Source organism: Nicotiana tabacum, chromosome 5 (genome assembly GCF_000715075.1).
Source record: "Nicotiana tabacum cultivar K326 chromosome 5, ASM71507v2, whole genome shotgun sequence".
In the NCBI taxonomy this organism is placed as follows: domain Eukaryota; kingdom Viridiplantae; phylum Streptophyta; class Magnoliopsida; order Solanales; family Solanaceae; genus Nicotiana; species Nicotiana tabacum.
Genome location: NC_134084.1, coordinates 165,471,458 through 165,543,546, shown reverse-complemented (window position 1 = coordinate 165,543,546; position 72,089 = coordinate 165,471,458). Strand labels below are relative to the sequence as shown.

Below are 72,089 nucleotides of genomic sequence, written 5' to 3'. Positions count from 1 at the left end.
ACTATGCCACACGGACAGATCCAAGCACAACAGCTATGCAGGTTGTCAAGGGGATCAAGAAGGGGGAGCCGACGTTCGTGGCAACCATTGCAAGTCTAGAGGAAGACAAAAATTTTCAAGAGACAGTGCCGCCTTTCATAAAGAAGTTGCTTAAGGAAAACAAAGATGTCATGCCCGAGGAGTTGCCTAAGCACTTGCCGCCCAGGCAAGAGGAGGATCACAAGATTGAGTTGGAGCCAGGGGCTAAGCCACCCGCATTTGCCCCATATCGTATGGCACCTCCCGAGCTAGAGGAGCTCAGGAAACAATTGAAGGAGCTGCTAGATGCTGGTCACATTCGCCCATCAAAGGCACCTTTTGGCGCATCAGTTTTATTCCAGAAGAAGAAGGATGGATCGTTGCGTTTGTGCATAGACTACCGAGCACTTAATAAGGTCACCGTGAAGAATAAGTACCCAATCCCGCTCATTGCTGACTTGTTTGATAGACTTGGGCAAGCCAAGTACTTTACCAAGGTGGATCTTCGAAAGGGCTACTACCAGGTTCGCATTGCGGAAGGGGATGAGCCAAAGACAGCATGTGTGATGAGATATGGAGCCTTTGAGTGGTTGGTGATGCCCTTCGGCTTAACCAATGCACCGGCCACATTTTGCACCCTTATGAACAAGATTTTTCATCCCTACCTTGATCAGTTCGTGGTTGTCTACCTAGAATGACATAGTCATCTACAGCAACACCTTGGAGGAACACATGGAGCACTTAAGGAAGGTTTTCCAAGTCATGCAGGAGAACGAGCTATACATCAAGAGAGAGAAGTGCGAGCTTGCACAATCAAAGGAGCACTTCTTGGGCCATGTCATTAGCAATGGCGAGCTACGCATGGACGAGGCTAAGGTACGTGCTATCCAGGAGTGGGAGGCACCCATAAAGGTAATTGAGTTGAGATCCTTCCTTGGCCTTGTTAACTACTATCGTCGGTTCATCAGTGGATACTCAGCAAAGGCCGCACAATTGACTGAGTTGTGGAGCCAAGACTTTTGAGGTGCACACAGATGCCTCAGACTTTGCCATTGGGGGTGTCCTGATGCAGGATAAGCATCCCATAGCATTTGAGACCCGCAAGTTAAATGAGACGGAGCGGCGTTACACGGTACAAGAGAAGGAAATGACTGCCATTGTGCATTGCCTTCGTACATGGAGACATTATCTGTTCGGGTCGAGGTTCGTGGTCAAGACTGATAATGTGGCTACTAGCTACTTTCAGACATAGAAGAAGCTCACACCAAAGCAGGCTAAGTGGCAGGATTTCTTGGCCGAGTTTGATTATGCGCTGGTGTATAAGCCGGGAAAAGGTAACGTTGTAGCCGATGCCTTGAGCCGGAAAGCCGAGCTTGCTGCAATCACTTCAGCGAGATGGGATATTCGAGAGGCTATAAAAGAAGGCATGCAACATGATCCAGCAGCCAAACAACTTATCGAGTTAGCCAACCAGGGCAAGACGAGACATTTTTGGGTAGAAGACGTCATATTGCTTACCACGGGTCGGCGGGTCTACGTGCCTAAGTTTGGAGACATTAGACAGCGGATCATAAGGGAGAGTCATGATACAATGTGGGCTGGTCATCCAGACCAACGTCGCACCAGGGCCTTGGTTGAGTCAGTCTACTATTGGCAACGAATGCGAGATGATATAGAATGTTATGTGCAGACTTGTCTTGTATGTCAACAGGATAAGGTTGAGCAACAACAACCCAGAGGATTTTTGGAGCCACTACTAGTTGCAGAGCGTCCATGGGAGAGCGTGACTATGGACTTTATCACTTGCCTACCAAGGTCCGACGGTTATGGTACTATTATGGTGGTCGTGGATAGATTTTCCAAATATGTCACCTTCATGCCCGCCTCACCAGGTTGCACAGCCAAGGAAGCCGCCAAGCTATTCTTTAAGAACGTGGTGAAGTATTGGGGCTTACCAAGGCATATAATCAGTGATCGAGACCCCCGCTTTACTGGAAACTTTTGGAGAGAGTTGTTTGACATACTTGGTACGAAGCTGCACTTTTCTACTAGTTTCCACCCATAGACGGATGGACAAACGGAACGAGTCAATGCCTTACTAGAATGCTACTTGAGGCATTATGTAAGCGCGCATGAGAAAGATTGGGCAAGGCTCATAGACATCGCCCAATTCTCTTATAACTTGCAACGGAGTGAGTCCACGAGACGAACACCATTTGAGCTAGCCACAGGCCAACAACCACAAACTCCACATTCCTTACCAGCCGCGTTCGAGGGAAAGAGTTTGGGGGCTTATCATATGGCCAAAGGATGGGAGGAACAGCTCGACACTGCTAAGTCCTACTTGGATAAGGCAGCTAAGAAGATGAAGAAGTTTGCGGACCGTAAGTGGCGTCCCACATACTATAGAGTTGGGGACATAGTCATGGTGAAGTTTAACCCAAGACAATTCAAGGCACTACGGGGCATGCATTAGAATCTGATTCGCAAGTATGAGGGGCCATTAAAGATCGTCGCCAAGGTAGGCAAGATCTCATACAAGCTTGACATGCCATCGTATCTTAAGATCTACCCTGTCTTCCATGCCAGCATGCTTAAGCCATATCATGAAGATAAGGATGATCCGAGTAGGGGCCAATCGAGTCGGGCGCCAATGACTATCACCGCCTCGCATGATCGGGAGATTGAGGCTATCATAGATTACCAGGCTAGGCGAAAACAAGGGCAAAAAGCCACCGCTATGTTCCTCGTCAATTGGAAAGGGCAATCACCGGAGGAGGCCACGTGGGAACGATATGAAAACTTGTGGCAATTCAAAGATAAGATTCGAGAGTTTATGCAGCAGCATTGCGCCGCGGTCGTCGTAATATTGGGTGGGGGAGAGTGTGATGACCCACCATGTCATCATGCCACATAGGCGCCATTTGGCATATATTAATGCCATGTGGAAGCTTACATGAGAAGAAGGCTAGCATTTGTGAGAAGATTCTAGAGAGGTATGGACATTTCCTTAGGAAGAACCTAGATCCTTATGGATTTGCTAGGAAAGTCCTTGGAATCTTCTAAGCTTGTAGAGAATTCTAGAAAAAGCCCTTATCTTGTAAATATCAAGGACTTGTGTAATAATTAATATTTACACACTAGCCCCTAGGAGACTAGTATATAAAGGGGGTCATTCATTTGTAATTCATCAAGCAAACAATTCAAGTTCTCTCTAATACAAAGCTTCCTTTAACAATTCTCTTGTGTTCTTTCTTCCATTCTCTTAGCGATCTTGAGTGTAGTAAGGCTGACTTGACATAGCAAGAACGTGAGCAAGTTGTGCAAGATCGTGAGCGAGTTGTCAAGTGTCGCACGTGTACTTAGTTAACAACTAAGGACGTGACAGAAAGTTAGAAAAAATATTTGGATTACCTGTCATGTGATTTGTGGCACCTGAATCGATCACCCATTTATTGGAAGAGGTGATAAGACATGTTTTATCTGACCCAACAAAGACAGTAATTGAAGAAGATTCCTTAACTGATTTATGATTTTGAAGGAACTTTAGAAACTCATCCGAAACCAAGATTGTTGGACTAGGAGTTGTTGCATTGTTATTCTTTACCATCATGTTTTCCTTTGAATAACAAGCCGATTAAATTAACTGAGGTCCCCAAAGCTAAAAGATACCAAAACAGATCTTTGGTAAACACGAAGTCAACAATCTATTTAACAGAACTCCACTCCAATAATTCACTCAACCAAATCAGAGAACCAAACAAATATGTCCCCAAATCAAATAAAATCAGAGACCAACAAAGTTTCTGATAAGGGAAGACCCAACAGATAATATCAAGTCTCAAATTGTAACAAAGCATCTTACAAGGAAGACCCAACAAATGCCAATTCACAAAACAAGCAATCAGATGCAAGAATATTGTTTCACGACTACTTCAGTATCCCAAAAACAAACCAAACAGTAGAAGAACTCAAACCTGACCAAAATTGATGTAATACAACCTTGTCCGAGTCTCTTCTTCACGAAAATAAGGTTCTGTTATCAGAGGATAACCAACAATCGATCGAAAATATCAAGCTGATCTCGGAGAACAAAGCTGGACAGAGAATGGACCACACACGCACCTTACGTGTCAACCGGAAAGTTTTGGTCAACTCCGGCGAGACAAACTCAATTCCGGCGAAGCCACAAATGTGGCTCTGATACCATGTAATTAACAAGGTATGGAAGAATCAAATTGGTATATTATTCCATGTAGTGATAAATATATATACATGTACATCAGGTGCTAACTAAGGAAAGAAATAAAAGAGATTCCTACAAATCTGCTATCTATATATGGGTTATGGACACTGCTAAGAAACAGTCTATGTTCCTTGTGTAAAGTGTCTAGGTTCATTCTGTAACAAGAATAATGAAAAATTATCAGTTAGTCTCAAGCTTAACTTCATTTTCTCTCTGTCACCTCATAATCAAATTATGAGCGCGAGGTGAAATGTATCTCCATATTTGCATGTTCAAAATGGTTTATGTAGAAGAAATTACATTTGAAGTTATGTATTGGATTTGTAGGGTAAATACATAAACCGATCAAAGAAGATATCATAGAATACTCTATTGTTGGACTCTTCCATTTGTTTCCATTTCTTGGCCTTGGACATGAAGTTTTCTCCTCTGTTAGTCTATGAAAAGTTTTCATGTTACTTCAATAGTTAACATCTTGGAAATAGGTAGTGTCCTGCTTATCCAAATGGTAAATGGCTTAAAGTTTGATCATTTACTTGGAAAGATATTATTCTTGCAATCTTTTCAGTTTTTTCTTTTTGAATGGAAAATTTTGGTTCAAAACTATCAAAATGAGGTCAATTATAGAACTTTCAGTTCATCGCTATGAGTATTAGGACAAAGAATGAACTCTACTGGAGGCGAAAGACATGTCTTAGTGACGTTTTCCTAAAACGAGATGTGCATTTCTTAGTCTTGCAAGAAGTTTTGGATCTTATATTAAGTGAAGAAGTTAAGATATGCTGTTCTCATTCGAGCAATCTTTAGGTGTGTCAAACATGCTGAAAGGACATGCTTCAGTATGTAGATGTTGTGCTAAACTTGGTTCCAATGACCAATATATTTGTACTGCGAAGGCATGTGTATTTATTGGCATATATTTGTACTTATAAAATGTCTTCACGTTGATTTGGATCATATGATTTGTAATAGTGAAATTTTAGCTGGATCTTAAACACGAAAGCTGGACTACTACTTTGGGTATCCTGCTATTAACTTTAGAATTTGATAAATAAAATTTTGGATGTGACAGAAATTAATTATGATAAAACATATTTCTGCACAAAGCCCTAACCTCTAGATATAAACTACTAAACTTAAGAATCTGGAAAACAAAATGAGGAATTTGCAGAAGGTAGATAAGGAGCACTAGTTAATTGTTAAAAAGTAAACTTATTATTAGAGGAAACTATCAAGAGAATTATCGTTATCACAGGAGATCAAAACCTTCCACGCCCCACGCTGGATTTACAGGTTGTACTTTTCCCGTTAGTCCATAAGGGTCGGACACCCATATTCCGGGACCATACAAGCCTGTTACATGAAATGCACCAAAACCAAAACAAGCCACCCCTGAGAGAAATAAATGAATTCCAAAGATTTTTGGCAAATCCAAAGAGGGTTTTCCTGTACGTTCATCACAAAATATTTCTAGATCCCAATACACCCAATGCCAGATAGCTGCCAAAAAGCATAAGCCAGAAAACACAATATGTGCTCCAGCTACACCTTCGTAACTCCAAATACCCGGATTCGTTACAGTCCCCCTGTGATACTCCAACCGCCCCATGAATTGGTTATTCCTAAACGAGTCATGAAGGGTATAACGAACATACCCTGTCTCCACATTGGATCAAGAACAGGATCAGAAGGATCAAAAACCGCTAATTCATACAGAGCCATCGAACCGGCCCAACCAGCAACCAGAGCTGTATGCATTATATGAACAGAAAGCAACCGACCGGGATCATTCAATACAACGGTATGAACACGATACCAAGGCAAACCCATGGAAATACCCCTTATATCAAAGATAAATAGACACTACGTAACTTTATTGCATTGGAAAAGACTATAATATGACTATCCTATGGACCACTCTTGTTCAGTCGATTATTTCCGAACAAGGGTGTTCTATTCTATTGGTACTTATCGAGTATAGAATAAATCTGCTTGAACGTCGGGTATTTGAGATTGTTGTACCAAAGGAGGACCAAGAGCACACAAGTATTTTCTCTGCCTAGTGATTTGACAAAAAAGATCTGCCTATCATTCACCATAAGTCCATAAAGAGCTGAAGTACTGATGGCTACCTTTGTCTTTGCCATATGATATGCACTGTTGATGTCATGCATCTTACCAAAATAACTGGTCTTTTTTTATTTTTTTTATTCTTTCACCATTGGGGAATGGAGAAAAAACATTGCAAACTACTGTCCACTTAATGTGATTATGGAATTAATGCATGTTACTGCCATTCTTCTTCCTCTTGTTCTTGTTTGAATGCTCCTAGTTTCCACATGTAGTCAAGTGAATTTATTTTTGATATACAGGAGACACCTGTTTCCCCAGTTGAGTCAATTGAGAAAGCAGGCACCACGGAAAGCTTGAATGTGTCAAAAATCCAAGAAGTTCCTCATATTATCAGCTCTCCCAGGGATCCCGAGTCTGTTCTTAAGCCACCTAATACGAAGGTGGCAAATGAAGAATCAGAGAGTTCAAAAAATGGACCAGTGCCTAAAGTGTCAAGTTTGAAAGACGACCATGAGATGGGATTACCAACTGTTGAACCAAGACCAACTGAAGATGTTGATTTGATTCATAAGCATCTCCCTGAAGAGGATGCTAAAAGACCCCTTGCAAGAGACTCCAAAGGCAAGGGAGCTTCTTCACATTCACAAAGTGTGGGGACAGACTCAGCTACGAAACAAGTCGTGAAAAACCATACAGATAAACCAAACACGAGCCTTCAACGAGAATCAGAAACTGAACCAAGTGAAGCCAGCTCATCCAAGAATTCTGAATCAAGTCCTAAAGAATTTGTTGTATCTGAAATAAGTGAAGCTGATGTTGGAAAAGTAGATCATAAAGTTTCAAAACAAGACGATAAGGCAACAACCACTGGAAAGTCAGATCATGTAGTTAAGTTGCCTCAAGAGACAGGTCTGGTTAAAGGTGATGTTAAAGGCAAGAAAGAGAACCCCACAAGTGAGGCTCAAGTTCAAGTTCAAGCGACTCTGAAAGAGAATGAGGATAGCTAGTATATTAGGAGAGAGAGACAGAGGAATCCTTTGGGTATTTTCTTTGAAACTTCTTTTTATTTGTTAGTAAATGAATGATTAGATGTTCAAGTTGGTGTTTAGGTTAGGACTATTCTTTTTTGGTTGTGCATTGGTGATGAACTGCTTCTCCTTCAAGAATAAGTTTCCAATTGATTTCTTGAAGTATTTTTCTTAGCAGTTCTGGAGATTATATATAATTAGTGGGAGAAAAAGGGGTTATTCCTTGTTATAGATAAACAATGTCTTTTTTGGCATGTAAAAGTTATTTTTAAGTGTTTCTGTGGAAAATAATAGTGAGACCAAGTTCCATTCTTTCCTCTTTTGTTCCACCCTCCCCCCTTCCCCTCTTCTTTTCCTCTCTTTTAAGCCTTGTTTTAGGTATGAATGCATGTTAAATTTACAGTCAAGCCATTGGCATTGCCTCCACAAGAAGCACCTATAGTGCCAATGACTGTGACCGTCACCAAATAGTTTTTGGCACCAAAATCGCCATCACCATTGCTTCCACTTACTATAACTATTGCCGCCCCCACCAAAACCAACGGCTGCATAATTGCCCCCACCATAGTTAAAAAAAAATAGAAATTTTCATAAAGCACTATCTTTTAATAGTAATTAACCATCTATAGATACCATTTGCTATATTACGGATTATAGATATCTTTTCTGTGGTTATAAGATGTATTTAAGTTATTGTATTCATGAATACAGTAGCAAAAATAGGCGTGAATCAGGGAAGTCCAGCTAATCAGTTGTCGTATTCGAGTGTATTCGACTGTATTCATGGAGTGAAACGTGGGATTACAGCTGGACAAATTATTGTATTCGACTGTATTCACGGTGTAAAATAGGGGATTACACTGTTTTTAAAACGGAAAGTGAATCAATTAACATAATAAACTCCTAATATAACTCAACAAACTCAATTATAACACACAAATTTTTTATTTTCAATTATAAAAAAGATTCTCAATTGAAAAATACACAAAAAACATAACAATCTTCAGAGAAATTATATAATACATTTGAATACATAAATTATATTAATTAAAAAAAACATATGAATACATTCATGGCATATAGCGAGACAGTGAATACATTGAAATACATAGAATACAACGGGATATATTGAAATACAATAAAAAAAGACAGTGAATACAATGAAATACATGGAATACAACGAAATACGTTGAATTACAATGAAAAAAAGACAATGAATACAATGAAATACATGAAAATACAGTGTGATACGTTGAAAATACTTTGAAATATATTAACAGAAAAACAAGTTGCTCAGCCCCAAAATCCGTCGTCTTTGTTCAAGAACAAACCCTAATTTTCGACGAATCCGCCGTCGAGCAAAAACCCTGAATCTCACTATTCCCACGCATCTTGTACATTGTTTTTGACACATCAGTACCATAGCTTTTTTACCACTCCTCGCAACTCCCAAGTACGAAGCCATGATCAAACTCACCACCCAAAACACCCAACTGGACTTCATCAACATCGCCGCCGTCAATAGCCAATTGAGAGGTGGACCAAGAGGCCGTGGTGAACTGATAAAACGACTCGGCCCAAGAATTGGCTTTTTCAGCCACGTCGAGTCGAACCAGAAAAGAAATCTCTGCTATAACCACTAGGGCAACGAACAGAGGCAACAATCGTGATTTTGTGGGAGAAGAGAGTAAAGTGTATGCAAAAAGAGAGAGAGAGAATGTGGTTTAAAATTTACGATGATTATATGAGAGAAAATCTGAAAAGGGAGAGAGAAAAATATTAATTAGCGTATATGGTGCCTTAAGTGTAAGATATAACTATAATTAGATATTTTGCTATAAAGGGTAAAAGGTAACTATGTAATATAATTTTTAAAATGGTATTTATTTAAAATAAATAGAGTACTAAGCTTTTCTATAGGGTGTAAAATTTCCTTAAAAAAGGGCGGTCCAGTGCCGAAGCATCCTGCATTCGCACAGGGTTCGAGGAAGGGTCGCACCCCAAAAAGTGTGATATAAGTAGCCTACCCTGATGCAAGTATCAGTAGCTGATTCCACGATACAAATCCGTGATCTATACAACAACAACAACAACAACGACGACCCAGTATAATCCCACTAGTGGGGTCTGGGGAGAGTAATATGTACGCAGATCTTACCCCTACCCCGAAGGGTAGAGAGGCTGTTTCCAGGAGACCCTCGGCTAAAAAAAAAGCAACAAGAGCCGATATATTAGTACCATAAGAAATGCATAATAAAATAACAGCAATATAAGCAATATCAACAATACAACAATATAAGAGATATGAAATACAGAATACGAAATACGAAATAGATGGCTGGTATAGTAAACTAGCAGGTAAAACCCTGCATCAATAGATGACCAATGACATTCTTAGTCTAACTCCTAACTGGCTAGTCTCACTCTATTGTGCTGTAGAAATATTCACACTTTTCCCTAACCTACAACCTTAATGCTCGACCTCCATAATTCCCTGTCAAAGGCCATGTCCTCAATAATCCTAAGTCGCGCCATGTCCTGTCTGATCACCTCTCCCCAATACTTCTTAGGTCGCCCTCTACCTCTCCGCGTGCCGACTGCGGCCACTACAACCCTTTACTTTGCTCCATGCCCCCCTTCGCCCCCACCATAGTTACTTGGCCAAAAATATAGCCTCTTGCACTGTCACTTAATAATTTGCAGCCAGGCTAGCTCTAGTCTCTAGATAGAAATAGCTGTCATATGCTGAACCAGCAAACACACACACATGCATCCAGGTCGCACGCATGCACACAACTATCTATACCATATTTAAATGCATTTATCTCTAAATCTGTGTTCTCTGAATTTATATATAGCATTACTGTTTGTACAATAATAGATCATTATACTCATCATGTGAACCCGAACACAGCGCAAACACGCACATGCATGCCCCTGCCCCTGATTTATACAAAGCTAAGGCTGTGGACAACATACATACACTAAGTTATAAGTTGGGATTAATCATAAAGAATACCACTATCTCAGTTGTTCCAGTTTACTACTATATGATATTCTTCTTAGTTTGCAATATCTCGATTATTTGGTAATATTTTATTTTTACACAATTCTTACAAATTTCAAGAATTCAAATTCATTTACCTAAATCTTAATGATGTTTTTGTTGTCGGACTGATTTTCTATATATAACGTTAATCCTGTCAGTTAAGTAGTAATTATATAAGTTAGTAAAAATATATATTAAATTAAGTATCACAAAATAAAATTGACGAAATGGACAAAAATAATATTCACTACTAGAATTCCCGAAAAAAGCGGCCAAACTTTAGCGACCAAAGTTGGTCTGTCAAGAAAAGCGATCAAAGTTGGTCGCTAAATTGGCGAAAATAATAAAATAATTATTTGATATACATTAGCGACCAAGGTTGGTCGCTAAATTCGTCAAAATATTGACCGGACTGGTCAGACTTGCTTGGTCAAAGGTATTCTGAGATTAGCGACCAACGTTGGTCGCTACAGTGGGACCCACTTATAAAATTATAATAATTATAATATTATTTAAAAAAATTTATAAAAGATAAATAAATAAAATTTAAAATTAGCGACCAACTTTGGTCTCTAAAATGGGACCCACTTATAAAATTTTAATAATTATATTTTTATTTAAATTTTTTTATAAAATATAAAAAAATATAATTCAAATTTAGCGATGGTGGCTTACGAAAGGGGAAGCAGATAGAGACCAACTTTGGCCGCTAATCTGGGACCCAGTTCTAACGTTTAACAATTATATTATTATTTTAAATATTATATAAAATATAAATAAATCTGATTTAAATTTAGCGACCAAAAATTTATGTATATATAGCGACCAAAGTTGGTCTCTATTCAGGTCAACAATAGTCAAAATTAAAAATCACTTTTGTATTTACTATCTAAATAATATAAAGTAACACGTTAACACTTTTGTAATACAAAGGATGAATAGACTAAAATATACTCTAACATGCTATATATGCAGTTAAGCAGTACAACGAAGCGTGCGTGTGTGTCTATATATATATATATATATATAAGAACATGAAGCGCTCGGAACACAGGGACGGGTTCTTTTAGGTATTGATACACTTGTAAATTGATTCATCGACTTATAACCTACTCATATGCATGTATATATATTAACAATAAATTAAAACGTCTCGACTTATATCAATTAATATATGTATATATATATATAAGCTATATTCGATATAATATTAGCTAATGCACTAATACTTAGTGCATAGTATAGTATAGTATATATATACTAAGTGTATTATATATACTAAGTGTATAGTATAGTGTATTATATAATACACTATACTATATATATATCACATGTTTCAAATTGAAATCTATGTCTCTGAGGCCTTGAAAACCTCATTTAGAGTCGCCTTGATTTGTGTGCGCAGTCCGGGCGCGTAGCCGGAAAGCTTAAATGTGAAATCTTGTGAAAATTGCTGAGTTTTGACCTCGAAATGAATAAATTTGACTTCGGTCAACATTTTAGGTAAACAGACCCGGACCCGTGATTTGACAATCCCGGAGGGTCCGTAGGAAAATATGGGACTTGGGCATATGCCCGGAATCGAATTCCGAGGTCCCCAGGCCGAGTTATGAATTTTTAAGTGAAATTGTTCTCTGAAAACGTTTAAAGAAAATGGAAATGAAATCTGATTAGAAAGCAATGGTATCGGGCCCGTATTTTGGTTCCGGCGCTCGGTACGAGTCTTATATATATTTTGAATCACTCCTGTAAAGTTTTGTCAAAACCGGACGTCGTTTGACGTGATCCGGACCCAAATTGGGAAAATTGATGTTTAAAAGGAAATCTGAGAAATTTCATTGATCTTGAGGCTCAATTCAATGTTCATGATGTTATATTGGTGATGTGATCATACGAATATGTTCGTAGGGTGTTTTTGAGGTAGTGTGCATGCTTGGTTTAGAGTTTCGAGGGCTCGGGTGAGTTTCTAGTAGGTTCCGGGATGCCTTAGGCTTTAGAAGATCAGATGTTGCAGGTTGAGGAATTTTGACAGGCCTCTGAACCCTCTTGCGCGGTCCGAGAGAAATCACGTGCTACCGCGGAGGGGCCAGCGCGGCCGCGGTCGCCTTGAGCAGTCCGCGGTGGGTGCTATGCGGCCGCGGTCGGCTTGGTGCGGTCCGCAGGGGCAATGATCCGCAGGTCTTCAGGGAGCCTGCGCGGCCGCGGTCCTTCTTGCGCGGTCCGCGGTGGGAACTTCAGAGGGGTATAAATACACGTGAATTTCAGTTATTTTACACTTTTCAAAACCCCAAAACATAAGAGGCGATTTTCCAAACAACTTTTCTTCTCCAAAACGATTGGTAAGTGATTTCTAGCTTATTTTCTTCACTTCTTAACATCTTTTAACATGATTTCAACTTCAAATGAAAAGTTTTTTATGGGGAAATTGGGTGATGTGGGTAGAACCTAGGTTTTTCTAAAATTAGGGATTTGGACCTCAATTTGAGGTCCGATTTCAAAACAAACCATATATTTGAATTTGTGGGGGAATGGGTAATCGGGTTTTGGTTCGAACCTCGAGTTGCGGCCACGTGGACCCGGGGGTGAATTTTGACTTTTGGATAAAACTTTGGAAAACTCATTTTCATGTATTGGGGTTGATTCATTTAGTATTTATTAATGTGATTAAGTAACTTATGACTAGATTCGAGCGGATTGGTGGTGGAATCAAGAGGTAAAGCTATAATTGAGACTTGAGTGGTGTTCAAGGTATCGAGGTAAGTGTTTGGTTTAATCCTAGCTTGATGGATTAGGAGTTGAGTCATATTTGCTACTTGCTTCTTGTTGAGTACAACGTATAGGCATGGTGACGAGTATCTATACGTTGGTGTCAAGCATGACCGTGGGTCTTAACTTGAAAGTTGTTGTGTTTTTGAATGACACCTTGTATACTTTAATTAATGATCCTCTATAATTGATCATTGTATACCTTGTATACCTTGTATACCTTGTATCTATAAGTATTTCCATTAATTGAACTGAGTACTAGCAAAGTGAGATTGGTTATAGCTGATTCCCCCTTGCCGGGATGACTATTTCGATATCCTTGTTCCCTTGCCGGGAAGTTATTATATTACTTATGTTTCCTTGTCGGGATTTCTTGTGATTGTGTGATGAACTGAAATGGGAGCGGGTGGTACGCCTACCACAAGACATTATGAAATGGGAGTGGGTGGTACGCCTACCACAAGATTGATGAAATGGGAGCGGGTGGTACGCCTACCACAAGATATTATGAAATGGGAGCGGGTGGTACGCCTACCACAAGATTGATGAAATGGGAGCGGGTGGTACGCCTACCACAAGATTGATGAAATGGGAGCGGGTGGTATGCCTACCACAAGATTGATGAAATATGAGCGGGTGGTACGCCTAGCACAAGATTGATGAAATGGGAGCGGGTGATACGCCTACCACAAGATATTATGAAATGGGAGCGAGCGGTACGCCTACCACAAGATATTATGAAATGGGAGCGGGTGGTACGCCTACCACAAGATATAATGAATTGGGAGCTGGTGGTACGCCTACCACGAGATAGAATGAAATGGGAGCGGGTGGTACGCCTACCACGAGATATGAGAAATGGGATCGGGTTGCACACCTGCAACAAGAGGAAACTGAAAGTGAAAGTTGCCTTTATTTTCTTCATTTGTGATAGAAGTTATAGTGCTAGCTTCCTTATTATTCCTTGTTATTTCTTTTAACTGCTATCCCCGAAGCATGTTTCCCCTTCCCCAGCTTTAACTATTTATTACTTGTTTACTTTTCCGCCATAAATTATATAACTATACAGGTTTATCTGGAGTCTGGTCCTAGCCTCGTCACTACCTCGTCGGGGTTAGGCCAGACACTTACCAGCACATGGGGCCGGTTGTGCTGATACTACGCTCTGTGCTCTTTTGCACAGATCCAGGTTTTGGACAGCAACAGTAGCGCGGGAGCCAGCCTTCAGTCCAGTGAGACACTGAGGTAGCCTTGCAGGCGTTCGCAGGCCCGGCGTCTCCTCTATCTTTTATTTCCGTCTGTTATCTCATATATTCGAGACAAACAGTTTATATTTTCTTTCAAACGATTGTATTTAGCACTCTTAGAAGTTCGTGAGTAATGTGACACCAGTTCTTGGGTAAAGGCATATGTTGATTCTTGCATTATTGTTCAGTTTTCTTTAAATTTAAATCTTCCACATATTTATTTAATTCCGTTGCTTTCATGCTATCACTGATCATTGTTAAAAGAAGTAATTATTAACGAAGTAAGCAAATAAGAGTTGACTTGCCTAGCTCTCATTAGTAGGCGCCATCACGACTCCCGAGGGTGGGAAATCCGGGTCGTGACATTTTATTCCGGGGAATGCCCTGTAGTATTCTGTAATTGGAGTCTAAGAGTAATACAGTATATAAGCTATATATATATATAAGAACATGAAGCGCTCGGAACACAGGGACGGGTTCTTTTAGGTATTGATACACTTGTAAATTGATTCATCGACTTATAACCTACTCATATGCATGTATATATATTAACAATAAATTAAAACGTCTCGACTTATATCAATTAATATATGTATATATATAAACTATATTCGATATAATATTAGCTAATGCACTAATACTTAGTGCATAGTATAGTATAGTATATATATATATATAGCTTAAATTGAATTAAAATCCTAAATTTATACTACATATGTATATAATTTTAAATTGAATTAAAAAAAATTTAATTTTTTTTAGAAATAGAGACCAACTTTGGTCTCTATTTTGGTCAAACGATCAAAAAATAGCGATCAACTTTGGTCGCTATTTTGGTCTAAAAGTCAAAACTTATTTAGCTACCAAAATAGCGGCCAAAGTTGGTCGCTATTTTTAATTCCAGTGTCAAAACCGGGTTTCCCCTCTCATTCTTTCAAAAAATTTCTCCAAAATCTCTCTTTTCTCTCTCACACTCAAAACCCCCCGACTCCCAGCAACAGTGGCGCCACCCACGCCACCGACGACCACCGACGGCAACAGCTCCACCACCGGCGACCTCCATTCCTAAGGTAGGTTTCTCTCTCCTTTCTTATTTTTTTTCAAAATACACTGATTTTATTTAATTTCTCCATGTTAGGGTTCAAAGTTATATATTATTTGTTCAACTATGTCAGGGTTCAAAGTTAATTTCTCCATGTTAGGTTTAATTTCTCCATGTTAGGGTTCAAAGTTAGCTCAACCTTGTTAGGGTTCAAAGTTAGCTCAACCTTGTTAGGGTTCAAAGTTATATATTATTTGCAATTTTTAGGGTTCTAATTAGTACATTTAGTCCAAAACATTTAGTTTTACCTACTAATTTGGGGAAAAAATTGTTTGAAGAGAAGAAACCCTAATAGTTGCACCTTTAGGATTATGTATTGGAATTTTAGTTTATAAATTGAAATTTTAGGATATGGCTTGAACCTTTATGGATATGAGTTGAACCTTTAGGATATGAATTGATCCTTTAGGATATTAGTTTATCTATTGGAATTTTAGTTTATAAATTAAAATTTTAGTATGACTTAACTTTTGTGGATATGAGTTGAACTTTTACGATATTAGTTGATGTATTGGAATTTTTGTTTATAAATTAAAATTTTAGGATACGACTTGAACTTTTGTGGATATGAGTTGAACCTTTAGGATATGAATTGAACCTTTAGGATATTAGTTTATGTATTGGAATTTTAGTTTATAAATTGAAATTTTAGGATATGACTTGAACTTTTGTGGATATGAGTTGAACCTTTAGGATATGAATTGAACCTTTAAGATATGAATTGGACTTTTAGTTTATGTATTGGAATTTTAGTTTATAAATTGAACCTTTAGGATATGAATTGGACTTTTAGTTTATGTATTGGAATTTTAGTTAATAAATTGAAATTTTAGGATATGACTTGAACTTTTATGGATATGAGTTGAACCTTTAGGATATGAATTGGACTTTTAGTTTATGTATTGGAATTTTAGTTTATAAATTGAAATTTTAGGATATGACTTGAACTTTTGTGGATATGAGTTGAACCTTTAGGATATTAGTTTATGTATTGGAATTTTAGTTTATAAATTAAAATTTTAGGATATGACTTGAACTTTTGTGGATATGAGTTGAACCTTTAGGATATGAATTGAACCTTTAGGATATGAATTGGACTTTTAGTTTATGCATTGGAATTTTAGTTTATAAATTGAAATTTTAGGATATGACTTGAACTTTTGTCTTTTGTGGATATGAGTTGAACATTTAGGATATGAATTGAACCTTTAGGATATGAGTTGGACTTTTAGTTTATGTATTGGAATTTTAGTTTATAAATTGAAATTTTAGGATATGACTTGAACTTTTGTGGATATGAGTTGAACCTTTAGGATATGAATTGAACCTTTAGGATATGAATGAGACTTTTAGTTTATGTATTGGAATTTTAGTTTATAAATTGAAATTTTAGGATATGACTTGAACCTTTAGGATATTAGTTTATGTATTGGAATTTTAGTTTATAAATTAAAATTTTAGGATATGACTTAACTTTTGTGGATATGAGTTGAACCTTTAGGATATGAATTGAACCTTTAGGATATTAGTTTATGTATTGGATTTTTGTTTATAAATTGAAATTTTAGGATACGACTTGAACTTTTGTGGATATGAGTTGAACCTTTAGAATATGAATTGAACCTTTAGGATATTAGTTTATGTATTGAAATTTTAGTTTATAAATTGAAATTTTAGGATATGACTTGAATTTTTGTGGATATGAGTTGAACCTTTAGGATATGAATTGGACTTTTAGTTTATGTATTGGAATTTTAGTTTATAAATTGAAATTTTAGGATATGACTTGAACTTTTATGGATATGAGTTGAACCTTTAGGATATGAATTGAACCTTTAGGATATGAATTGAAATTTTTGGTTTATGTATTGGAATTTTAGTTTATAAATTGAAATTTTAGTATATGACTTGAACTTTTGTGGATATGAATTGAACCTTTAGGATATAAATTGAAATTTTTGTGTATGAATTGAACTTTTAGGATATGAATTGATCCTTTAGTATATGAATTGAAATTTTTGTATATGAATTGAACTTTTAGGATATGAATTGAGCCTTTAGGATAAGAATTGAACTTTTGTGGATATAAAATGAAATTTAGGATTGAGGGAGGATTTTGTAAAAGGGGTTGATGACTTTATTAGACATGCAATGGAACTTCCACCAAGAATAACTTAGACACAGTACCTGGCAGAGTGTGCCTTTAATTGTTGTTCTCATTAGCGACAATGATGATGAGAAGGCAATGGCATGTGTTTCAAATAGTGATGGTGTAGGTAGGAATTTAACATTTCCTAAGTAGATAAAAGAAGAGGTTATAGAGGAATTCTCTACTTCATTTTCCAAGAGGAAAAGAAGTTTAATTGAGAGTGACAAGGTTAATGGTAATGGAAAGAATTGGACTATGAACCTTGTCACTCTCAATTAAACTTCTTTTCCTCTTGAAAAATGAAGTAGATAATTCCTCTATAACCTCTTCTTTTATCTGCTTAGGAAATGTTAAATTCCTACCTACACCGTCACTATTTGAAACACATGTCATTGCCTTCTCATCATCATTGTCGCTAATGAGAACAACAATTGATCAAAGACACACCCTGTCGAGTATTGTATCCAAGTTATTCTTTGTATCCAAGTTCATCCCGAGTAATAGTACCACGAGGATAATCACCAAAGCCACCAGACAGCTTTATGATGCCAATGAAGCAAGATGAGCTATTCAATGAGACTCGTATTGTAAAGAAGAAGAAAGAGACTGATCTAGAAAGGTGGATCGAGGGTCGAGCCTCGACTATACATGTAAGTTTTTTACTTTTCATTAAGTATTTTGATTTACTTTTATATAAATTTTGAAATACTAATTCAATATAATTTTTCTTATAGGTTCGCTTCACAGCTGATGTGGGGGAATTCATACGCAGTCAGCCACCTAATGAGTCGGGCGAGGCAATCCAACTTTCGGACGATGTATTGAAAGAACACTCCTTGAGTACTTTATATACTTTGAACTAGACAATAGAACTAATTTTTGAATGGGCTTGTAATAAGCGTTAACTTAGTTTTGTTAGCTTAATGTGTTAGTTCTATTGAACTTTATACTTTGTTGCTTTTTATTGTTGTTTTTGTTGTTGTTGTTTATTGTTGTTGTTGTTGTTGTTGGCATAAAATGCCTGTTTAGGATTTTTGGTAAGCTGGCAGGTGGTGTAGCTGCCAAAACAGGCAGTTTCTACCAAAAATATACCAAGAAAAGCGACCAACTTTGGTCGCTAATTGGTCGCTAATTGGTCGCTTTTCCCTTAAAAAAAATAATTTTCTGGGCAATAGCGACCAACCTTGGTCGCTATTAACCCAGATTTTTCAAAAGCGACCAACTTTGGTCGCTATTCCATTTAAAAAATAATAATTTCTGGAAATATAGCGACCAAAGTTGGTCGCTTATAATTAAAAAAAATTATTTCTTGAAGTTAGCGACCAACTATGGTCGCTTATTTTTTAAAAAAAATTAATAAAAAAGCGACCAATCGACCAATCTTGGTCTCTATTTTCCATATTTTAAAATATAATATTTGGATTAGAGACCAAAGTTGGTCGCTTTTTTATGATTAATAATAAATAAAAAAACATCTTTTACATTTAGAGACCAACTTTGGTCGCCAAAATTATATTATTAAAATAATTAAGCGACCAAAGTTGGTTGCTATAGTCTTTACCCGGAATATTTTGTCCGTTTACCTTAGCGACCAACTTTGGTCCCTAAAATAAAGGGACCTGCAATATTGCGATCATACATGTTTGGTCGCTTTTAGGCCTATAAGCGACCAACTTTGGTCGCTTTTTGTGGTCGCTTTTTACCGGATTTCTAGTAGTGATTGTACTAAAGGTTGTCCTGAGATAGAAGCGAAAGCGACAATCCGTGTGGAAACCGCGTTTTGACAATTAGAATAGGGAGAAAAATGAATAGAACCCCACCATTTTCTTTTACCACTCCCTACTTTGCTTTTATAAAATAAAAAAATATTGGAAGTACAAAAATAAGTATATATTGGAAACTAAGCGTCCACTAGAGTGTACGGGTCTCTATGAGTTTCCATTGAAGATACTAATGACCCGAACTATATAGCGATCTGGTCCTATATCAGTTCCCCCAGTGTTAACTACTGAACCAGTATGTAAATGAGACACATGATAAGTTCCTACTGTATAGAGAACCATATTCTTTATCAGCTCCCACTGTAAGCAACAAACTATAAAACCAACCAGTATAGGGAATCAGGTTCTCTAATTGTTCCACAGTAGCATGGCAGTAAGTAAAGAACACAGAGGATTTTTACGTGGAGAAATCTCAACTAAGGGGACAAAAACCATGACCTACACTTGTAGACTTTCAACTTCACTAACTTGTAACCACCTATTACAAGCCACTTTGTAATGACTCTATTACAAAGAATTCAACTAACTTGTGGTACTCTTACTACAAGCCACTTTGTGACTCCCTAGTTACAAAGAATTTAACTAGCTTGTGATGCTCTCACCACAAGCCACTTTGTCACTCTACAGTTACAAAGGCTTTGACTCACTCTAACTTGTAATAACACTTATTACAAGCCACTTTGCAACTCTCTAGTTACAAAGACTTTAACTTATGACTAAACCTAGTCATAACATAAACTGACGAGTTTACGGATTTTGGGTTTCCTAAAAATAGCTTCTAAGAAAGCAAGATAGGAGTTACAATGAAGAACAAATAAAAAAGACTCAACAAACCTAAGGACTTAAGATATCTTCAATCTTGGATTAGGTCCTTGAGGTTGCAGCAGCTTTGTTCTTGAGAGAGGTTGTTGCAAGACTTGAGAGAGGATTTTCATTTCTGATTTTGCAAGTCTTGGACTTGAATCTTGTGCCTTGCATAAGGTTTATACTATAAAAGACATTACCTTAGTGATGTCCAATCTCAATGGGAAATGACTGTTGCACTGTCTGTTGCACTGTTGCAGGCAGTCACATTCTACAGTTGCTTTCCAACTATACAGTTGACTTATACTTCTGTCAGAGGAACACCAAGGTATCAGGTCCCTAATTTGGTTCCTGTGAATCTAAAACACACTGCCCAGATTATCTTGAGTCGATTAACTTGAATGATTGTACCAAAAATGCTTCAGGTCCTTTATCTGGTTCTTTCATGAAGTAAGTCATTTTACCTTTCTTGATTGTATTTATACGTGTGTGACATCACTTTCAATGATATAAGCAAGGTACGTAAAAAGCCTTTCATCGAAAGTTGACTGTTGCATTGTTCCTGTGCAGTAGCGTGTGCAGGCAACAACTTTCCTGCTGGAGAGTTAACTTCATACAGTCTCCTCGGGAACTGGTAGGGACCTGTTCCCTAAATTGTTCCTTCTACTCTTCCTCATTTGAGTCATTGCTATCAGTTTTGAGTACCAAGTTCTTTTCTTCCTTTGGTTCTATTCTTTCACTGTCTATCTTCCTCTTCATCTTGTAGGTCTTTAGATTTCCAACCATCCCTTCTATGGTCAGCTCCTGCAGGTCCTTGATTCAGTAATAACATTCACCTTGCTTTCACAAGGGCTGGATCCCAACCTGGAACTTTGTGATCTCAAGGTTTTGTAGATGTGTAACAAGTTCCTTATCTGGTTCTGAATGGTAAGTTTGTTAGATCATCAAAAAATAAAGTAAAGTACTTGTGCCCAAGGTACTTGTAACCTACCAGTATATTAACAACTACAAATATTGGTTGGCAAAAGAGAAAGTATATGTCTCTTTTGTTTTTCACTATTACCCCTTGGATATTTTTGAAACTTTTCAAAATGTAGCACCTTTAGAATCAAATTCAAAATATGTAAACGCATTTGTAGAATGAGACTGTAAGCAAATCATAAGGCAAGAATAGGTTGAAGCCGTTAATATAATAGGACATAAATCATATATGATGAATCCCACTGAAAAGTTCCATACTTGCATCTGTTTGAATGTAATTTAATAAGTTCAATACTTGGAGTGTAAGTTTTATGACATTACTCATGAAGCTGATACATATGTGAAACTTGATTCACAAGTCATCCCCAAGCGAAAGAGTTTCAAGTACTTTGGGTCAGTAATTCAAGGAAATGGTAAAATTGACGAGGATGTAGCACATCGTATTGGAGGGGGTGCGTAAATGGAGACTCACATCCGGTGTTCTGTGTTATAAAAACTTTTCACCAAAACTTAAACATAAGTTCTATAGAGCGGTAGTTAGAGACTATATTGTATGGAGAGGGGGGATGGGATGTTGGCTAGTCAAGAATTCACGTGTCCAGAAGATGAAGGTAGCATAAATGAAAATATTGAGATAGATGTGCGGGCATACCAGGTTAAATAAAACTAGGAATGAAGATATTCGGAACAAGGTAGGTTTGGCTCCCCGTGAAGGATAAGTTGTGGGAAGCGGGACTTAGATGGTTCGGACATGTGACGAGGAGAGGCAAGATGCCCCAATAAGGAAGTGTGAGAAGTTGGCCTTGGTGGGTCTGATGAGAGGTAGATGTAGGCCAAAAAAATACTAGGGAGAGGTAATTAGGCTGGACAAGGTGCAGCTTCAACTTGCCTAGAATATGGCCTTTGATAGGAGGGTGTGGAAGTCGAGTACTACGATAGAGGGTTAATAGGTAGTTCTTCTTCTTATTATTATTATTATTATTATTATTATTATTGGTAAATAAGCTTTCTATTTATCTGAATAAACTGTACAGGTATGTCATCATCCTAAAGTTAGACATGCAGCCCCAACTTTAGCGTGCATCTATAGCCTCTTCTACTAAATCTAAACATTTAGAAAGCTTAACTACTTAGTATCCTGTAGCTAATTGCACCTAGTTAGACCTTCTCCTTGTTGCTTCATGGATAGAAGTTTAGGCTGGCCATCTGCTTTGCTAGTCTTGGTACCAGTGTATATCTTGTATAATCATTTTTACAGTCACATCCTCTGATCTACGTTTGTTTTGGAACAATTTTCGATTCCTTTCCTACCAGATACAGTAAATGCTCCCGGCTAAAGTCATTCTATATATTTAGCTTTTTCACATATCCCTCGTGCCTTATTGATTGCTAACGATCTTGAAATACATACTTAAATATTCTCGCTAGTCGAATATAGTAAAGTATAATATCGCATCCACATGGATTGGAGTTGAATAGTATTATCGTAGTTTATAGCTTAATTGCTATCTAAGATGATCAACAATGGAGATTTAAACTAAAATTAACTAAGAGTATAATCTGTTTACTCATGACAAACAAGCGAATATTAAACAAAGAAAGTTCTCAATTGGGAGAAGATAGGGTTTATATAATAGGTGCAACAAAAATGTTTAGGATTTAACTCTAGATAATTCACTTCTAATGTTCGATTGAGTGTCTCGAATTCAGTTGGTTATTAATTAAATTGTTTAGTAGAAACTTCTCTCTCAATTAAGTCTCAACTTTACAAGATGAATCAACTTAAGAATGGTAAAAATATACAAGAATTCGTAGTGGATTGGTCTTTAGGAGAACCTTTCTCGATTATCCTCCTCACTAGGGTTAATCATCAATTCAACTAGCCTCTTCTGGTTACTAAGAAGAATTAATGAATTCAACCAACTAAATAGAATGCAAAAATATCACAAGTTATGTCTTTCTCAATTACATGAATAAGTGAATATAGATGCAACGGTTAAAACATTCAAAACGATTTCAATGCATAAAACTAGAATTAATATCCACAAACAAGTATCAATACAACAAATCCATCAAACCCTAAAGAGAACTACTCCATGGATATGAAGTAATTCATCATTACAATGTTTAATTCAAAGAAAAACATAAAACAATCCAAAATCTTGTCTTGGTTGAAGATTGATTGATGAAATCCTTGTGCTTTTGCTTCTCCACCTCATCCTTAGTTCCTTAGGTCTAAAATGTGTCAAAAGTCCATAAAATAATATTTTTACATGTATTTACACTACGTAAGGTCGGGCCCAGACGAAAACACCTTATCTCATGCGAAATAGTACATTAGCTCTGTAAAACTTGCACAGGTGCACGGGCGATGCGCCATGCGGGGCATTAGTGGGGAAGTTCAGAGAGTTGATTCTGACAGGCTATAGGAAATTTCCACAGGAGCGGCGCGCCCGGTGCCGCTCCATGCGCCGCGGTAGTTGGGAAATGTAAAAGATGAAAGTTGTAACCCTTTTAAATAGCTTTCCAACGATATATTGTGGAGCCCAAACAAATTTCTAAGTAAAAAGTTATGTGCATTTTACTGGATAATGCACAATATGCCTACTCGATTCTTCGTTTCGTTCTTAAAGTGCACTATCATTCGTTGATCCCTGAACACAATCCTAACTTAATCCTTGGGCTTTTACTCAAACTTCAAAGCTCCAGAATAGCTTGAATTCATTCCATAACATCTACATAGATCGGAATCACTCCTACAGGGCATACAACATACAATTAGTGCAAAACACTAGCGATTAAAGCTCAAACTCAATTAAAGTGCAGTAAATTGGAATGTAATAAGAGACTAAAACATGATATTATAGCCTACCATTAACACCCCAAACTTAAACTATTTCTCATCCTCGAGCAATCAACTACACTTTATAAAGACACGACCTTATTAAACAATACTCAAGATTCATCATACCAAGAATATTTAAAATAGACTAAGCACGATAGTGTAACATCCTCGCCTCAAGATTTGACTCACAGGTACCACGCATAATTCACAACTTACTCACTTACCCTAACATATAGGTCAATGACATTACCTTTCCTTCATGAATCAAGTGCTCTCACACAACAAAAGGGAGTAGTTTCACACACATAAAATTCAAGAACAATTAGGAACTCAAGATAGAAAGAATTCACTCGCTCTCATAAACGACATTCATGTGCCACAAAAGATGAACCATAGGCTTGCCCGTAGTGTACTACTCTACTAATTGAGTTCATTCAGTCAAGGATCAAATAGGACTTTAAACTGGTTGTAATGTAGGCTGCGGGATGGGTATGATACATGTAGATATAACAGTAACTACACCTCCCTAAGTACTTTAATACACACATTTAACATTTAAAACCCCACACTTATGTTAAACCATACTCCACCTTCACATCAATATGCATTAACTTTCTACTTCTTTAAGCACAATTGCATCAAGAGTTACTATTTATCAAAGAATATTTTGCACAACAATACAACTGCTATGATAAATATCATATTATGTTGGATGTCTACTCTTCTTCCATGATCTTCATCTCAAATGTTTAATGACATATCTCAAATGCTTAATAACATATTCAATGACATATTTTCTTCACTTTTTATGCCTATATAAAGGCCTTGTAATAGATAGGAAAATACACACAATTGAAGAAGAAATAAGAATCTCTCTTCCTCTCTTTCTCTCTACATCTCTTAGTTTGTTTTTGTTTGTTCTATATTGTTATTTTGGGTTATATTTTATAACACGTTATCAGCACGAGGCTTTACCATCTCAAGAAGATCTTTGAGAAAATTAAGGTATAATTTTTCTCAAATTTGTATTTTTTAATTATGTCTGATATTATGAAAAGAAAGTTCGTTGCCCTTGAAATTTCGGGCAAGAACTATATGACATGGGTATTGGATGCTGAAATCCATTTTGATGCAATGAGTATTGGAGACGCCATTAAAGATAAAGATAAAGAATCTACCCAAGACTGTGCTAAGGCCTTGATTTTCTTGCGCCATCACCTTGATGAAGGGTTGAAAATTGAATATCTCACAGTGAAAGATCCACTTGTTTTGTGGAATAGTTTAAAGGAAAGATATGACAACCTAAAGTTGGTCACTCTTCCACAAACACGATATGATTGAGCTCATCTTAGGCTCCAAGACTTTAAGTCTGTTTCTGAATATAATTCTGCTATGTTTAGGATTACTTCTAAATTGAAACTCTATGGAGATAATATCAGTAACTATGATATGCTTGAAAAAATGTTTACAACGTTTCATGCCTCCAATATGGTCTTGCAACAGCAGTACCGAGAGAAAGGCTTCACAAAGTACTCTTAGTTAATTTCTCTTCTACTTGTGGCTGAACTAAACAATGAATTGCTTATGAGAAATCACGAAAATCGACCCATTGGGTCTACACCATTGTCTAAAGAGGATGAGGTGTATTCCCATTATGCTAATCATGGAAAAGGCCGTGGCCATATTCGTGGTCGTGGCCATATCCAAGAAAAAAAAATCCTGGTGTTAATCATCCTCCAACGAAAAATAACTTCCAAAAATGGAAAGGGAAAGATGAGAAGCGAAACACAAAGGGTTCAGAAGCTAAATGCTATCGTTGCGGTGGAAAAGGGCATTGGGCAAAAATTTATCGCATACCAAAATATTTGGTTGAGCTTTATCAAGCATCTCTGAAGAATAAAGGCCCTGAAGCCAATCTTGTCTATGACAATGAATTTGACATCACCCACTTAGATGTGGCAGATTTTTTTGAGCACCCTGATAAAAAAATAAACTACTTGATCGGTGATGGATCTGTGGTTAGAGATGATTGAGCAATTTAATTTTTATGCTTTCCTATTTGTAGTATGTAATGAATAAACATCTCGTAATTTTTATTGCACTTTATAATTCTTCTTATATAGTTCTTAAGAATATTTTTATTTCCGAAATTTTATAAATTTCACAAACAAGGAGTAATATCCTATTAATTAGTATTCTAGTCTCACTGATCTTTTAACGATTTTAACTTTCCTTTACGTTGCTTTAATTCTCTTTAAGAAAAGGTTTACAAGCACCCTGGAAGAACTTTTGTTACTTCACCCTCAATTGTTTTTTATGAGTTTGTTCTTTTCTTACACGGATCAATTATTTTTTATACAATGTGTAGGAAAATGCAAATAATTTATGCATGTAAATAAATTTGTTGTAGTTGTATTAGTCATATGTGTACTTGTATTATTTTTGTTGCGTAATTATTTGTATAATAATTAGAATTTGCCAGAAAATGCATTAAAGGCTGCTATTGAATTATTGGTTTAACTTTATTTCTTTTCCATTTTTCTCTAAAAATACTAATATTTATTCATATACTTCTTTTGTATGTCAAACTATGGGAAGCAAATATGGATATCTTTCAAAGCAAACTTGGATCAAAGTTCAATTGTAAAATATTTACTTAATTGATTCATGTACGACACATACAATATTCAAAGAGAAAAAATATTTCTCTCATTTAAGTATGTGTAAGGCAGATATTACTACAATTTCTGGTAGTAGTAATCTAATTGAAAGCTCTGGGAGAGCTACTATAACTCTGCCTAAGGGAACAATAATTATCATAGAGAATGCAATGTTCTCCTCCAAGTCCAAGAGGAATTTGTTGAGTTTTAAAGATATCCGCAGAAATGGATTTCATATTGAGACAATAGATGAGAATAATATGGAATATCTCATCGTTACCAAGAATGTCTCTGGCCAGAAAAGAGTTATTGAGAAGTTCTCATCTTTATCTTGTGGCCTGTGTTGGACAAAAATTAGTGCAATTGAGGCACAATCTACCTTAAACCAAAAGGTTACTGCTTCCAATACTTTTGTACTTTGGCATGATCGATTGGGCCATCCTGGATCAATTATGATGAGAGGAATCATAGAAAACTCAAATAGGCATCCATTAAAGAATTTGAAAATTCTTTTAAATAATGAATTTTCTTGCACTTCTTGTTATCAAGACAAGTTAATTATAAGACCATCACCAACAAAGGTTGGGATTGAGTCCCCTGCGTTTTTAGAACGTATACAAGGGGGCATTTGCGAACCTATTCACCCACCTAGTGGGCCGTTTAGATATTTTATGGTCTTAATAAATGCATCTTCTAGATGGTCTCATATATGCCTATTGTCATCTCGCAACCTCGCGTTTGCAAAATTAATGGCATAAATAATCCGATTACGGGCACAATTTCCCGATAATCTAATTAAGTCTATTAGAATTAATAATGCTGTTGAGTTTTCATCCCAAGCATTTAATGATTATTGCTTATCAATTGGGATAAAAGTGGAACATCATGTAGCTCATGTTCACACTCAAAATGGCCTTGCAGAGTCTTTAATTAAACGCCTGCAATTGATAGCAAGACCATTACTCATAAAAACGAAGTTGCCTACTTCTGTTTGGGGTCATGCCATTTTGCATGCAGCAATGCTAGTTCGTCTCAGACTGATAAATTATCACCCCGTTGCAATTAGTTTTGTGTCATGAACCTAATATATCTCATCTAAGAATTTTTGGATGCGCTTTATATGTGCCTATAGCACCCCCATATCGCACCAAGATGGGTCCTCAAAGAAGGTTACGAATATATGTTGGGTTTGAATCGCCCTCCATTATTCGCTACCTTGAAACATTAACAGGAGATTTGTTCACTGCTTGTTTTGCAGATTGTCGATTCGATGAGGCATTTTTCCCAAAATTAGGGGGAGAAATTAGTGAAACCAAACGTGAAATTTTGTGAAAAAATACATCATTGTCTCATCTTCATCCTTGTGCCTCTATTTGTGACACAGAGGTGCAAAAGATTATCCATTTGCAGAAAATAGAAAATCAAATACCAGATGCATTTACAGATTTGAAAAGGATAACAAAATCATATATCCCTGCAGAGAATGTTCCAATCCGTATTGATGTCCCTATTGGACAATCTTCTAGTGTCATAGCTAATGAGTCAAAAGCACGCCTAAAATGTGGCAGACCATTAGGTTCTAAGGATCGAAATCCTAGAAAAAGGAAAACAAATGATCAAGATGACACTACGAAAGAGTCTCATAAAGAAATTCACGATTTAACCAATCCTGAGATTCATGAGGAAATCAATGAGCCTGAGACTCAAGAAAATAAAGAACTATCAATAAATCCAATCGATATTGAGAAAAATTTTAATCGAGCGAATATAGTGGTGGATTACATCTTTGCATATAATGTTGCATCTAGCATTATGAAAGAAAGTGAGGATCTTGAACATCAATCTGTTGGAGAATGTCGACAAAGACTTGATTGGCCAAAAATGGCAAGAAGCAATCCAATTAGAGTTAAGTTCACTTGCAAAACATGAAGTTTTTGGGCATGTAGTCCAAACACCTAATGGTGTTAAGCCTATTGGCTATAAATGGGTCTTTGTACGCAAAAGGAATGAGAAAAATGAGGTACAAAGATATAAGGCACGCCTTGTTGCACAAGGATTTTCACAAAGTCCTGGTGTCCATTAGGAAGAGACATATTCTCCTGTTATGGATGCTATAACATTCCGTTATCTCATTAGTTTTGTTGTCCATGAAAAGCTTGACATGCATTTAATGAATGTAGTTACAGCCTACCTTTACGGCTCACTTGATAATGAGATATACATGAAAATTCCCGAGGGATTTAAAATGCCTAACTCACAGAATTCAAAGTCCCAGGAAATATTTTCAATCAAATTGCAAAGATCTTTGTATGGTCTAAAGCAATCAGGAAGAATGTGGTATAACCGCCTTAGCGAGTATTTATTAAAGAAAGGTTATATAAATGATGTCATTTGTCCATATTTTTATATAAAGAAAACAACATCGGAATTTGTTGTACTTGTCGTATATGTCGATGACATAAACCTTATTGGAACTCCTACAAAACTCCAAAAGGCAATTGATTATTTAAAGAAGGAATTCGAGATTAAATATCTCGGAAAGACAAAATTATGTCTCGGTTTGCAAATTGAACATTTGACAAATGGGATTTTTGTTCATCAATCTGCCTATATAAAAAAGGTATTGAAACGGTTTTACATGGATGGAGCACATCCATTAAGTACTCCGATGATTGTTCGATCACTTGATGTGAATAAGGACCCGTTTAGACCTTAAAAAAAGAATGAAGAGCTTCTTGGTCCTGAAGTACCATATCTTAGTGCAATTGGTGCACTAATGTATCTTACTAACACTACATGGCCTGACATAACTTTTTCTGTTAATGTCTTAGCAAGATATAGCTCTGATCTTACAAGGAGACACTGGAATGGGATCAAACACATATTGCGATATCTAAAAGGGACTACCGATATGGGCTTATTTTATGGCAATGATTGCAATCCCGATCTTGTTGGTTATGCCGATGCTGGGTATTTATCTGACCCACATAAGGCTCTATCTCAAACAGGTTATGTGTTTACATGTGGAGGCACTGCCATATCTTGGCGATCGACTAAGCAATCAATCGTGGCTACTTCTTCTAATCATGCTGAGATAATTGCTATTCATGAAGCAAGTCGAGAATGTATTTGGTTGAGGTCTATAATACATCTTATCCGAGACAAATATTGTTTGAAGTGTGGCAAACTACCCATAATTTTGTATGAAGACAATGCAGCATGCATAGCCCAATTGAAGGGAGGATTCATAAAAGGAGATAAGACAAAGCACATTTCACCAAAGTTATTTTTTACACATGATCTTCAAAAGAATGGTGATATCAATGTGCAACAGATTCGTTCAAGTGATAATATGGCTGATTTGTTTACCAAATCTCTACCAACATCAACCTTCAAGAAACGGGTGTACAAAATTGGGATGCGAAGGCGCAAGTATGCGAGTTGATGCTCTCATTAGGGGGAGTTAATACGCGTTGTACTCTTTTTTCCTTACAAGGTTTTGTCCCACTGGGTTTTCCTTGCAAGGTTTTTAACGAGGCAACCAAAAAGCGTATTTATAAACATGTGTACTCTTTTTTCTTCACTAAAATTTTTTTCCCATAGGGTTTTTTCCTAATAAGGTTTTAACGAGGCACATTATCTATGGACATCCAAGGGGGAGTGTTATGATAAATATCACATTATGTTGGATGTCTACTCTTCTTCCATGATCTTCATCTCAAATGTTTAATGACATATTCAATGACATATTTTGTATGTTCAATGACATATTCCATGACATATTTTCTTCATTTTTAATGCCTATATAAAGGTCTTGTAATAGATAGGAAAATACATACAATTGAAGAAGAAATAAGAATCTCTCTTCCTCTCTTTCTCTCTATATCTCTTAGTTTGTTTTTTTTGGTCGTCAAAAGAACTTATATTAATTAAGTAGTAACATTACATGGAGCTAGTAGAACACTATTACAAAAGGAGTTATAAAATATTGACCCAGTGGATGGTCATTTGCCAAGGCTGATGGGTTGTAAAGCAAATCCATTGCATTGCATGGTTTGACAAAACACCTATAGATAGTCCCTTCTTGATCATCTAATAGTTGAGGTAGAAAAAAGTCTGGTGGCTGAGTGAAGGTAGTTGTGGTGTCCCGAGCTTGAGTAATTGAGCCTTGTTGAGCTAGATAATGTGCTGCGTAGTTTTGCTCCCTGTATGTGTGAGTGATGAGTGGATTACCCAGCTGCTGGAGTAAGTACCTGCATTTTATTATAGAGGATGAGTAGTGGAGATTATCATTATTAAACATTGTTATTACCTCTGTAGAATCCACATTTACTTCCAGTGGTGTGAGTTGATGTTGTCGTGCAAGTTGTAAACCTTGTAGCAAGGCTTTTAATTCCATGCATGTGGAATTGCCTGTTAAGGATGAACCCATGAATCCTATTAAACATTGACCTTCTGAATTCCTGAAAATACCCCTAAGACCATTGATAGTAGGGTTTGCTTTGGTCGCTCCGTCTGTGTTAAGCTTAATTATGCCCACCGCTGGGGGATGCCATTTAATATACATTGGAGTACCTATGTGATTTGTCAGTTGATCTTTTGGGTTTTGATGAATAAGGTAGTGGAATTCCACTGTTTGGGAGATTAATTGCTTGGTAGAGGGTGGCAGTTTAGTGTATTGGCGATTAAAAACATAGTGATTTCTTAACTTCCAGATGTGCCACACTATGTGAGGAATAAGAGTGACTGATGGTAAGTTATAAGGTAATTCTTTTGCATGTTGGATTATGTAGTGGATTGCTTGAATATGTGTTAAGAGGTGAGTGTTGCAGTGTTGGATGTAAGGTGCTAACCCTAGTTGAGCCCATATGACATTTGTGCGCGGGTAGTTGAATAATAGGTGGTGAATAGTTTCAATGTGTTGGTAGCATAGAGTACAATGATTAGATAAGGTAATCTTTATATGGTATAGGTATGAGGCAGTAGGTAAGCGTTGATGTGAAACTAACCAAAGAAAGTGGATTATTTTTGGAGGTAGATTTAGTTTCCAGAGCCAATGATGGTGGTATGGCGGAGCTGGTTCTTGGAGATCTTTGTATAGAGATTTGACTGTAAACTTGCCATTTGGAGTGAGTCCCCAGATGATTTTATCAATTGCCTGCGGGATTATTAACCTAGGTATAAATATTTGTGTTATTAGGGAAGTGATATTATCTGGTAGAGAGAAAGGTAAGGTGGATGTATCAATTGTGTTATGGGAGATATAGTTGCTAAGGGTGGCTTGAGCCTCATGGGGTTTTAGAGGTCCATGGATTAATTGGCGAAGAGTCATATTAGGTTCTATCCATGGTTCGTGCCACATTTATATTAGTGCCCCATGCAATATGCCAAACGAGGTCGGTTTGGCATAGGTTCCAGCCCAATAATATATTTCTCCAGGTGGGGGAACCATGAGCTCCTGATTTCCTATGTATATAAATGTTAACAATTATGGAGGCCCATAGGGAATTAGTATTGTTAAAAAACCGCCAAGCTAGATTTCCTAATAATGCATTGTTCTTAGTAGTTAAATTTTGAATACCTAGTCCCCCTTGCTTTTTGGGTCGTTGTACTACTTCCCATTTTACTAAGTGGATTCGTTTTTTTATTCAGTACTACCCCAGAGAAAATTTCTTTGGTAACGGTTCATTTTGTAGATGACTTCCGTCGGTATTTTAATTTATTGCATTACATGGTTCGGTAAGGTGTTTAGGGTAGAATTAATTAATGTAGTCCGGCCTGCTATGGACAGAAATTGTGATTTCCACCCTGATAATCTTGTTTTGAAGTTATCAAGTATGTAATAGAAGTCGTTTTCCGCGGGTCGCTTTACAAATAAGGGGAATCCCAAGTATTTGCCAAATGCGGTACCTTCCTTCATGTTAAACGACGAAAGGACAAAGTGTTTGTCTGAATGGGAAGTGTTTTGCGAAAAAAGATTTTTGATTTTTGAAAATTGATACTTTGACCAGACATCTGAGTGAAGGTTGTTAGTGTGTCAATTATGGGGTGCACAGATGAGGTGGTTATGTGAGATGTTAAGGTGATATCGTCCGCAAAAAACAGATGAGATATTAGGGGCCCATTATGGGAAAGTTTGATTGCTTTCCATTTTTGGTAATCCACCAGTTGGTGTATTTTCCTTGAGATTCATTCTAGACATAATATGAAGATGTATGGGGATAGCGGGTCACCTTGTCTAATACCCCTAGTTGGTTGGAAAAAAGGAAATGCGTGTTTGTTTATAAGGATTGAAATGGAAGTAGTTGTTATGAAATACATAATGAGCGTAATGATTTTCGTGGGAAAATTAAAGAAATGTAAGGTTTCTTTGATGAACCCCCATTCCATTTTATCAAAGGCTTTTTTTAGGTCTAGTTTTATTAAAAAATTTGCAATTTTACCTTTCTTTTTCCTAAATTTGTGAAGTATTTCTTGGATGATGATAGCATTATTAGCAGCTCGTTTTCCTTTAAGGAAGGCAGCTTGTTCAGGGATAATTAGTTTATTAATTAATGGCTTGATGCGTTGGACGATTAATTTGGAAATAATTTTGTAGATAGTGTTGCATAGCCCAATTGGGCGATATTGGGTAATCATAGAGGGGTGTTTGATTTTTGGTATTAGACAAAGGTAAGTGGTATTTGCCTGGATTGATAATTTCCAATAATGGAATACTTCATTACAAAAGGAGATGACCGATGTAGATATTTGTGGCCAAAATTTTTGATAAAAATAAGGGTGGAGGCCATCTATCCCTGGTGCCTTAAGAGGTTTGAAGGAGTGAACTGTTTGGTATATTTCCTTTATAGATAGAGGCCTCGACAAGGATAGTTGGTCAGTGTTCGTAAGAGTGTGGGTATCGTGGTTGATTATTTTAATAGTGGATTGCATGTGTGTAGTAGTAAAGAGAGAATCATAATAATTAATTATTAGGGAGTCGACTTGTGGTTGCTCCGTGACCCAATTTCCCCCTAAGTCCTTAAGAGCTGTGATTCGATTACGTCTCCTCCTATGTAGGGTAATTAGGTGGAAATTTTTTTTATTAGCATCTCCCTGTTGTAGCCAATTTATCCTAGATTTTAGTCTCCAAAACTCTTCTTCTAATCTTAATAAGTGATTAAACTCCGTTATTAGGTCTTGTTCAAGTAATTGAAGGAAATGACTGGTAGTGTACTTGAGGGAAGATTGTATACCACTTAGTCTAGCTAGGATTGTTTCTTGTTGTTTAAAAATGTTACCAAATGTAAGCTGGTTCCATTGTTGTACTTCTTCAGTAAAATTTTCTATAGTAGTGAGAAACTTTTGATTGGGAGTCCAATTATTATTAATAAGGTTAATAAAAGAAGAGTGGGATGTCCAAATTGTTTCGAATCGGAATATATTTTTACATCTAAAATTAGGCTTTAAATTAAGGAGTATAGGGCAATGATCGGAATGAGCTCTAGGGAGGTGTTGAACATTAGCATCAGGAAATAGAGTGAGCCAATCATAATTACTAACAAATTTGTCTAGTTTTTCAAGAATTTTATTAGCTAGATTACGTTTATTAGTCCAGGTATAGCGACTACCTCTAAAACCTAACACTATTAGGTGACAATAGTCTAGACATCTAATGAAAGTATCACATCTAGAGTTATTAATAGGGTTTCCACCATACTTTTCATTAGCTCTTATCACTTCATTAAAATCCCCCCATCAACCAAGGCATATTAGTATGATCATGCAAGTGTTTTTACTGTTCCCATAACCAGTGTTTTGCATGTCTATTATTTTTTGCGTAAATAATAGAAAATAGCCAACATTTAGGGTTAGGTGGTACCTGGATGATGGAATGAATAGCTTCTGAGTTTACTTCAAGTTGTTCGAGATTTAGAAGGTTACCACCAATGATTTTACAATTATTAAAAGTCAGGATACATCGTAAAGGGTTAGAAAGATAAGCTACTCTTTCTCTCTACGCAAACTTCTTCTCCTCCTTCACAAAACCTATTAACCATGGATCCAACCTCCACCCCCACCCATTCCCCACCAGAACCACCAGACCTAAGTAAAATGCATATAGACTCTCCATCACATACCTCTCCCGATGTCAAGTCATCCTTCAAAGAAACACTCCTCAACCAAAAACTCCTTTCACAAAACTACATCACTGCTACCAACCAACCAACATCTCTAGATCTATCTGACGAAACAGAAAATGACCTCCACTATGACTGTTTCATACTACTCACCTCCACAGACAAAACTCGACTCTACTCACCCTGGAAGCACTCAGTCATAGTCAAGCTGTTTGGACGTCAAATTGGTCACCACATTCTGAAAAACAAACTCATTGCCTTATGGCAGCCTACGGAAGATATATCTCCTATAGACCTAGGCTGTGACTTCTTTCTTATTAAATTTCAACAAGAAGAAAATATGCACAAAGCACTACATGGGGGGCCTTGGTTTATTTTCAATCACTTTTTATTTGTTCGTAAATGAGAGCCTAAGTTCATAGCTTCCAATGCACAACTCACTTACTCAGCCGTTTGGATTTGTCTACCAGAATTGCCTACTGAATTCTATGATTTTGACATACTGCAAAGAGTTGGATCAAAGATTGGCACGTTACTCAAAATAGATACATTCACATCCGCGACCACAAGAGGTCGCTATGCACGTATATGCATTGAAGTGCCTCTTGAAAGTCCAGTGAAATCTCATGTGTTTATAGGCAACCATAGGCAACAAATACTATATGAAGGGCTCTCCATGCTTTGTACCATTTGTGGCAGGCTAGGACACAATAAGAACCTATGTACTTACCCACATAACCCTCTAATACCATCACCTTCTCAAACCCTTTCCCAGATTCCACACCCGGAAACTAACACCCCCTCAAACCGCCCACAACTTACTGCCACACCTTCAACTTCACATAATCCAATTACTAACGAATGGCAAACTGTGTCATTCCCATTTCGAGGCAAAAACTCTAACCCAGCTAAAGGTAAAAGAGCTTCTCCGCCTAAACCTATTACACCATTACAACATAATCTTCAAACTCGTCCAGTCAAGCAAACATGGTCACACCAACTAAGCTACATGGAACCCACATGTATGTCTTTTAACGAACCACTCCCCTCCCATTCCCCCTCCACTCATCACTTTGACACAACTACCCCTGGGATATTTTTTACAAAAGAAATGCTAGAACTACTTAATGATACTACGGAGGAACCCTCAATGGCTCCTTCACTAGACCCTCAACCTACTAGCACCGGCCCAAGGCCATCCTCCTTAAAGCCCAATCCCCACAACATAACACCATCTAACCATACAATAAGCCTGGCCCAAAATACACCCTCTACACCGACTAAATCTATTGGCCACCAATCAGAATTACCACCTTCCACGTACACCCCATTACCTGCTACCCAATCCCACGTGGCAACCTCTACACACGCGGATGCCAATTCAATACCTCAGTCATATCAGGCCCCAAATACACCTTCTATGCCTTCCACAGACCCATATAATGATGGCCCTAAGAATCCTGCCACCCCAAGCCCAAACAAATTACCACTCCCTCCCCCTTTAGCCCAGACCCTATCACACACACCTCAAGAATCCAATACCACACTCAAGAAACAGTCATCATTTACCCTTTCAAATCAACCGCCGAGTCTGCCCACTCCCATTCCCCCTTTAACAGAACCTCACTCATTAATACACCCTACAATTCCTAATCCCACTACCATACGCAGTGACCAAATTAATATTGCTACTAATACTAACCAACATGAATCGACTGGGATTAAACCACCAGCACACGAGAACCAGGGCATACTCCACCTCACCAATTCTCCAACATGCCATCACCATGAATCCGTCAGTAAACCACCCTTGGAACAACCCACCACCACACCTACCACCACTGTATATCACTCAGTACCCTCCCATGCAAGCGTACCCCTAATCCTGGTTGGAGATGAGCCTCCACGATCATGCATTGACCTTCATGATAGAAGTAGAAGGACAGGAAGTGATACTTGTGCTACAGAACCCCACAGACATTGCCCAAATAGTCACAGAGGGCATGAGGTTGGGAGTGGACCTATACAACCAGTATCTATGGGCCATGCACCCCCCTCCTCCATGCAACATGTTCAAACACACACTCCACTACCCCCGATGTACTACAACCAAACTGCCTCGATGGACCTTCCATTATACCCACCCTAGATGCCAACACACTCGCTAGTACCATGGATCCAACAAAGAGCAGCATTATACATTCCCTCACCCCTGCATGCACAGGCTATACCTTATCAACCAACCCCAATTCGCCACCAGCAAAACCCTCTCAACGGACTCGAAGAAATAGCTCAACTGGAAGTGGGAGCAGACATTGTAGAGAAGAGGGAAACATGACCCATCTTATGCTTCCTCAACAACAACAAATACTACGACCTAAAAGAACATTATGCAAGAAATATGATTATAATGTGTCCTAGGGATCTTCAAAGCTGTTCATTCAACATACGTCCTACAAACAACCATGAGGTGGGAAAATACGGGGTAGTTTTGATTCCCTCACTGCGAGGAACGACCACGACTACCATGGAGTCCCAGCAGACTCCACCCCACCCAACCCCTCATTGTAACCAAATGCAGTTCACCATTTGGAATTGTCGCGGAGCCCAATCCCCAAATTTTAAAAGGAATTTTAGGTCACTCCTCAACTACCATCAACCCGCGTTAGTTGCTCTGCTGGAGACTCATGTTCAAAGTCATGATCACTTGAAGGAAGAATTTGGGTTCACTCACTTAGCAGAAGCACCAGCTCAAGGCCAATATGGCGGAATAGCGTTGCTATGGCAAGGAGACCTCTTAGTTTGTTTTTGCTTGTTCTATATTATTATTTTTGGTTATATTTTATAACAACAACTATATTTTTTTCTTTACTTTTCAATTCAAGTGGCTCTTACTTTCAAAACAATGCACATTTTCTCCTTATTTCATTAGTTCCACTAAAAAGCCAAACTAACCACCCCACACTTCAACTTTTACAAAGTTCATAACAAATTCAAGTGCTCATGAGAGGTACAAGGTTCAAATAGATGGTCAATTCAAACAAATGGGTAAGACTTGTAATGTGATTTCCAAAGAAACAGGATTACAGGCTCAACGTGGGTTAACTACGATAGATCACAATTAGATGTGTAAAAGCATATAAATCTGGCTCAACAAAGAAACACCTATATCACTACCAAGACTGAACAAAACTACCATTTCACTTTGTAAATACACGGGGTAAGGTCTAGACCTCAAAGGTTATGCACAGAATGACACAAACCTCATACATCACTTAGGATTGGACTATCAAGATACTCTAGTCAAAGCAGTTAAGCCAGGCTAAAATCATACAATTTAAGGTACTTATACAAGAGTAAAAAACTGAGCCTAAGTGTCACAACTAAATCACTCACTATTCTCAAGGCATAATCAAGTCAAGAGATATTGCTTCAATTTAAAACATAGCACAAGGTTTCCTACTTCTAACAAAAATAAAAACTAACTACACCTGGTTCAAACAAAACCCTTGGAAAAGAACCGTTGCACAAAGAAACATCAAGGGGGGATTACACTTCCTACAAAATATTTTTTTTTTCCTTTTTTCTTTCGACTTTTGTCCCTCAAGAAACCCGTCGAATGATATCCATCGTCGGAAAAAGTCGAAAATTTTAAATTTTTTATGTTTTTTTTTTCAATTTCTTCTAACTACTAAAAAGCACTACAAAAACAAAAGCTAAAACTAACATACATACATCATACAAGTATATCCCTCACCCCACACTTTAAGTTGTGGCATGTCCCCATGACACACAATTAAAAATCATAAGCTAAATAAAACGTCCCTGATTTTTTTTTTCAAGAACTTATGAACTCCACCCAATAATTCTAAATTCATTCCTCATTTTCGCTCCTTGGGATTCCTTATGGAGCTAATTAAGCCCAATTCTTCTGAGGATACCTGCAAGACCCACTTTTTTCTTTCTTTCTTGTCCTTATCTTAAGCGCTGAATTGCTCGTTCATGATCATCTTCAACTTATTCCTACATTCTTTCACAGGATCAATCCTTATATATTCATGTAAATCCCCAAAAATAAAATCTACATGATCAAGGTTAGAATAAGAAAACAAGGACGAAAGGTCAAGTGAATATTCCTCTGGTATGTCTAAGACCATTTGTTTCTCATTCTCTTCTACTACATGTTGCAGATGTGGAAATGTGGATGGGGGTTTGGACTCTTCTTCCGTTGCTTCACACTCAACCACAACCTTATTTTCGATCATCTTCGTTAAATCAAAGCCCTCTTGAACAGTGAAAAGCTCTCTCTATGGATGCTCATCCTCTTGGGTAGGCTCATTTTCACAGGGTATCTCCTCCATATATTCAACATTACAACGCAATGAGCTTTTTGACAGTGTACTTACCAATTGACTCACTTGCGTTGTTTGGTTGTTAATGGCTTCTTTATCTTGAGTGGATCTCTCTACCGGCTTATTTATGAACTTATACACAAGCTCTTCCAAACTATCATTCTCCCCTTGAGGTGGTTGTCTCACTTCACTTCCATTCCAGTTATAATAAGGGTATTTATCCCAACCAGAGTCAAGATTGTGCCCATATGAATCCTCAAACCTGTACGGACTAGAAACAGAGAGAGACTGTTTAAAATACGAACCATAGGAAAAATACACACCTTCTTGACAGTTAACCAATAGATGATTTCCACCGCATTTAAAACACATAGTAGACCGTTGATAATGTTCAGCTGCTAACTCTTCAACTATTTTCTTAGGCTGGTTGTACTCCATCTTCACAGTATTTAGAGTTCAATATCTACAGTATCTTCTCCAACTTGTTAGGAACTACAAAACAAATTTTGAAAAGAAATTAACTAATAAAAAAAAACACAAAAAAATTGTTTCAAAGAAAATAAAGAAAAAGTATTTCTTGAATTAGCAATACAACCTATTTCAAACACTATTGATTGCCAATCCCCGGCAACGACGCTAAAATTTGACGAGCTTGAAACAAACACTTAAATATGCTCGCTAGTCGAATATAGTAAATTATAATATCATATCCACAAGGATTGAAGTTAAACAATATTATCATAGTGTATAGCTTAATTGCTATCCAAGATGATCAACAATGGAGATTTATGTGATTTAAACTAAAATTAAATAAGAGAGTTGTTGACTAATGACAAACAACACAAATAGTAAGCAAAGGAAGTTATCAATTGGGAGAAGATAGGTTGATAGGATAGGTGCAAGACAAGTGTTTGAGATTTAACTCTAGATAATTCACTTCTAATATTCAATTGAGTTTCTCGAATTCATTTGGTTATTAATTCGATTGTTTAGTAGAAATTTCTCTCTCGATTAAGTCTCAACCTCACAAGATGAATCAATTTAAGAACGGTATAAATATGTAAGAATTCATAGTGGATTGGTCTTTAGGTGAACCTTTCTCGATTATCCTCCTAACTAGGGTTAATCATCAATTCAACTAGCCTCTTCTGATTACTAAGAAGAATTAATGAATTCAACCAACAAGATAAAATGCAAAAATATCACAAGTTATTTCTCTCTCGATTACATGAACAAGTTAATATAGATGCACAATTAAAACATTCAAAACTATTTCAATGCATAAAACTAGAATTAATATCTACAAACAAGTATCAATACAACAAATCCATCAAACCCTAAAGAGAACTACTCCATGGAAATGGAGTAATTCATCATAACAATGTTTAAATCAAAAGAAAACATAAAACGATCCGAACTCTTATCTTGGTTGAGGATTGAATGATGAAATCCTTGTGCTTTTACTTCTCCACCTCCTCCTTAGATTCCTTAGGTCTAAAATGTATCAAAAGTCCATAAAATAACATTTTTACATGTATTTATACTAAGTAAGGTCGGGCCCAGACTAAAACACCTTCTCCGTGCGAAATAGGACATTGGCTTTGTAAAACTTGCACAGGCGCGCCGCATGGGGCGACGCGCCATGCGGGGCATTAGTGGGGAAGTTCAGAAAGCTGATTCTGGCAGGCTGCAGGAAATTTTCACAGGAGCGGCGCGCCCTGCGGTAGTTGGGAATTCAGGAAAATGTAAAACATAAAAGTTGTAGTCCTTTTAAATAGCTTTCCAACGATTTATTGTGGAGCCCAAACGGATTTCTGAGCGAAAAGTTATGTGTATTTTACTGGACAATATGCAGTATGCCTGCTCGATTCTTCATTTCGTTCTTAAAGTGTACTATCATCCGTTGATCCATGAACACGATCCCAACTTAATCCTTGGGCTTTTACTCAGACTTGAAAGCTCTAGAATAGCTTGAATTCATTCCATAATATCTACATAGATCAGAATCATTCCTACAAGATATAAAACACACAATTAGTGCAGAACACTAACGATTAAAGCTCAAACTCAATTTGAAGTGCAGTAAATTAGAATTTAATAAACGACTAAAACATGAGATTATAGCCTACCATTAATTGGTCATGTTATCTCCTTAGACAATCCTATTACAGCTCTGCTGACACTCTGCCATGTGAGTAGTTGTTGCCAGATTCTAGCTGCTATGTCGCATTCAAAGAATAAGTGTTAAGTGGTTTCCTGCTCTTGTTCACATAAAAGGCACATCGGGTTACTCTGTATCCCCCATTTGATGAAACTATCTCTTGTATATAGCCTATTTTGTACGGCCAGATAGAAGATGAAGGACCACCTTGGACTGCTTTAATTATTACATATGACTCCTCCAATGAACTCTGGGATAATTACCTCGCACGTTGTTATACATTTGCCGGAGAAATTGTCCTTGCACATAATCTCATTTACTGTTAGCCCAGCCTCCTCAATATATTTTTCCTGCATTGAAAATCTTTTGTACAACCCAGGATGCCTGCTTTGGTTTAACTTCATTCATCATATTCCCCTTTATATAGTATGTGTGGGCCCATTTGATCCACAATCTATCTTTTTTCTGCCCCAGACTCCAGTAGTGTTTTAGGATAGTTGCTTTGTTCCATAAGTCAATGTTTGTTATGTTCAATCCACCAGCAACCTTAGGCAAGCATAACTTTTCTCAGGCAATGAGAGCTTTTTTGGAACATTTTGCAGCTCCTATCCAGAGGTAGCTTCTGCGTATTGCTTCAATCACCTAAATGATCTTTTTAGGCAATATGCATATTTGAGACCAGAAATTTTGTATAGCTGTAAGTACACTCTTAATCAGTTGCAGCCTGCTTGTATAAGACATTAATTTTGCTGTCAAGGTAGTGATCCTTCCTGTCATCTTGTCTAATAGTAGTTGACATTGCTCTATTGATAGCCTCTTAGAGCTCAGAGGTACACCTAAGTATCTAGTAGTATTAATGTTAATATGTTCTTTCTTATTTTTTTGATTTCCATCACTGCCTGCTGTTTCTTTCAATTCGATTTTCTTGTTATCTTGCTGGTGTTATGGTACTACTATTTTTTTTTAATCTTTTTTGAGCCGGGAGTCTATCAGAAATAACTTCTCTACCTTCTCAAGGTAGGGGTAAGGTATGTGTATACATTACCCTCTCCAAACCTCATTTGTATTATTATATTGAATTTTTTATTTTTTATTGTTGATACGTTCCCATATATAATACAGTTATGGTTAAAATTGCAACTACGAGTATGAGCGTTTGGGATCTTAGTTTTAGCTTTCCCTTTTGGATTTTTGGATCGCCATTTCTGATTCTTAAATTACTAAGGAACAAACAAATATGAAGATCTGTATGAAAATCAATTTGGTCCCTTAAGTATTTAAATATTTTTGTTTAGTACTCTCTTCAATTTCTATGAACCTATATGATTGGACACATGGTTTAAAAAATACGAAGACTTTTAAAATTTGTGGCCCTGAACAAGCCATAATATTTATATGACTATAATTCTTTTGAGACTCGTAGTGTTGACGAAGCTAAAGTATTTGTGTAGCTATAAAAGGGGAGAAATTAAAAAATAACTAGATTTACAAGTGGTCATTCAAAAATAGTCACTGTTTCAAAAATAATCGAAATTTAGCCACTTTTCTTGTAAAGATAAATCTGAACGAAAACACTATTCAAAATCTGGAAAAACACTTCCAGTATATTATGCTGGAACTCCAGTATATTCCAGTATAATATACTGGTCCAGCATAATATACTGGAGTTTGGAGCACCGGTGCTCCAGTCTCCAGTATATTATACTGGAGCCAGCAGAGTATACCGGTTCAGCATAATATGCTGGAAGTTCATACACAGGTGCACCGAACTCCAATATATTATGCTGGACTGGTCTCTGTTGCAACAAAATAGTGGCTATTTTTCATTAACTTGACAAATGTTGGCTATTTTTGAATGATCAGTTCGAAAACTGGCTAGACTGTGCTATTTTAACTTGTAAAAGTTTCTCATTAAGAATATAATTAAAAGCATAAGTTAAATTATTTTTAAATTTAAAAAGAGGTCATTTTTTTTATATGGACCAAAAAAGAAATATGGTGAGATAAACTGGAGTGGGAGAGTACTTCTAACAAAGCGTATAAGTTGCAGTTATCAACTGCACACTATATTTATGATGATTTTCCTTTTCGGAGAATTTTTCCTCATTCTACATTTTTTTTCCTGGTCTTTTTATTAGTTACATATAAATTTTCCCCCCAAAATTTGCTGATTCTCCAATAGAGAATGATTTATAGGTTCTTCTCTTATGATAACCTCTTATATAATGAATTATTGTCAATTTCTTTGATAAATGTAAAAATTTGCTAAGACATATCTATACTCAATAATGATTTATTAATTGAATTTTTAAGCCTTTAGCAAATATGCATTTTGGTACATAAGAAGACTTTTTCTAAAATTAATTTATATCGAAAAATATAAATGAAGAGTTAAATTTTGAATTTTTTTATATGTAAAAGAGTAAAGATACAAACAAAAAACTAACAGAGAGGTATTACTTGTCAATAGAAAATGAGGAGAAACGGAGGGTAAAGCGGGAAAGTAGGATAAATTTAGAGGTATTTTCTATTTACATAATAATTAGCCCATAGAAAAGTCTAATATATCGTTGATTATAAAACTCGCCATTTCTTCTCTTTACCCTGAAATCCAAGAGGTGAGAAGTTCAAACTTCTAAGACCAATCTTTTTTTTTTTCTCCCTTTGTGTTCTCTGAATTCCAGAAGCTTCTTCTCCCTCTCAATGGCGGATCAGCTGACCGATGATCAGATCTCTGAGTTTAAGGAGGCTTTCAGCCTATTCGACAAGGACGGCGATGGTTCGATTCGATTTCTCCTCTTTATTAAATTGCATTATGTGTAATTTTTTGTTAATATGTTTATATCCGTACATTTGAGTTCAGATCTGGCTTTGTTGACTTTATGGTTAGTCTCCGTTTGGTTTTCAGATTTGATGAATTGAAAAAATTGCCGATTTTCTGGATTTGGTGAAAGTGAAATGTATAACTATTCATTTATTTTGTATTTAGGAATGGTATCTCATTTGAGAAAGCAACCGATTTGAGAATATGGAAGATACAAAATTTTGTGTTGAATTTTAAGGTGCAATAATTTACGAGCGAAGAACTATTGGAGATTTGATGGAACAATTAAAGTTGAAAAATTGCTGATTTTGTGGATTTGGTATAAGTGAAATGTATAACAATTGATTTATTTGGTATATAGGAATGATTTATCTCCTTTGAGAAAGCAATGATTAGAGAAATTACAAATTTTTTTAATTGAACTTTGAAGAAAAATCTAATTTTGGCCTAATTTATTTAGAGAATAATGGTGAATCTTTGACCTTGTATTGTGGTTGTTAGTACTTGTTTTAGATGTGGGCCAAATTATCTGTCTTTATAGCTACTCTTTTTGTGATTTCAACTTGCTTTAAATGGTAGTTGTAGTTTCTCTGTCTTTATCATAACTGTATGAGCAGATTCGTCTGTATTAATGTAAGCATTTAAAATGGTATTTTAAAACTTTAATATAACATGATCTTTTCTAGAAATCATCTATCAGAAATAAGATTTTGCAAATAGTGGTCTAAAATTTGAGCACCTAAGGTGTGGCCTTGCAGTAAATGAAGTGGGTGATAACCTTGGAGACTAGCGTTATCCCAGCAGAAAAAAATCCTAGGTGATTTCTTCCCATAAATACCTAAGCCTTGGGGATGAAGTGGAGGTTTGAAGAAATATAAACCATTTTGCTTTCTAATGTTGTTTCCCAAAATGACCAAATAATTGTCTGTTTTGTGCTCTTATTTTATTTAATTTTTATGGGTTGATAGGGATGAAGTGGAGGTTTGAAGAAATTTTTTGGTTGGATGAAGAGCTATAGTTTGTATAATGTGTATGATGGTGTTTTAATCGGAGTTCCAGCTGTTGTTGCATGTATTGACTGTATTTTTTAATCAGTTACCACTTAAGAACTGGCTTTGCTTCTGCAACATATTTGGTTCTTGTTTTAGATGTACAAGTAATGTTACTATAGAAATGTATCCAAATAATGTGTAGCAGAAAGATGCAAATATATTAGAGGATTCATTTGTTTTTCCGGAATTTCTATTATGGTACTTCTTTGTTCTTTTTGAATTTACTTATCAGATTTACTGTTGATTTTGGGAGATAGCATGATAAGTGAGATGTATCTTCTAGATTTTGGTATAATTTGAAGTCCTTGAAAGGGACATTGGTTTTTGTAGCTGAATTTCTGTGTAGTTCTCCCCTCCCCTGAATTTTGCTTTCTGAGTTATCTGATGTGGTTAACTTTGCATTTTGATTTCTTTTGCAATTATGAACTGAAAAATAATGCAGTCAGAAACAGAGGGTGTTTTGATCCTTCAGGTCTAGTAGGCTAATATTGAAGTTTTGAATAGGTTGCATTACAACTAAGGAGCTTGGGACTGTGATGAGGTCATTGGGACAGAACCCAACTGAAGCTGAGCTCCAGGACATGATAAATGAAGTGGATGCTGATGGTAATGGAACCATTGACTTCCCAGAGTTTTTGAACCTCATGGCCAGGAAGATGAAGGATACAGACTCGGAGGAGGAGCTGAAGGAGGCATTCAGAGTGTTTGACAAGGACCAGAATGGTTTCATTTCTGCTGCTGAGCTCCGTCATGTGATGACCAACCTTGGTGAGAAGCTTACTGATGAAGAAGTTGATGAAATGATTAGGGAGGCCGATGTCGATGGTGATGGACAAATTAACTATGATGAGTTTGTTAAGGTCATGATGGCCAAGTGATTTCCCTCTTCTGCAATTTACCTTTTTTACACTGAAGAAAGACCAAACATTCATCAGACTGGGTCGGCTTAGGATAATGGTTTCTTTTTATGATTTTATCCGGATAGGTTGTACCTTGGATGAATGCAATGCTCTATTGTTGCAGTGGTTTGGATGACTTTGTTTCTCTTATTTGGCTGTCCGTGATGTCTTCTTGAGTCTTGTACCTCGATAAGTCCTCTGTTCATTGTTGGGGTTTTGTTGAACCATGTCTACGGAGACTGTAACTTTTTATTTATTTATTGATGAATGCAGTTCTATAGCTTCTTATACCTTTTGCATTTGTGACATAAATGCAAACTTTTTGAGGCTGGAAATTTGTGAAATCTCATGCTACCATTTACTTTTTTCCGCATGTAGCTTACAAACCTGCAGTTGCTTTATGCAGTACCTTTTATATTCATCTAAAGCTCTTGCAGTTTTTGGTAGCACTGATGTATGTTGGACGATTTGGTTCGGCTGATTTAGTCTGTTGTCACGGCTAAAGAGTAAGGAGAGCGACAAGGCCCAAATCGAAGAAAACTCAGCATATTATCTATGTGAATGACTCTTCGTGTGTGTCTCTACGTGAATTAGTTGGCTTGAAGTTCTGTTAGCTACAGCTTACATATTCACGACAGGAAGTCAGCCTTGGGTAGTGGTTTCTGACTGCAGCGTGCCACTGCCACTAACTCTAGTGACAGGGCCAGGTCAAGTTGCCAGGGCAAAAAGTACCGAGTATCTTAACACTGGAGAAAATTCTACTGAGAACCGTTGATGGGGTAGGTGCCTGATCAACTTTCATTAATGCAGTCCCTATTTATCAGGATAGAATACCAATTTTGTCGAGAGCGATACTCTGAAAATAGTTTCTCTTTGCTCACATCTAACCCATGGATTTTGGTCGTCTGAAGTATGCTCTCGTTGGTAAGCAACCCCCACTTCCAACCGAGAGGTTGTGAGTTCGAGTCTCCCCAAGAGCAAGGTGGGAAGTTCTTGGAGGTAAGGATGTCGGGGGTCTATTTGGAAACAGTCTCTCTACCCTAGGGTAGGGGTAAGGTCTGCGTACACACTATACTTCCCAGACCCCACTAAGTGGGATTATACTGGGTTGTTGTTGTTGTTGTTGTTGAAGTATGCTCTCGTTTGGTTATTCACTAATTAATGTGTACAACATATAGTCTTCCGTAAGTTTCTTAAGTTTTAGTCAAAGAATCTAATTCGTTTTCAGCTTGTAAGACATGTTGAAATCTAATCAAATCATTTAGAATGCGCGAGTTATGAGTCGGGTAGGCCTTCTACCAGGTTCTACTAGAGTTACGAACATATTTTTAGTTAAAAATGTAGGTACATCAATTAGTGCATCATATGATATACCTGAAACGAAATGGGTTATGGCTCAAACTCAAATAAAATCTATTTGAAGTAAAATAGTATATTTTCTATTCACGATTAAACATTAACTTTTTTAGATAAAATTTATATTCATACATAACTCTAATTTTTATAATTTCTTTTAATTTCAACTATACATGCTCACATGTGCCCAAAATAACTCACTGCAATTTGTTTTAAGACCACTCTTTACTTGTTTAATGTTTAAAACAAAATATTTTTCTTAATGAAAAAAAGAAGGATGGTATTTTTGTTTTATTTTTGAGGTGTAGAAGACAAAAAGTTGAAAGCTTAATTAAAGGAGGCATGTAGTCCAAAGACAAGTCATTATTAGTCAAAATTTCATAAATCTTGACATCTCATAAACTGTAATGTAATGTAATGATGCCAAAAATTCACCCCTTGCCGGCTTCCTATAATCATTGTCTCTTCTTACAAGGCAGATATAAACCAAAAAAGAAAAAAGAAAGAAAGAATTTCAATACTACTCTAGCTAAAAATAATAAATAAATAGAATTATATTTTAGTCAGACGATACCGAGGCAATAAGCTTAGAGAGAGAGAGAGAAAGAGAGTGCGCGCGTGTTAGTATAGAGAGAGAAAGTTGGGAAATGGGAGAGTTCATCGGAGACTTGGTATGTCTGCTCTGAAGCTGAGGATCTGAACATAATTTCACTCCAATTTTCCATATTTTTCTCCATAATGGAAGGTATAAATCCTCTCTCCTTTATTTTCTCTGTAAAACCCTAGAGATTTGGCCACTCTTTTGACTTTGACTTTGACTTTCTGGGTTTTACTGAATTAAACTCATAGTGGTTAAGGGATAACAGCTGATTTCTGAATTGGGGTTTTACTGAATTTTATTGTGGTTAATTGATTGCTGAATTATTGGATTTTTGTGGTAAGCAAAATTTGCTGTGATCCTTGGCTGAAAGTTCCTGTCTTTATGTTCAAAGTTTGTAGTTTTTGCTTTGTTTAGTTAAAGTTAGGCTCATTCTGTGATTTGGGGTTTTACTGAATTTTGTTTTGGTTAATGGGTTTCTGAATTCTTGGATTTTTGTGCTAAGGGAAATTTGCTATGATCCTTGGCCGAAAGTTTCTATCTTTATGTTCTAAGATTGCAGCTTTTGCTTTGTTAAAGTTAATGTAGGATCTTTTTCGAATTGGAGGGGGGAAATAATTCTACCTTCGCTTATTTTTTGTTGATATAAAAGGACAAATAATAGGAAAGAGCAAATGATCTTGCCTGTGTTTGATTACACGACATCAAGGCGATTCGTTGGCTTCATATTTTTGTGTGCCATTTATTTTCATGTTCTCGAAGTATTGGTCTTGTAAATTGCTTGATAATGGGAATGCTAGGTGCTTTGAAAATAGGTACAGCTTAATTTAGAAGATAAAGACGAATTGTATACTGCTTTTTCACTTTTGGTGTAAAGGAATTTGTAAATACGGTTGATTGCATACTGGATATCAGAGATCTCGTAAGAAGAACATGGATGGATTTTGTACATTTTCTGGGATCTTATTGGGTACAACAACAGCTCTTTGTGCTGAAGATTAATATAACTGATACCTTTCTCAAAAAAAAAAAAAAAAATTTGCTTGATAATGTTAACAGAAATAATGAAAATGAGAATCTTTATTTCTCCATTCAACTACCAAGAAAAACAACAAAAATTAAAACGATAATGGAAGAAGTTTTACATACAAATTCTTAGCATCTATAAATGGAAAATATGGTTGAATTATTTGTCGCAGTCTTTTAATTGTGAGGAATGGATAGTGGCTGACGACTAGATGTCCTTATGAGTTACATAAGGAATTAAAGTACTAAATGGAAAAAAGAAAACAGTATAAGTAGTCATACTTCAGTTAGATGGATAATGTTGGAGGAACTGAAGGCTTGGAGCTCTATTTAAATATATTTCTCCTCCTGTCCTTGCTAAGTGCCATAAAAAAGCAGTACTTGTCAACATGAGAGAGAAGAAGAGAAAAAACTCTTACTTAAGTAGTGTTATCAAAGGTGAAAGCAAAAATGCCGTATCTGTTGGGGCTTTTACCGAGCAAAAGAAAAAAATAAAATAAATAAATTATATGGACAAAGGCATTGAAAAAATTATAATCTTAGTGATATTAGAGCTACCCTCTTTAGGATAGTGCCCATGGTCATGGGACGCACATATTCTAGCTGACTTATCCTATACTTGTCCATGTTCCTCTCAATCGTCCAATAAATATACCTTTCTCAGCCTCTTGGCTAAGATCAATTGCAGTACTGCATACGTTTGCATTGTGCCCTTCTTGCCCCTTCTCTAAGAGTGAATCTTGTATTCTTAGGCCGGGCTAGGTGTTATTACATTCAATTAAAAGGACAAATTTACTGAGTTACATGCATAGTTACGAAAACGATTGCTATTTTAGATTATATTAGTTGATGGTACGAGGCTGCATCATGAATCTCCAATCCTGCCATTTAAACCTAATGTTTGACACCCAGTTTTTATTAACTAAATGTGAGGTATGATAAATTATGTTTCTTAATTTTGGGGACATGGGTGTTGATTTTTAGAAGTATCTCTTTTATGAAAAAGAAGAATTTTTGCTGTTGTGAGCATCAAAATGAATATCGTCCTAAACATTCTTATGCTCCATGATCTCTTTTCTGGCCAAATTTTATGACAGAGATGACTTTTCAAAATTATATATAAACATTTTAATAACTTTTATGCATGTTTTATGATGATTTCTTTTATGTTGCTCCCTTCATCCCATTTTATCTTGCCTTGTTTGACAAGCACAAAGTTTAAGAAGAAAGAAAGGTTTTTGAAACTTGTGGTCTAAAACTAGCTATAGATATTTGTCTGGCTATAAATCATCTCATTAAGGGTAAAATTTTAAAGATAACTTGTTTGAACATATATAAAGATCAAAAATGTCTTTCTTTTTGGACAGAGAGAGTAACCTTTTAATGACAATATTGCATGTTTGATAATGATTTTTCTTTCTTTCTTACACTTTATCTCATAATGTTGATGAAGCAGCACTTGCATGGCGGTTAATAAGGTAAATTTTGACTGATGCACCTCAGCAAAATGCATCTGGTTACTAATACCATTTGCCGAAACCGTCCTATTTATTCAGTTTTTAACTCGTCTTGATAATAGCACTAAAATATTGGTGCAAAGGTGTACATCACTTATCATACCTTTCTCGGCCTTTTGGCTAAGATCAGGTGTACATCACTTGTCATATGCTGTAGCGCTGGTTTAAATTCTAATGCATAAATATGATTATGAATGGAAAAAATTGGAGGAGGACTAGCTTATTTCTTTTCATGGATCTGAATCAAGTCTTCTAGATGAACTACAAAGGGAAGTACGTCCATTTATATGGGTCTAAGGGAGTTTGCGGTCTAACATCCTTGTCTATAACCATAATCATGTTCTTCATTACATGTATAGTTCCATGAACAATTTGAATATTATTTGAAATCTTTCCCAAAGAAGAGTCTGAAACATTACCATCATTTGTTTTTCAACAGACTGTCCATATCCCCAAAGCAGTAATTAGAGCTGAATGCGGATTGGTGAAAATAGAAAAGTGTGCACTTGAGTGGGAGCTGTTACAATTTCATACAATCTTGCTTAGATTTTATGGGAGACTGGTTGGGAGTTTGCCCAATCTCCATTTGAGAAGCCCAGCTAGGCAGAATAGTAGATAAAATACAGGTGTTAGTGGCTGTAGCAATAACAAAATGGCTTTGAATATCCTTGATATGTTTTTTTGCAGCAATTATAGAAGATTGCTGAGTTTGACGTATAATTTTTTTAGTTGGTGAAGAAACTAACAGCGATAATGTGTCCTAGGCACCGCTGGTCCATAGATATTCTGATTTAGTTGCTGCTATTATTTTAGCATGGCAAGGGCCTTAAAAATTCTTAAAAGTCCATGAATTCTCTTTCTATGGCGTAATATCCTCCCTAACATATTATTTTCTTGATAACTGAGGCGCACGGCTCGAAACTTGGTTGATAATGGACCCATCCATCTACCTTCACTTAAATATGCTTTTGTCTGCGGCATTGCTCGAACCCGTAACGTGCGTCTAACCAACATATCACGTGCTATGCTCTTACCACTAGATCAAAGCTATGGAGGCTCCTCCCTAATGTATTCTTTCCTTTTGAAATGCAAAAAGAATTCATTGATTCCCCGTTGAGGGGATTGCCTTTGTAGACTTTGAACTTTCATTATGTTGGTGCAGCAATTTATATAATTATATTTGAGTTTTCTAAAAAAGAAACACATGTTTAGAATTTCCTGGAACACATCTAATGAGCATCTCTCCTGTATCTGGCACTAAATTTGACAGGTGGATCTCCAGATCGGGTATCTGTGGAATCTGGGGCAAAAAAGTCCAGTATCTCTTCAGGTGGTAGGATTCAAGATCGCAAAGAGTTTCTCCATAGGTTTGTAGATAGTGAAAGCCTGACCGAAAACCTCAGAACGTGGTATGAAGAAACAGCAGAAAATTCAACTTGCAATGAACCCTCTTTTGATGTCCCTTTTGAGTTGATAGATCTTCAAAAGTTTGATTATGCTTTGGGAGGAGTTCCGCTTCAACAGCTGGTTCGTATGCCTAGTGCTATTTATGCCTCAACTTCTGGCGCTGCGGAAGCAACTGCTTATCTTGCCCTGGAAGACTTTTTACATGCAAGTGTGAGAGGTTTGTGGGAGGCATTTTGGGGTGAAGATGAAACTTTGCCTTTCTATGTTTCTTCGGTCTACAATTCTAACCTGAGATTCTATCAGGCTGAGAAAGCTATTGCGAAAGGGAGACTTGAAGGTCTTTGTGCCACAGCTGTAATGCTAAAGAATCCAAGGCATCCTCAAGGGAAGTGGGATGATATTCTGGAGCTTGCTATTCTAAGGCCTGATATTGGAAACCTTGCTACAGTAGAGAAAGACTGTAAGCCTTCTCTCTCAATTTTGGGCGAAGCTTTATTCTTTGCGCTAAGAGTATTGCTTGCGAGAAGCCTCAGCAGATCCAATATTCCTCTCAGTTTGAATTCAGTTTTTGTTCTTTTAGTTGACACTCAATATGGTGGAGTCCTGAAAGTTGAAGGAGATATAAGCAAGATGGAAATGGATTTGAATGATGTATATGGTTGTGCTGCTGAATGGATAAAGAATAATGCTTTAATTACCATTTCCCCTATTGATAGGATCTGGAACAAGCTTGGAAATGCTAATTGGGGAGATATCGGCGCTTTACAAGTACTTTATGCAACCTTCCACTCGATCACACAATATGCTGGAATGTCAAAGAATTCAGTCGAAGATCTGGCTGCTGATCATAGCGCTCGTCTTCAGGCAAGAAGAATTGAAAGACAATTGGGGGATAGCAAGGCAAATGGAAATGGTTTATTTCGCTTCCAGCAGCATAGTGCTTCACCTGAAATTGTTGAAGTACATGAGGAGGAGTCCTTCAGGTTAGAACCTGACAAGTCCATGAAGCTGGAAGTCGGTTCTATTGTGCTGATAGAAGACTCAAACTGGCAGAAGGGTTATCAGATAAATGAAGTTCTAACAGATGGAGAGATTCCATATTATATTGCATCTTCTGTTGAAGATCCAGGTACGACATTATTTTTGTATGTTGGTTCACATCCTTCTCAGCTGGAACCAGCATGGGAAGATATGAAGCTGTGGTATCAAGTTCAGAGGCAGACAAAGGTATTGGGTGTTATGAAACAAAAGGGGTTGTGGAGCAAGTATCTACCTCAACTGAATGCATCTGGCCGGATAAATCACCCTGGCCAATGCAGGAGACCCAGCTCAGGCGGTAATTGTGATCTCCCGTGGTGTGGGACCCCAGTTTTAGTTACTAGTCCAGTGGGCAGAACAGTTGCTGATATGGTGAGACTTGGCCAATTTGGTACGGATGAAGCTATTAAGTGTTGCCATGACTGCTTATCAGCACTTTCAGCAGCTTCCTCAGCTGGCATTCGGCACGGTGATATAAGGCCTGAGAATGTCATTTATGTTAATTCTGGCGTGAGGCAACCTTATTTTGTTCTTATTGGTTGGGGACATGCTATTTTAGAAGAGAGGGATCGTCCTGCAATGAATTTACATTTCTCCTCCACTTATGCCCTTCAAGAAGGGAAACTGTGCTCGGCCTCTGATGCAGAGAGTCTGGTGTACATGCTTTACTTCTGTTCTGGAGGTCAAATGCCAAATTTGGATTCAGTTGAAGGGGCTTTGCAGTGGAGGGAAACCTCTTGGTCAAAAAGGTTGATCCAACAGAATCTCGGAGATATTTCTGCAGTCTTGAAAGCATTCGCAGATTATGTTGACAGCCTCTGTGGAACACCATATCCTATGAATTATGATATCTGGCTTACGAGGTTAAAGAGACATATACCGGAGGAAGATCATGGGAAGCAGATTGATACCTCCAGCTAGAGATTTTGTTTTCTGCTACGGAAGCCCTGCATCACGAATACTTTGCGTCTCTTGACAGTCTTTCAGGATCTGCGGGATTATGGAGGCCTTCAATAAGACCAATTTATTAGGTCCTCACTGCCGGGTAAGGAATTTGTTTTTGGCGTTTATCACAGTAAATCAACATGCGCTTCCTGCATCTTTGTGATAGTTGAATTTTATCTGTTAACGGTTACTTTGGTTGGACTATCCTCATGGCGAAATGTTATAGGAGAATCCTTGTTAAAATATAGTCCCTGCGCAATGTCTCTGGAGCATATAGTACTGCTTATCTGTGCATTTATTGGAACCAGGAACCTTTAGGCTATCAGCTTTTGCATTGGTGAACAGTTGTTACTGAGATGTTTTTGTTTTCTGGTCAAATGTGATTATTTCTTGTAAAGACAGGAACTTTTGAGATTGCCCTGAGTGAGATGTGTGATTGTTTAATTTTAAGACTTTTAGGAGTAGGACACTGTTCAGGATACTATCCTAAATCTGTACATGGAATATCAGATTCGGTGTTTTATATGGACTTCTTGGTACTAGTTGAAATGGGCGATGATTTATTTTTCCTTCCCGAGTAATTTCTTTGGGCGGAAAGAGCTCTAAACATCTCGATTAGGCTCCAATTTTATGCTTCTAATCGGTTTATTCTTTTACCTCTCTTGTTTCTTGATTTGCGTTTGGGGAATTTTCATTAAGTGCTATAGTTTAGAGTCTAATTACCATGCATAACTATAGTTTGTCTAATTACCATTCATAGCTAATGTATCAATTTTGCTGTATCAACGCATAGAGTCACGATAGGTTGTATGCGCTCGTTCAATAGACTCAATAGACCGTATTTTTCTACTCATATAACAAAATACATCGTTGATACATACAAAGAAGAAAAAGAAGACGACTCAGATTTTGCTGTATCAACGCATACATTCACGATAGGTTGATAGGTTGTATGCGCTCGCTCAACAGACTGTATTTTCTCTCTCATACAACGAAATCAGTGTAGATATCGCTCAACAGATTGTATTTTCTCTCTCATATCACGAAATACAGTATAGATACATACAAAAAAGAAGACGACGACGACTCAGATCTATACATACAACATACATTTTTGAGTCACTGAATTGACAATCTGGGATAAAATTGAATCTTTGACTCTTGAATATTGATCTTTGAGAATGTTTTTGAGTCTCTTTCAGTCACGATATAATTGTGGAGACGATCGAATGCTATGACGGATTTAATTTGCAAGTTAAAGGCTTTGTCAATTTGCTTCTTCATTAAGCATATTACTTACTTCCTTCTCATAGCCAAGCCAACTGAGCATTTAGCCATCTATCACTTAGTCCTTTACTGTAGGCAAAAGGGCTTTTGCTGAAATACCTCTGTTTCATATTCCTCTTCCACATACATCTCGATTTTCTGCCATATCTTTCTTTAATTCTCCTTGCGAATTCGTCAATATCTTCCTCTTTGTCTTCCCCAAGTTGTGGATGAATAACCTGACGTATTCGGGAAACAAATACTTCGTCTTCCTTAGAATCAGAATTGTCTCCCGTATCACCAATAGAACTATCTTCGGCTTCTTATGGCACTAAAACGCTAAAAAATAAGTAACAGTCACATCGAAGCAATGACTATTGTTTATCAGGTCGTTTCTGATGGACCCAAAAAATTTTAGACGATTCGGAGACCGTTGCCAAAATTCATGAAGATGGCGTGGACATTATCACACAAAAAATTTGATGTCGTCCTGAATTTTGTTTTGTGTCACTAAACTCCAAAAAACGAGAAACATTCATGGCAAAACGATGACTATTGTTCATTAGATTATTTCTATGAGCCCACAAAGTTTTAGGCGATTCAGAGCACGTCGCCCAAATTCATGAAGATGACATGTGCATTAGCACACAAAAAATTTGAAATCGTCTTGAACCCTATTTTATGGGCATAAAACACCAAAAAAACGAGGAACAATCATGACAAAACGATGATTATTATTCATTAGGTCTTTTCTGATTGGCCCGCAAAATTTTAAGCGATTTGGAGAACCGTCACCCAAATTCATGAAAATAGCATGGACATCAGCATAGGAAAAATTAAAAATCGTCATGAATTTCTATTTTATAGCCCTAAAATGCCAAAAAAGAGGAATGTTCATGGCGAAGTAATGACTATTGTTCATTAGGTCGTTTCTGATACCCACAAAATTTTAGGCGATTCAGGGTCGGTCACCAGAATTCATGAAGATGGCAGGGACATTAGCACACGAAAAATTAGAAATCGTGTTGTGTTATAGACCTAAAACACAAAAAACGAGGAATGGTCATGGAAAAACAATGACTATTGTTTATTAGGTCGTTTCTGATAGGCCCACAAAGTTTTAAGCGATTCAGGGTCGGTCTCCTAAATTCATGAAGATGTCGTGGACAGAAATCGGAAATCGTGCTAAATTCGTATTTTTTGGCCCTAAAATGCCAAAAAACCTATAAAACGAGGAACAATCATGGAGAAGCAATGACTATTGTTAATTAGGTTATTTCTGATGGGCTCAAAATTTATTAGGCGATTTGGGACTGGTCCCCCGAATTCTTAAAGATGGCGTGGACATTAGCACATGAAAAATAAAAAATCGTGCTGAATTCATATTTTATGACCCTAAAACGCTAAAGAATGAGGAACAATCATGGAGAAATAATGACTATTATTCATTAGGTCGTTTCTGATGGGCCCATAAAATTTTAGGCGATTCATGACCGGTCACCCAAATTCATGTAGATGCCATAGACATTAGCATACGAAAAATCAGAAATCGTGCTAAATTCCTGATTTATGGCCCTAAAACGCCAACAAACGAGGAACGATCATGGAGAAACAATGACTATTATTCGTTAGGTCGTTTCTGATGGACCCCCAAAATCTTAGTCAATTCGGGCCGGTTACCCGAATTCATGAAGATTGCGTGGACAACACATGAAAAATAAAAAATCAAACTAAATCCCTTTTATATGGCCCTATCACGCCAAAAAAATGAGAAACAGTCATGGAGAAGCAATGCCTATTGTTCATTAGGTTATTTCTGATGGGACCACAAAATTTTAAGCGATTCGAGGCCGATCGCCGAATTCCTGAAGATGGTGTGGATATTAGAACACGAATAAATGGAAATCGTGTTGAATTCCTGTTTTACGGCCCTAAAACACCAAAAAATGAGAAATGGTCACGGCGAAGCAACGACTATTATTAATTAGAGCATTTTATTAGGTCGTTTGATGGACCTACAAAATTTTAGGTGATTTAGAGCGCGTCTCCCGAATTGATGAAGATGGTGTGGACATTAGGGCACAATATTTCCTCTTTTATTGGCAAAAAGAACAATAGTCATCGCTTTGCCATGATATTTCCTCTTTTTTTGGCGTTTTAGGGCCATAAAACAGGAATTCCGCTCGATTCCCAGATTTTCGTGAGCTATATCTCACGCCTCCTACATGCACCTGGGCGCTGTACTCGGATCACCTAAAATTTTGCCGGCCCATAAAAAAAGACCTAAGAAAAAATAGTCACCGCCTGTCGCCATGACTGTTACTCGTTTTTGGTATTTAGGGCCATAAAATGATAATTTCGCCAGATACCCAAATTTTCATGTGCTATAACCCACATATCCTGCATGAGCCCAAGAGCCCGGATTCAGATCGCCTAAAATTTTGTCGGCCCATCAAAAACAATCTAAGGAACAATAGTCACTGCCTCTCCATGACTGTTACTCTTTTTTTTTGGCATTTTGCTGCCATAAAATAAGAATTTTGCTCGATTTCGAGATTTTCGCGTGCTTTAGCCCATGCCTTCCGCATGGGCCCAGGCTCCTGGACCCGAATTGCCTAAAATTTTTTCGGGCCATCAAAAGTGACCTAAGGAACTATAGTAACTGCCCGGCTATGAATGTTCCTTATTTATTGATATTTTACGGACATAAAACTAGAATTCGGCCTGATTCACAGATTTTCGTGTGCTCTAGCCCACGCCTTCCGCATGGGCCTAGGCCCCGGACCTGGATCGCCTAAAATTTTTTCGGGCCATAAAAAATAATATAAGGAACCATGCCACCGCCCCTCCATTACTGTTCCTCGTATTTTGGCGTTTTACGGCCATAAAACTTGATTTCTGCTTGATTCCCAAATTTTGGTGTGCTATAAACCGCGCCTTACGCATGGGCCCGAGCCCCCCGACCCGAATCACCTAAATTTCTTTTGGTCCATTAAAAATGACCTAAGAAACCATAGTCAGCGCCCCGCAATGATCTTTCCTCGTTTTTTGGGTTTTATGACCATAAAACTAAAATTTTGTCTGATTCCTAAATTTTCGTGTGCTATAGACCACGCCTTTTGCATGGGAACGGACCCCCAGACTGGATCACCTATAATTCTTTAGGCCATCAAAAATGACCTAAGGAACCATAGTTACCGCCCGACATGAACGTTCCTCGTTTCTTGATGTTTTACGGTCATAATATTTGAATTCCCCCCGATTCCCAGATTTTTGTATGTTATAGCCCACACCTTCCGCATGGGCCTGATCCCCCGGACCTTGATCGTCTAATTTTTTTTGGGCCATAACAAATGACATAAGGAACTATAGTCACTGCCTCGCCATGACTGTTCTTCATTTTTTGGTATTTTACGGCCATAGAACTAGAATTCTGCTCGATTCCTTTATTTTCGTGCGCTATAACCACGTCTTCCGCATGTGCCCCGACTCGGATCACCTAAAATTATTCCGGGCCATCAAATATGACCTAAGGAACCATAGTAACGGATCCTCTATGATTGTTCCTCATTTTTTGGCGTTTTACAGCCATCAAACTGGAAGTTCGCTCGATTCCCTGATTTTCGTGTGACATAGCCAACGCCTTCCGCATGAGCCTAGGTTCCCAGACTTGGATCGCCTAATATTTTTCCAAGCTATCAAATACAACCTAAGGAACCATAGTCAGCGTCCCGCCATGACCGTTCCATGTTTTTTGGTATTTTACTGCCATAAAACTGGAATTTCGTCCCATTTCGAGATTTTCGTGTGTTCTAGCCCAAGCCGTTTGCATGGGTCCGACCCCCGGACCCGAATTACCTAAATTTCTCCGGGCCATCAAATACGACCTAAGAAACCATAGTCCCCGCCCCGCCATGAGCGTTCCTAGTTTTTTGGCATTTTACGACCATAAAACTGAAATTCTACCCGATTCCGAGAATTTCGGTGTGCTATAGCCCACACCTTCCACATTAGCCCGTGCCCCCGGACCTGGATAACCTAAACTTTTTTCTGGCCATCAAATACGATCAAAGAAACCATAGTCACCACCTTGCCATGACCGTTCCTCGTTTTTAGTGTTTTACGACCATAAAATTAGAATTTCGCCCGATTCTCATATTTTTGTGTGCTATACCCATACCTTTGGCATGGGCCCCGGCTGCCGGACCTGGATCGTCTAAAAAATTTTAGGACATCAAATACAATCTAAGGAACCATAAATACCACCTCTCCATGACCGTTCCTTATTTTTTGAAATTTCACGACCATAAAACTGGAATTCCTCCTGATTCCTAGATTTTTGTGTGCTATGGTCCACGTCTTCCGCATGGGCCCGAGCCCCCGGACTCAGAAAGCCTAAACTTTTTCTGGGCCATCAAATACGACCTAAGGAACCATAGACACCGCCTTGCCATGATCATTCCTAGTTTTTTTTTGGAATTTTACGGCCATAAAACTTGAATTCCGTCCGATTTCCAAAAATTTTGTGTGATATAGCCCATGCCTCCGCATGGGCCCGGGCCCCCGAACTTGGATCGCCTAAAAAATTTTCTGGACATCAAATACGATCGAAGGAACCATAGTCACCGCCTCGCCATGACCGTTCCTTATTTTTTGACGTTTTACTGCCATAAAATTGGAATTGTGCTTTATTTCTAGATTTTCATGTGCTATAGCCCACACCTTCCACATGTGCCTGGGTTTGGATCACTTAAAATTTTTCCGGGCCATCAAATATGACCTATGGAACCATAGATACCACCTCGCCATGACCGTTCCTAGTATTTTGGCATTTTATTGACATAAACTGGAATTTCGCGCAATTCCAAGATTTTGGTGTGCTATAGCTCACGCCTTCCTCATTGGCCTGTGCCCCTGGACCCGGATCGCCTTAAATTTTTTCGGTCACCGTAGATACGACCTCTCCAGGACCGTTCCTAGTTTTTGGCGTTTTACGACCATAAAACTGAAATTCTCGCAGATTCCCAGATTTTCGTGTGTTGTGGCCCACGTCTTCAGCATGGGCCCGGGACCCCAGACTTGGAAGGCCTAAACCTTTTTCGGGCCATCAAATATGACCTAGGGAATCATTGTCACTGCCCCACCATGATCGTTCTTTGTTTTTTGGCATTTTACGGTCATAAAATTGGAATTCCGCCCGATTTTCAGATTTTCGTGTGTTATAGCTCGCGCCTTCTGCATGGGCCCCGGCCCCTGGATCCAGATCACCTAAAATTTTTCAGCCATCAAATACGAACTAAGGAACCATAGTCACCGCCCGCCATGATCGTTCCTCATTTTTTGGCGTTTTACGACCATAAAATTGGAACTTCGCCCGATTTTAGATTTTTGTGTGCTATAGCCTATATTCACAGCCATGATCGTTCCTCGTTTCTTGGCATTTTACGGCCATAAAACTAGAATTCTGCCTGATTCCCAGATTTTCGTATGTTATAGCAGATGCCTTCCGCATGGGCCGAGGCCCCCGGACCCTAATCGCCTAAAAATTTTTCTGGCCATTATATACGACTTAAGGAACCATATCATAGTCCCTCCATGACCGTTCCTCGCTTTTTGCATTTTACGGCTATAAAAATAGAATTATGCCCGATTCCCAAATTTTCATGTGCTATAGCCCAACCTTCCGCATGGGCCTAGGCCCCCAGACCCGATTCACCTAAAAAAATTTTAGGCCATCAAATACGACCTAAGGAATCATATTCACCGCCCTGCCATGACCATTCCTAGATTTTCGTGTGCTACAGCCCACGCCTTCTGCATGGGCCCAGGCCACCGGTCCCGGATTGCTTAAAATTTTTTCGGGCAATAAAAAACAACCCAAGGAACCATAGTCACTGCCCCGCTATGAGAGTTCCTCACTTTTTGGCATTTTTCGGCTATAAAACTGGAATTTCACCCGATTCCCAGATTTTCATATGCTATAGCCCATGCTTTCTGCATGGGCCCAGGCCCCCAGATCCGGATCGCCTAAATTTTTTTCGGGCCATCATATACGACCTAAGTAATAATAGTCACTTCCCCTCCATGACCTTTCCTCAGTTCAAGGTCGTTTATTGGAGTTTTACGGCCATAAAACTGAAATTCTGCCAGATTTCAAGATTTTTGTGTGCTATAACACACACCTTCCGCATGGGCCCAGGCCCCCAGACCTGAAAAGCCTTAAAAAATTTCGGGCCATCAAATACGACCTAAGTAATCATAGACACCGCCCCACCATGATCGTACCTTATTTTTTGGCGTTTTACGGCCATAAAACTGGAGTTCTGCCCGACTTCCAGATTTTCGTATGCTATAGCCAAAGCCTTTTGTCTGCACTAGGGTCCTCGGACCCAGATCGCCTAAATCTTTTTAAGGCCATCAAATACGACCTAAGGAATCATATTCACCGCCCCACCATGAACGTTCTTTATTTTTTGGCATTTTACGGTCATAAAATTGAAATTCTGCCCGATTTTTAGACTTTCGTATGTTATAGCCCGGGCCTTCTGCATGGGCTCGGACCCCTGGACCCGGATCACCTAAAATTTTTTGGGCCATAAAATACGACCCAAGGAACCATAGTCACCGCCTGCCATGATCGTTCCTCATTTTTTGGCGGTTTACGCCCATAAAATTGGAACTCCGCCCGATTTTCAAATTTTCATGTGCTATAGCCCACGCCTTCCGCATGGGCCCGAGCCCCCGGACCCGGATCATTTTAATTTTTTTCGGACGATTAAATAAGACCTGAGAAACCATAGTCACCGCCCCGCCATGACCGTTCCTTATTTTTGTGAGTTTTACGGTCATAAAACTAGAAATTTCGCCCAATTCCTTTGTTTTTGTGTGCTATAGCCCATGCCTTCCGTAGGGTCCCAGGCCCCCAGATTCGGATTGCTTAAAGTTATTGCGGGCCATCAAATATGACCTAAGGAACCATAGTCACCGCCCCCCCATGACCGTTCCTCGTTTTTGTTATACCCCATAGTTTTGTACGTGAGAGTACGTCATAAGTCAATTGATATAAGCTATGAAATGAGATCATCTTTGAAAGTACATAGAGTAAGTTAATCATGTTAAATTGGAGGTTACAAATATTTAAGATCATGGACTGCAAGTACCAAGAGGGTTGGAAGACTTAGAAGCTAAACCAATTGATGAAAATAAGTTTCATCGAAAGTCGACAAGTTGGGAATATTATAACATGTACTTTTGGGGTGAGATTAGGGTCTTTAACATGAAAAGGAGGTTATGTTATGATTTATTTTTATTTTATGATAGATGTGTGTTATGTTTTAAAGTCAAGCGAGTTGTGGAACAAAAGTTAGCAAAGATCATCACAAGTTACATTCATAAATATGCTGAAACTTAGGTCAAATGTAGCTGAGCTTTTCTCCCAATATACATGGAATTAGGGGATATACCTACCAAATTGTTGATCTACAAGTCTCGTTTCTAACGCATTAAACCCTTCGTCGATACGACATAGGAGTAGAGAGATATTTGTAGTTTCGCGAGACTGCGCAGACTGCATAGATGACAAGTGTTGATACCTAATTTTTCCCTACATATTTCAAAATGACATATATGTGCATATATAAGCACCCCAAAGGGTTTTGGCATTTTTAACAATTTTAAACCAATTTATGGCCTATTTTTACACCATAAAATCCCATAATTATTCCCAAAGCTTGCCATTTTGGAGAATAATTTATTTCATTCTCATATTTACATCAAAATATAGTCGGTATGATTTTTGCATATTTTTACAAATTCGTTTGGTATTTTTAAAACTAAATTGCATATAATTGCAATACTAGCCTCTTTAAGATTTAATAGCATTTTATAATTACAAAATTGATCCCAACATTTTTGAATTAATATTTATATATTATTAGTTGACTCAGTGCCTTCAATTTGGTTTTAAAACATCTTTTGCTATTTTTTTTTTATAAAAATCAAAAGGGAAAACTGGCTATTGCAATCATGGCCTCAATTTCTTTCAATTATAGCCTATCTTGACCCCCCAATTGACCTCAAATCAGGCCCCAAATCGACAACCCAATTTTTATTTTTACCCGACCCAAACCCAATTAACCTAACCCACCCGTCTCTTGCTTTTAATCATGGCCGTTGATTGTATTAATCAACGGCCACCCTTCTTCCTTTCCTTTTTAATTTCACCCGACCCCCTAACCCTAAATTTTTTTCTCTAAGACCGCCGCCCCCAAATCCCTTCTTCTCTCAAATGCTCTCTAGGCCACTCGAAACCCTAGCCGTCTATCATCGTCTCCGACCAAACCTACCGGCGTCCATGGCTTCCCAGGCCATGGACAGCCTATATTCTCTCCCCTTTCACCCCAAGCCATGATTATTCGAGGCTTTCAAGGATCAATCTTCCACAGACCTATTCAGGTCCTCCGCCGACCTGAGTTCCTGTGGCTCCTCCGGCTCCGTTCCGGCGTGTTCAAGTTCTGAAGGCTTAGCCATGGCCCAGATTCGTTCAGAGACCAAACCATTCTAGGCCTTCTCGTCTCTAGAGTTTCCGAGAAACCCTAAAAAGCTTGATTCGAGGTTTTTCTTTCCTTATTTTCTTAGATCTGTAGCAGATCTATGCTCTATTCGATGTTTTAACGATTTCCCCTAATTTCCCCTTTTTAAAATTAGCCTGTTCAAACTAGGGTTTTCAAAAAAATTCTAAAACGATTCTTCTTCTTCTTCTTCTTCTTCTGTGTGTTCATGCCATGCTTTAGGGGATTTTCGTTTGTTTCTTATGATTTGCTGTTAATATGCATGTCTCTCTGCCTTTGTTCTATTACTGCTTCTACTGATTTTTCTATAAGCATGTTTATACGCCTATCTTGCCTGTCCCTTTACTATTTCTGCTACCGAAAGTGTTTACTCTTACTGGATTTATTTGGGTTATTGAACTTGCTTCTTTTACTACTTCCTAAACTTCTACGACATCTTTTCTCTCTTCTGAACTGGTTGAGTTTTAGTTTGCACTCTACTGCTTTCGATTGCTACGTATGTCTGTGTATTTCCTCAGGGAATTCTGAAAGAGTTCCCTAAGCTTGTTGAGTTTGCCTTCTCTTTTTGTGTGTCCTACTCGGACTGAAACCCTATTTGGGGATTTTGCGAGCTTTTGGTTCTAGGGTTCTACTCTAGAAACCCTAGGCTCTCAAATTTGTGCTGAGTTCATAGACTGAACTGAAACTTGCTTTCCTTTTTGCTTATGATTCTAAAACTGTTTATACCAATCTTTCTTTCTAGCTTGATACTAGCATGCTTATATACGAGTGTTTTGTTCTTTTTGAATTGATACTATTAGCTCGTGATTGATTTCAATCTCCTTTTACTGAGGCTCGATTGATTTGCTATTGATTTTTTTTTACAACTTAGCCTTTTCACTATTTTCCTGACTAAGTTCATTCAAGGCTTTTAAAACTTTCCGGCTGTTTGATTACTTTGTTTCCTTATTCTTTCAAAACCGTGTACTATAGTTTCTTACCTTAAATAGACTCTGTATGAACCTACCCTTTATTATGCTACTCTGAAAGGTTTTTCTTCCCTTAATTACCACTCTCGTTTGAAATCAAATCCCTTTGACTAAGGGAGATTTTATTTGATTGACTGAGATTTTATTTCCTTGCCTTCTTGTCTACTCGTTTTTGCACTATAAAAGCTCACAGCTCTCACAAGTTCTAGGACACAGTTTTTCTTACACAAACACTCGAACACAACACAGTTCTCAGAACTCTTTTCTGCACCTTTGCAACATACAATCATCTCTGTCTTTACTGGCTACTACTCTCTTTACTACTACTCTCTCTATTACCACTTTCTCTACTACTGTCTTTCTACTGAGCACTTTGCTCCCTTATCTCCTACTGTCTGAACATTTCTGGAGTTCCTCTGAACTCCCAAGTACTTGCTGAAGTTTTGAATTGTTCCTGCTAACTGTCTGGCTGTCTACTTGCTGTTGTTTCTCTGCTGTACTAGAACTGAAAACTCGTATGTACTTCTATGTTAAATAACACTCTCATACTATGTGTATTCACTTCTCTTCTTCTACACATTCTTCACTGTGTGTTTATGTTCTCTAGCATGTTCTTCTATGTCCTTGCATCTGCCGTCTGCTATGCTTTCTTATATTTTTTTAATGGCAGTGCATGCTTCTGCATGGAAATGCCTTCCCCCTATTCCCTTTTGTGTGCTAGTATTGTTCTGAATCATGGCAACATCTGATATTGCTGACCATGATCCAGAATCAGACTCTCTTGAGTCTCTACTCAAATGCTTTCCCATTTTCTCTCCCCTTTATGTGTTGAGCTTTAACTTGGGTCTGGTAGTGTCCTAATCACCACTCAGACCCTAAGTTTGACTCCCCAGAGTCTGCTCCTATTTGTTGACCTAAGCAAAGGGTTAGAGGTGTGCCAGCCTATCCCATGGCTGGGTATGACCACCCTCTGCTATGACTCCTTAATCCCTCTCTCACTTTGCACTTATTCCTAGTTTCTAAGTTCTACCCCCTTTGGTAAGCCATGCTTTGGGACCCTCGAGCTCCCTCTGAACTTGGATGCCTGAGGGTTCGCTATTCCACACTGCACCATTCTGTTACAATAATTGTTATCCAGAGTGTAAGCGCTTCCTGTGGCTCCTCGAGGCTCCTTGGAACTTTGAAACACTTTGGGTAAGAGAAGGCCTTGGAAATCTGGATTCGGAATTGGTTAATCACATATTATTAGACTTAAGATTGAATTAGGTTCCTCGGATGCGGCTGTTGGTCTTTGATGTATTTTTATCTTTTCTTTGGGTCTGTAATAACTTGTACAAACTCAGGGAATCTAGTAAAAGGGTGTGGGAGGGATTTTACTTTCCTGCATTAAAGGGTAGAAACCATACTTTAGGGTTTTAATTCTTTTTAATGTTTCTGATCCAATCACATAGAAATCATGCCTATAGGAGACAATATTTAACTTTCTGCAATCTTGCATATAGATATCATGCCTATAGGTGTGCATGTTCACGATATTAGGCAGATTTTTAGGGATAATCAAATCAGCATCTATTTACAAGTTTGTTAACATGGTTTAAAACAAATGACTCGTAGAGATCATGTCTATAGGAAGTTTTTTTCAAACTTGTCTCACTCGTCTAAAAGCAATAACGATTTCATTGACTAACGGACAAAAAATCAGAGGTTCTCCGAACCATTGAGCCTCTTCCCAGATTAGTGCAACTCTTTCTAAAACCTAATCTTCTGGTAAACTTGCATGCTTTCTGAAACTTACTGCCTTTTCTGATAGTTTGATGAACGATTTCCAACTCAGTTACATATCACTTTTCTGTATTTTATCATTTTTTAATAAGTTTTGCAGCTCGAACTCGTTTTCTCCTTAAACAATTCTGCTGATTTTCAAGTCATCTCTGAACCTCTGCAAATTTTCAACCTTCTATCTTAAACTATTCTGCGTTAGGTCCTTTATGAAAACAGTGCTTTTTTTGACTCGCTTAAAATACTTCAATTTCTGACAATTGGATCTGAGTTGCCTAATGCAGACTTTCTGTCTAAATATATGTGTTGAACCAGTCCGCTCGCCGCTTAATTTTTAACTTAAGACCAAATCAGTATATGCTAAGACATGCTAAACTAAGTGTTGTCTGATTTAAGGGGTTTATTTGAGCCTTGTTTGCTTGTTTACTCATCCCTTTATTTGATATTTGTTTTGAATGTCGAAACTAGAATTTTATCCTTTAAACTCCATAAAGGCCCCATCCCTTTCTTCCCTCTTAGGATTAGAAGTCCTAATACCCCGGGACTGATAGGTTGGGATGGGTATTAGCATGCAATAAGTAAACGAGACTAATCACATTTAATACCTTAACGGGGTGGGAAGGGTAGAATATGGATATGATGACCGGTGCGCTAATATCTCGTGTGAGAATGATTGCTGGGTATTGCACCAAGGTGATCCATATTATAGTTAAACCTAGGACCCTTTTCTTTGCTTTTCCTTCATTTAAATTAACGTTTTCCTCAAACTAAGCTTTCCTTTTTTCCAAAAAAAAATCACTTGTGTCTTTCTTCTTTCAAAATTGTCAACTTGTTTATATTTCTTATGTGCAAACATTGTCTGTTACTTCTACTCTTCTTAAAGTCACAGCTAAGTACGGCCGGGAACCACACTAGTGGATCTTGAGGGGTGCCTAACACCTTCCCCTCGATATAATCTCAAGCCCTTACCCGAACTCTGGTTTTCTTCCAAAAAATCTTCTTCTTTTCTCTAAAAGTGTCCTAATGCACTATAATCATTAGGTGACGACTCTTCAAATTCCATAACCCGATTCCTCAAAAGGGAATAAGAGTTGTTTCGCCCATAATGTCGTAAACCCGATTTCGCCTTCTTTTAGGAGGGAAAAAGGGGGCGTCGACAGCATGGCGACTCTGCTGGGGACACCTTTAAGGCTTTTACCATTACGTGCTTTTGTGACTTTATTGCTTCCTTAATTGCATTTACCTTTTGTCTTTAATTATTTCATCAAAATACTAACTTGGCTCTTCATGTTTTTCTTTCCTTTTAATTTCTTCTTTTACTGCCTTATTATTTCAATTCTGTCGTAATTACCAAGCATTTATTGTAATCTTTACTTTATGAACGTGAAAATACATGCAATTTGTCTCATTATTATAACTGCATTCCTCAACATCATATTCCACTCGTGCCAAAACAAATCCTATAGCAACGCTTATAATGAGTGGTTGCGCCCTTCCGATATTATAAACCCCCTAAATGTGGCAAAGACATATTTGCGGTAAAACCAGTCGATCAACGGTGTAGTCGACGATTCCGCGCCTTTCCCTCCTGAGTTGTCCGCTCAAGGGTACCTTGTCTAGCACTTCAAAAAGTAGAAACCATATTCCCTTGAAACTGTTCATGCATCATGGTCAACCCTAGACGAGTCAGTTATGCTGTCCACATAATGACTCCTTAAGATAGCCTAAACCAAAGTCCATCGGGTTTCCTGAAACCCAAACGGACACCTCCACGTTATGTGCATTTATTTGGAGAACTAAATGCCTTTTGCTAATTATTGATTCAAATAGTCGAGTCTGGTGGGGTTAAGGGCCTAACACTTTGTTTTGTAGAAAATGAGGCACGAGGTCCCAGATTCGGTATGGTATCCAACATTAATCCAAGGCTACTGAATTGGTGGGGAGATCTTCACTCCAGTGAGCAGACACTCGTCTGCAAATACTTAGGGAATTTGCCCTCACTTTTGGAAATCCAGCCCAACAACAAGATCATTGAGGCTGCCACTTTGTTTTGGGATAGTGATCGATCAGTGTTCCGCTTCGGAGACTTGGAAATGACCCCTTTGCTAGAAGAGATATGGGGCCTAGCTGGTATCCCCTGGGAGACTCCAGGTTTGCTTATGCCGGAAAACCGCAAAAGTAGAGGCTTTCTTAAGATGATGGGACTCAAGAAAAATCCCGACCTCTCTTGCTTGAAGGACTCTTACATACCATTTGACTTCTTGTACGAGAGATATGGCCACAGCAAGTCCTATCGCACCTACATGGACGAGTTTGCCCTCACTTCTTTGGGACACATACATAGAAGGGTCTTTGTGTTCATGTTTTGCTTCTTGGGCATGATAATTTTCCCTATGAAGAAGGCTAAGATCCACACCAGACTAGCCATGGTGACCAAGACCTGAATAGAGGGTATTGATGGGCAAACTTTCAGCATAGTACTCATGATCGTTGCTGAAATATACCAGGCTTTGGAAAAGTGTCAACAAGGAGCCCCGTACTTTGAAGGGTGCAACCTGTTACTTCAACTTTGGCTCATAGAACACCTTCAGAAAGGCGACTACAGACAGGAAATCATACGCACTTTGAAGGGTGCAATCTAAAAAAGAGCATGTACAGTGGATGTATGAGTGGTTCCCAACCGGGGAATTTATTGTTCGATCTCGGGATGCACCGTTCCTTATACTCATTGTCTTGAGAGGAACTTACCCTTATGTCCCTCTCCGAGCTATGAGACAAGCAGGGAGGAAACAAATCATACCAAGGGTCGACAAGATGAGTCACTTCAGAGTTGACTTTCAGGATGATGATAGCCCACACAGGTGTCAAGCTCAGCACATGTGGCACTGCAAGCTTGTTTTGGGAAAGGAATCCCTCAAACCAGACAGGTATCATGCCGGATGTGTGCCGCACTATTTGGGTTGGTTGGAGGATGATCACATTGGTTTGGGTCACCCAGGGTTTGTCCATGGTCATAGGCTTATTTATGAAAAGACTGCAGCAAAGGTTAAATACAATCAACTGCGCAAAAGGATGCGAGAATGCGAGAACGAGCACGGGAAATACAGGAAGCCCACGAGAAGCTGATCAACGAGTGGAAGGATATGGCTGTCAACGCCAACAACCGGCTGGGGTATCTGGAACGAGGCTTAGTGGAATTGGAAGGTAAATTTCTGAAGAGGATCGACGATTGTCAGAATGTTGAGGGTAATAAAGGTGGGCACCTGGCCCGAGCTTACTTGCTGCTGGGACTGCGCGAGCTGGTGCAGCTGTACGAGGGAGGCAAGAGTACCGAATCTGGGGAAGGTCCTTCTGGGACCAAGTAGTCAGGATTTTTATTTCCTGCTTTCTTAATGTAATAAGGCCACTAGCCATTAGTAACATCTTTTATCATTCAACTGTTTTTAGACTCGTCTTGTTTTTATCAATAAAATGAGGCATTTAGCATTATAAGTTCTCCAAATGTAATTTGTCGCTAGGCCTACCTCGGGCACAACGAGACACCCAAATTAGGAAGTGATTTAAATTCCTGCACAATGTGTTTAAACATCGCAATATTATTTCTCGGAATTCGCACTAACTTGTTACCTTTTTTGTTTTTCTTTATTTTTACTCCCCTCCCCAAAGGTTAGTTCGTGCATTCTGGCACCATCAGCATACTCAACAAGATACAAGGGCCCTCCACCTCCTCCTCCTCTGAGTCATACCAGAAACAGGAACAAAGGAAAAATGGGAGATACGAGTGCTAGAAAGGTGTGAACACCTAATTTTTGACAACATTTAATTTTTTATCACTTCTTTTATGTAAATATTTTAGGGGTTTTTAACCTACTATTATTTTAGCTTTATTACACTTTTTATTATAGGATAAAAATACCAAAAAAAATTAAAAGGTGAATTATCACTATTAATATTTTCTTAATTATTTTTTGTTTTTTTATATAAAAACAAATACAAAAATATTTGTTTTTTTTAAAAAAAAAATAATTTCGGGAATGATGTAAAAAATAATAAAAAGGAAAGTATTGAATAAAAAAAATATAAAAGTAAAAATAGGTGGAATTCTCTTTTAAAAAAAGTAAAAGAATGTAGAAAATTAAAAAAAAATAAAAAGTTTTGTGGAAATTTTAAAAAATTAAAAAGTAAAAGAAGGTTGGAATTAAAAAATAAATATAAAGGTATCTGAAAATTTTAAAAAATTAAAGCAATTGAAAGTAGCATTTTTAAAAGAAAAAGAAAGTGGTTTGTTTTTTTAAAGAAAAGTTAAATAAAGTGAGATTCTCTTTTAAAAAAATAAAAAGTGGGATTTTAAATAAGATAAAATTAATTAAAGTTGGAATTTTAAAAATAAAAGTAAATAAAGGTGGGATTTCGTTTTCTAAAAAAATAAAATCAATTTGTAAGTAGGATTTCTTTTAATTAAAAAATAAAAAATAAATAAAAAAACAAATCTGAAAATTTCGAAAATTTTACTATAAATAGAAGAGAAAATACAAGAAGAAGGGGGTTCAAAAAAGAGGAAAAAATAGATAGAGAGAAGAAAAAAAGAGGGGGATGGAGAGAGAGGTATACACTCGATATACACTCTGGATACACCGGATATACCGGGACAGAATTCATTTTGGAGAGAGTAAAAAAAGATAGAACCAAATTTTCTGAAATATTGAGAGCGGAAGAACACCAGAGAGAGTTCAAAGCTCGAAAGAGAAAACAAAGAGAGATTTCCGAACTATTTTTCTTCTCCATTTTTACTAGTTTTCTCCGTGTTGCTGGGATTTCTGGATTGAGGTGTTGAAGCTACTGTGTTGGGCTTTCTGCTGCTGTATTTTGCTGTGTTACTACTATTGCTGACTGCTCCTTCATCTTCTTGTATTTTCATTATCCAGGTACATGTTCTAAAGCTCTCAAATTTAATGGAAAGGTAGTAAAGAGTTGGTGGAATGGATTTCTGAATGTCTCCTGTTTCTTTGTGTTTAATTTAATGTATAAGTAGTAGTTCACTTGATATCGCATAGCATGTATTAGAATGACTTTGGAATGCATAAACTGGACTGTTGAATCTATTTCTACAAACATGTGAATATCAATTGTAATTAATCTTAGTTTGTGATTACTAGTTATGAAATATAGTGTAGTTAATTCTTTTTTTCAGTAGTCGTGTAATAGTTTCAAATAGGTTATGCCACGAAACAGGTTCCAATAGTTCAATTCATCTAATAATGTTAGTTTAAATTAATCAAAGAATAGTTAGTTTGTTTTGATATTACTGGGTGTCAATCTCGTGTTCTATTCATAATCTCAACTTTAGTGTTATTAACTAATAGAATAAGGAACAATACAATCTCCCTTGAGTAAGTTCTGTTGCAATTTTCCGTTTACATTTGTCTTAATCTAATAAACAATAAGAGGCACGAGCTTATAAA

At 37.6% G+C, this 72,089-nt stretch overlaps 3 protein-coding genes across 4 annotated transcripts in view; all 3 read left to right on the top strand.

Moving 5' to 3' along the window:
* LOC107760250 (uncharacterized) overlaps positions 1 to 7,678 on the top strand; it is a 17,289-nt gene extending 9,611 nt beyond the window's left edge. For both annotated transcript variants that reach the window (XM_075254302.1, XM_075254303.1), the window contains one exon: positions 6,637 to 7,678. In XM_075254302.1, the coding sequence (XP_075110403.1) occupies positions 6,637 to 7,344 (708 nt within the window). In that variant the 3' untranslated portion in view covers positions 7,345 to 7,678. The remainder of the gene's footprint in view (positions 1 to 6,636) is intronic.
* A 36,255-nt stretch (positions 7,679 to 43,933) lies between these two features.
* Positions 43,934 to 46,447, top strand: LOC107779518 (calmodulin). The gene is made up of 2 exons (XM_016599967.2): positions 43,934 to 44,161; positions 45,763 to 46,447. Exons 1-2 carry the CDS (start codon positions 44,086 to 44,088, stop codon positions 46,134 to 46,136), a joined length of 450 nt encoding a protein of 149 aa, XP_016455453.1. The 5' UTR covers positions 43,934 to 44,085; the 3' UTR covers positions 46,137 to 46,447.
* Positions 46,448 to 47,883: 1,436 nt separating this feature from the next.
* Positions 47,884 to 54,618, top strand: LOC107779517 (uncharacterized). Its single transcript, XM_016599966.2, has 2 exons — positions 47,884 to 48,258; positions 51,925 to 54,618. Exons 1-2 carry the CDS (start codon positions 48,252 to 48,254, stop codon positions 54,018 to 54,020), a joined length of 2,103 nt encoding a protein of 700 aa, XP_016455452.1. The 5' UTR covers positions 47,884 to 48,251; the 3' UTR covers positions 54,021 to 54,618.
* Positions 54,619 to 72,089: the final 17,471 nt, after the last annotated feature.

Bases quoted from the DNA above. Each gene is read 5' to 3' on its own strand.
- LOC107779518 (XM_016599967.2), top strand. From the start codon at position 44,086: ATGGCGGATCAGCTGACCGATGATCAGATCTCTGAGTTTAAGGAGGCT. The intron at 44,162-45,762 runs GTTCGATTCGAT...AGTTTTGAATAG, and splicing joins ATTCGACAAGGACGGCGATG to GTTGCATTACAACTAAGGAG.